Source organism: Electrophorus electricus, chromosome 11 (genome assembly GCF_041902795.1).
Source record: "Electrophorus electricus isolate QZ-2024a chromosome 11, ASM4190279v1, whole genome shotgun sequence".
Taxonomy (NCBI): domain Eukaryota; kingdom Metazoa; phylum Chordata; class Actinopteri; order Gymnotiformes; family Gymnotidae; genus Electrophorus; species Electrophorus electricus.
Genome location: NC_137507.1, coordinates 15056860 through 15128948, shown reverse-complemented (window position 1 = coordinate 15128948; position 72089 = coordinate 15056860). Strand labels below are relative to the sequence as shown.

Below are 72089 nucleotides of genomic sequence, written 5' to 3'. Positions count from 1 at the left end.
TATCTCCAGTTGTTTGTGCCAGGTCACAATTGCCATTTCATTAGGGGAGAGTGAGCAAAATAAATTTTTCAGGTTTTTTTTTTTTTTGGCGGGGGGTGTTTCTGCATGTATACAATCCATTCCATACAGCCTGGGTGACAGATCACAAAAACAATATCTGCTCCTCGTACACTGTCCACTCAAATGCTGTGTAATAATAGAGGGAGAATGCGGAGAAACCTTTCTTTGAGGAAAGACGTCTATTTTAATAGGTGGGCAAACCGCCCTACTGATCAGGGTCTGTCTGTCTGATATCACATGCTGTGATAGACGCTTGTATTAAAAACTGTTTTTTCAGCACTTCTTTTTTTTCCTTCCTCAGAATTCATATGTGAGTGGTTCTTTGCAGTCTTTGATCATTTTCGCTGCAATTTTCCAGAAGCAAATGTACCACAGGCTTCCAATTCTCCTCGTACATTTGCTAACATCCATTTCCAGTGGAACAGCAATTTGGGAGGGAAAAAATCAATCTCACTCTCTATTTGATTTATCTCTTGAGAAAGACTTTTTGAAAGCGTCAAACCATCAAGTCCTCCCTGGCGGTTGTTCCTCAATGCCATGTGTCATTGCAAGCACATCCGAGAAAATAAATTCATGGCACATGAGTGGTTCTCTCACACCTCAAACACCTCAAGTGATAAGAATTATGGATTGTTCTTTTCTTCCCCTAATTTTGATCCCTTCTTAAATTTTGTCTCACTATAGTTTAACCGCACAATTCCAGTCTACTTAGTGTGGATACGCTGTCAAACATTTGAACCTTAGATATGACGTCTATTCCTTATGCCAGGCTGAGTAAGGGTTTCTTCAGCTCCTGTATTCTCTGCTGGTTTGCTTCTTTTGTGAACAAGAAATGGTTCTGCATTACAGACGCATTTACACAGAACATCTCCCTTGGTTCTCTCCCTGGGTTATTCTCATTTCGTCTGGGTCAGTGGGGGCAGTCTGACTCCTCCTGGGCAAACCAGAGCTCTGATATGCCACTAGCCCCCAGCACGGGGGACTAATATCCACCCCTGCCCCTCTGAAAACTCCTGGCTGGGTTGACTGCAAGCCCCTGTATTTGAAAGGAGTTTTCTATGTGCTTTATGCAGAAGACGTTGCCTATTTATAATTTGGATGTAATGGGTTGTTTTTAATAATGCTTCACGCCTGGGGTTATTGTTCCAGAATACAGTGAATTAATCACTCTGTCTTTTCTTTTTTTTTTTTTTTTTTCTTTTTTTTTCAAAAATGGCTTTGCTTGGTAGAGAAAACTGCAGTGCAGGCATGCGCTGCTGCAGACATGCATGTTTAACCCTTAGGCAGGTTTCTGAACAGAACAGCCACCTCTCTGGTCTCCATCCACCCTCTCAACCACCCCAAACTGCAAAGCTAAAAGCTGCGGGTCTGACGAGAAACCCTGGAATGGGAAACAGCTAACCTGACAATTACAGAAAACGTTCCCTTTACCCACACCTCACAAAGCCCGTACAAGCACACCCCACAGCTGTCATAGCCTTTAAGTTAAGATCGCATTGAGATCACCGGTAAATAACAGCACTTCCTCAAATTCAGTAATCCTGAACTCCGACACCAAACACAGCGTCTGAACACCAGCAGTGGTCTCCTCTGTTTAACAGGCAGTTACCACGTCTTGTCCCTCATTCCTGAGGTGTTTTCCATGGTGAGTGAAGACCTTTCGAAGGCTTAAATCCATATGGTAACTGTGAGGTACATATCATTATCGCACAGCGCCTGCCGGCCTTGGTCCGCTGTCAGGGTGACAAATGCAGGGGGTCTCCATCTCAGAGACACAATGCATGGAGTTCATTCACATGATGAATGTTTTCAACTTTATTTAGACGTGTTTGGACAAATATCAAGTAGACTCCCATCCCCCTTCCCTGCTTGGTGTCAGTGTGTATATGCGTGTGTGTGCTTGTGTGTGTGTGTGTGTGTGTGTGTGTGTGTGTGTGTGTGTGTGTGTGTGTGTGTGTGTGTGTGTGTGTGTGTCTTGGTCCCTTGCCTGTTCCTCCAGGTCACACCACAATAACAATGGCCAATTAAATTTATATGGCACTTTTCATTAGGTGGGAGCAACCAAGACAGAGCGGAAACAATGCCCTCAGAGACATGAAGCCAGAGAAAAAAGAGGTGCAGAGACTATACAAGATTTGAGAGACCGGAACCATTAATACAGCTTACATGTTTTTAATCATTACTTACATTACATTACTTAATAAGGTGCAATTATACAGAATGAACTTATACATGGCCAATTATATCTATCTATCTATGTATCTATCCACATATACATATATATATATATATATATACATATACATACATGTGTGTGTGTGTGTGTGTGTGTGTGTGTCTGGTTAATTATATATATATAGAATATGTGCAGTATCACCAGTATTTTATCATTTAAAGACTTCACTATGCTCTTAAACATATGTCAGCACCAGGCATAAAATTAGATTTGCCACTTGCAGACACTTTCAACAAGCCCCACATAAACACTAAATTAAACCATCTCAATGGACAGTTCAAAGTCTTTTTCAGAGGTTCAAAAATAGACAATAGTTTAAGGTGATTAAGATGATAATTTTGGCAATTACTCTACCCTGCACCTCATTAGTGTGCTTTAAACAATGCCTTGTTTAGCCTGTACTGGTCAGATTCCAGTGGTAATCCACGCCTGCACCACCGTGGCCAGGCCGGTGTGACACTCCTAAAAGGTCAAATGTAACCTAATTTAACGTGACACCAGCAAAACTTGTATAGACACAGACGAATGGACATGGTACAACCACAGGGGATGGAATGTGGTTTACAGCACCTTATGTGAAGGCAGGTGGCCCATTACGCTGAGTGGAATGAACTAGGCTCATGATGTGAGATCCGGAGTTGCCACGGCAGCTGAAGTCGCGAGCAGAATAACACCGCCATGCAGCTAAGCGGACAGGAAGTGTGCAACAGCCCTTTATCTCGTTCTTGGAGGCTATGCAGACTGAAAGCCCATTTATTTTTAATTGCTTTTTTTTCCTTCTTTCCATTTGCCTCCATCTTTGTTTACGTTCCTGGTGCCTTCGATAAGTGCTGCAATAATGGAAAATTAATTTGAATGCATTTACATCTGGTAAAATGTTAACGGCTGAAAAGTTACCAACACAGAATGAAATTGAATTGCCCTAAATAAATAAATAAAGATAAATATATAAATAAATTTAGGCACAGCCTTTGAGACCAAGCACTGAGACCTGGGGGACAAATAAAATGTGGCTAAAAGAATGATGGAGCTTCTCTTAGGGAAGCGCTACTGGGACTGTCTCGCTCACAGGTATGTCAAGACTTTCATGCAGAGTGACTGAAAAAAACATACTGAGTGGCACACAAATATGGCAATGATATTATATCAGTTACGCAGGAAGCTGTATTTCATCAGAATTGCACAAGTTCTATCTGCCTTTGACACAGCTAATCACTCCATTACTCCACTGGATTAAACACTTTCTCACTTTGTGTTAATATGGAGCACATGGCTGTAGTTTGCCTCAGACCTTGTCTGGGTCACGGATCAGCTGACACCAACTGTATCGGTGTGTGTGTGGGGGGGGGGGGCCTCCGGCCTATCTCACAATCCACCATGGCAGCATGTTGTTGCAAAACACATGTAATTCAAATGAATGATAATGGCATGTCCTAGACATTTGCAAGCTGCCACTGCTGTGTTAAATGGTAACAGATCTCTTCATTCCACAACACACTCCATTCCCTCCCCTCACGCGCGTACACACACACACACACACACACACACACACACACACACACACACACACACACACACACACACACACACACACACACACACACACACAGAGCCTACTCTTTTGGCTGGAATGCTGGAAGCAGCTGGTCTGAAGTTGACCTGACTCTTCCTGACTCTGAGGTGCTATTTGTAGTCATAATCAGCTAGTTCACCTCCGCCAGGGTAAAGGAGAATGAACCTCACAGCTATGTCGCCATGGGAACACAGATGTGCTATCATGAACATGAACAAGGAATAAAAGTCTTACAGAGCAGGTAGGTACTGGTTGATATTTTCCTTTGTGTGATAAAAATAACTGGCAACGTGAAGAAGCCAGCCACCAGGCTTGTGTACTTGTTAGCTATGTGATGGATTGTAATAATTAACTGGCCAGGCTATAAAGGTTCAAACTCCTTTACCAAAAGCTCGAGCATATTGCACATCTTTTTCCTTAAGACTGCTTTAATCCGAATTGCTGAGACTATCCAAAATTGAGTAATCTAAAAGGAAAACAACTCAGTGCATTGGTAACTTTCCAGATGTTTCCTTACGTGATCTAGAGTCGCTTGGTCTCGCTCACACGTGATGCTCCTAATCCTTTCCTGGGTGGCCCGCTGAGTCCCTTGCCCTCTCTGAGTGGATCGTTTAGCTCAAACATTGATGAGCCGTCCACTTAACAGATTTCAGTAATCCCCCCCTAACCAAGAGTAACGGCCATGCGCTCCCCGACACTTTTTCGGCGGCATGGAAGTCAACAGTCCAGATCTCGCAGTGGCTGCCGGTCCACCTCGGCAAGGTCACACGTCCAGGTGCCGGACAGCAGCTCTTACCATTCCCATCACTTTTTCATTCTTTCCCTTCCCTGCCTCTCTTACTATAGTGAAGAGTGATAGGGTTTACTTGTCACTCACATTGACCTTGTAAGGCAAAAGAAATTAAAGGTACATTTATTACGAGGTGGGCCGCTTTGTTAGTGCCTGTGTGGATGAGTGACAGCACAAGGACAGCCTCTCTCTGTCTTGTTCTCCATCTCTTTTCTAAATACTTCCCCTTCTGTCACCCTTCAGATATCTTAAAACGAACAAAACACACACACAGGTACACACACACACACACACACACACACACACACACACAGACACGCACACAGACACACACACACAGACACAGGCACACACACACACACGCACACAGACACAGGCACACACACACACACACACACGCACACAGACACACACACACAGACACAGGCACACACACACACACACACACACACAGAAGCACACACACACACACACACACACACAAAGCACACAGACACACACACACAGACACAGGCACGCACACACACACACACACACACAGAAGCACACACACACACACACACACACAGAAGCACACACATGCACAAACACACGTACTTCAACTCAATTTGTAGTTAAACAACAAAAAAAGAGTTAAACAATCACTATCTGCATTATGTATGCAATCTTGTAATATGAAAATCCCAAGAATTTGCAGGAAAGGGTCAGCAGACACTGCCTGAGCCGCTCGGGAATCACGACGTACATCGCACCAGGAGTGTGCCTGTCACCGTCCATTACTGCCGCACCCGGTGGATGACTGTGTCCGTGAGCAAACTGAGGGAGCTAAACGTGCATCGGCGCAGCAAGGATTTTAAGGAGGCCTAACCCTTTCAATGTCAGCCAGGAACTTCTCTGAGGATCTGGGTGCCGGATGATGGAAAATCCCGACCAAAAGAGCCCCCGGAGCTACAAGCATGAGAGAGGAGGGTGACGAGAAGCGCAGAGCACGGGCGACGCTCAGAATAATGAGTGAACCATCACTTCACCTTTCAGCTTCTGACACCTCCCGAAGCCCTTACTGTAAATCTATGAGAGGTGTTATTGCAATACAGAGATGAATAAATCACACGGTCATCTCTCTCTTTCATACATCTTTAATTGAGAATTCTTCACTACTGAAGGCTTCACTACCTTACGTTCTGGGACATCATCTCTGCCACCACCTTCATTTGAGCAGTAAAACCTCATGTATACATCAGTGGAGTGAATGTGCTATCTCAGTTGTCCGTTTATGTTTACCTTTAGTCTACCTTAACAAAATTTTAAAAGAGGTGGATGAGGTCAGACTACATAAGCCCTGCTTCTGTATTTTAGCTTCTATATTTGTCCTCCTGGACATTACAATTTTGAGCAACGTTCTGAATGTTCTCAGCAATTGAGCGAGGAGCTCAGCAGGCAGACACAAGAACTTCTGAAACGCACTTGTCAAGGCGTGGAATGGTGTACGACACGAAATCCGGTTTGCTGCAGTACAACTTCAGCTGGTCTTTAACAGCGGCCCCACCTCCCATGCCCCCGGGGCTGGTCTCCTCTGCTGCACTCCATCCGGACGCTGCACCCTGGGCCATAGATCTGTCTTAAGAGTGCTGCCAACCAAAACACCTGACTACATGACCAAACCCGTTTGGTTTTGTTTGTATGTTTGTTGTGTTTTTAAACAAACCTACAATGCTTGTTAGTTTACAGCAGTTTTCATGTTTCATATTATTACTGGAATGTTTTTATTCAAGTACACTGTGCTAGGTAAAGATACTTCCATGTATGATGGATTGTACTGTGCTCATGTAAATGTAGACCCAGTTGATTGAAAGCTTTCTGAAGCTAGGTTCTTTTGACCAAGTGCCATGGGTGATGGGCAAAAAGAAGCTGATTTTATGCAGAGAGCTCACCGGGCCCCTAGCAGGCTCTCCAGCCGCTCCTAACACTAGAGGGCTGTGCTATGACATGGACACGTTCATTGGAAGTAAAAAAGTAGAATAATCTGATATGAAAGAATGGCACAGTGAAGCTACTGATGCACACACTCAGCAAGTGTCAGTTTATTTACTGTGATTCATTCTCTCTCTGTCTCTCTATCTCTCTCGCCATCTCTCTCGCTCTCCCTCTCCTTCTCCCCATCTCTCTCCCTCCTCCACCCTCTCTGGCTCTCTCCCTCTCTCTCTGTCTATCACTCCCTCCCTCCCTCTCTCTCTCTCTCCCTCCCTCCCCCGGTGCTGAGGTTAAAGCCGAATCGTAGCATGCCTATTAATAGCGCGGCTGCCTGATCTGCAATTGGAGGAGACTGCATACAAACCATGCCATCTTCTGGCTGCTACACTGCAAAGAAGGAACAGGGCCGGAAGCAGGACCAGCAGAAAGGAGGTCCGCGGTGGCCGGACACCCTCCCCGAGGCCCGGCACCGCGAGCCAGCTCCGCTTGCAGCTCAGCGCAGGACACAGAAACGAAGCGCTGGCGTTTTCGGGTGACCTGCCTTTAAAAAGAGCCTGCCTAGACTGAATCCTGGAGCCACGCGAAATGCCGTCTGTCCGGAATTCCAGTTACAAGTAAGAGATGGACACGTAAAATGCCCTCGTACATGTGGAGATCTACTCGGAGAAGAAAGTATGCTGCCAGTGGCCTCAGTGTCCGCTGCATTTTCTGAAGCAAAACTGTGAACGCAATAGTAGGCAAGCGTTTGGGTGCAGGGAAACCACAGGGCTATCAGGTGTTTGTCGGATATCCGCTGAACGCTGTTATTTCCGTTCATGTAGCTTGTGGAGGCTCGATGGGAAGTTCTGAAAGAAATGGCAACTATTCCCATCGGGCTCTCCCCTCTCCTCTCCTCTCCTCCCCTCTCCTCTCCTCCCCTCCCCTCTTCTCTCATCCCCTCCCCTCCCCTCTCCTCTCCTCCCCTCTCCTCCCTTCCCCTCCCCTCTCCTCCCCTCTCCTCTCCTCCTCTCCCCTCCTCTCCTCCCCCTCCCCTCGCCTCCCCTCCCCTCCCCCTCTCGCCTTGTCTTATCACTCTTTTGTACATGGGGCTGGCCAATTATCCGGGCCCATTCCTCCCACTGTTTGGTGGCCCAGCTATCTGAGCCCTGTGCGTTTCTTCTCAGCCTAAGATCCCCTCATCAGAAATTCTCCTTCCACGCTTGTTTTTTCCACATTTGCTGTCAAGCTATGACTCACAGGTCACAGTAACCCAAGAGCAGCTGAAGAATGAAAGTAGAAGAAATAGGTGTATTCTGAGAATTGTGATTCATGCGCACATACTCACAGCTAGCATTCGCTTGCATTATCACGCAAAGCCTTCTTGAGAAATAATGACCTAAACTTCTGAATTCAAAGTGGAATTACTTTGTATTTACAACCAGTATGAAAGAATATAAATGCTCCAGGGTACTGAGAAAAAACAAAGTTCTTCAAATGCTCAGAGAAGTGTTTGTGTGGTGATGAGATTAATTAGACTTGACTACCACTGGAATTGGCAATCTAAGTTTAAATTTTCCATGTAGAATTAGAATAAGAGTGTACTAATTAGCTACAGCCCTCTCGGCCATTAAACCTTTACCTAGTGACATTTTTAAAATGGCAAACAGTATGTGCATCTCACTCCGTTCCCCAGAGTAATGACCAAAAATGTTTCTTTTCCTGCTGTGTGAAATGAAATGTTCTTGGCCTCTCGTGGCATTTTAGTGACTTCATTTCATCTTCTCATCTAAGTGAAGGGCAAAGGTAACAGATTCTCCGCCCCCGCCGATGTTTTTGGTCTAGTCCGTGCTCAGCTTTTGGAAGAGGCTGGGCCGTTCCCTCTCAGGCGCTCACCACGCTTGGTCATTATTAGTTCATCTTGTGCCTCATTACTCCATCCCAGCAAGAAGAGTCACCAGAAAGCGCACGCATTCAACATTTGCAAATAGCTCTATGGAAAATGATGAAGGCATCAAAGAAGTTTTTGTTCCCCTGTAGACAATAGCAAAGAACCTTTAGAGCCACATGTTCCACCTAAACATCAAAGTTATGATTTCTCCACTTGGACGAAGAAGTCCGTTCTTTTGATGTTCCCTGTAAACTGAAGTGTAGGCAGTGGGTGTGGTCCATCTTTCTGGAGGCTTCTCCATCTTGCTGTGAAACGTACATCAAAGGAGGCCCGCCTATGCTGGCCATGAGATATCTGGTTAGCACTCCTCATGAGTGTTAGATAACTGATAGGATGTTATGCGGCTAGTTTAGTATTCGACTCCTTAAAAGCACACTGAAAATTTAATTTAAAAAGCAACAACCTGGTAATCAGTCCTTCTGTCTGTATGTGGTTTGTCCACAGACCTCGGATTCGTAAGTATATTGGCTGCTATATTTGTGATTTCTACAAATTTAAGGTTTGCAGTGTAGTACTTTTAAAATATGTTATTCAACAATAATCATGTGCCACCATTAAATTGAGTCAGAAGACTGTAAACTTTCTCTCAGAAGGGTTTGGTGCTATCTGCCAGGTGTGCACAGATGTACTGGATAGATACTCCGTGTGTGTCGCTGACAGTGATAATTATGTGACACATTATCACATCCTCCCCAAAAATAATCAGTATTACGAAAGCATATCAAGTGTGGTTGCAAATATAGATTTGTGTTGATGTGTTGCTAGACAAACCCATTTCACCTTGTGTGCCAGTGCTGGAGCCATTGTGCAGTGTCTCCTTGGCCTTGTTTTTTGATACCCTGTTTATGTCACTGCGGCTCTGATTAGGAAGGATTTTGAAAGATTATGTTTGCTGCAAAAACTAGAAAGGTATTATCTGCATTAAAGCAGCGATGCCTTGAGCAACAGGGGAGATCTGGGAGGAAGATCAGATTGCAGAAGGATGCCAGGATTAGAGGAACAGAGGCGTAGACCTGACAGCTCATCAGAGCTTAACAGAGGCCTTATCCCCTCCAACGCAAACTGCAACCGTCAGTCCGCAAACATCATAGATCCAACATCAAAATCAACAGCCTTCCACAACTTCTGACTTAAAGAAATGACCTACACATTTAAAAAAAATGCAAAGTTGCGAGGATGTACACATTCATTTACATTCATCAAGTTACTTTAAGTGGCTCATGTAAAAGATTTATGCCTGCATTCAGTGTAATGTGCGATATAACAAAAAAGATCACCAAATCCGGCTGCTTCTCACCATCTGACAACCCGCTGCCATTGTTTTCCAGTGACCAAATGTGCTGTGCACGCTTCCTGAACCCTGGTCTCCACGGGAGGCAGCTTAGGTTGGCAGTGGCCACAGTGATATAACAGGTAACAGCCTGGCGAGGTGGGACTTGGTTTTAGGCACGACCAAGAGAGCTCAGCCTTTGGCCCGCTGGGCCTCAGGAGAGCAAACATCCCAGGCCAAGCGCACTGCATCGCAGTGAGCTTCTGGGCTCCTTCCCTCGGCCCTGTCTCCACGACAGTGCGCCTTCAGAGCGCTTAGCAAACCAGGACGACTCCCTCTGGGCTCCTGCGCAAACAAGGCCAGCGTAGCCCCAGCAGTGTTCAAAATCACACCTTGCCGGCTGATCTGGGAGCAGTTTCCCTATTCACGCACTTGGCTTACACCGAGCAAAATCGTGTCAGACTTGCTCTTCTGGTGGGTAACCACTGGGTCTCAAAGCGCTCTGCACAGAGGTGCACTGACCTGGCTGAGCTCACTGACGCTCTCAGTCTGCCTGCACGAAGCGGTCATTAAGGCACAGCACTCACTGAGGCAGTCTGCCAGACCCAGATTAAGCCTAAGATTAGACTAAAGATAATATGCAATGGTAGCTCAATATTGGAACTACATTTTAGACATCCACATCTTAAAAAAAAAACACCCCTAAGTCAAAGCACTCTTTAATTTTTGGTGCTCTTGAGTGGTGCAACACAAAAATGTTTGCCCCATCATTAGGAGTTTGTTGGTTTGAGTACTGATGATGCCAGAAGTCCAGGGGAGCAAAGCTGACATGGCTCTCTGGGTGGGAGGAATGGCATTACATGGTCCCGTCATTCGCTGCAACACGAGACAATCATAGATGTGCGCTTGTGGGCAGTTAGCAATGTCCTCCAAATGTGTTCAGCTACCATGTGTTGCGGCATGGGTAGTAACCTGCCATTCACTTTCTTGGTGGAAGCAAGAAGCTTCACTTTCAGGAAACACCTGAACCCTCCATAATTGTATGATAGGGAAAGCTAGCTAGCTAATGGGTGGGAATTGGCATAAAGACTAAAACAGGGGGAAATTGTGTAAAATGCATAAACGTTATACCACTCTAGCACTCTAGGTCAAATCATAGTCATTCTATCTACTAAGGTATGTCTGTGATGCAACTTTAGTTTGATAAGCTGGAACAAACTTTCACTGCCTTACCACGTACCGCTGCTCTGATGAAAATGTATTCATCGGCTCCCCCGTTTGAAAGCTGCCAGAGGATTCCTGTCTTTTTGGGCCTGCGCGATAGTCCTGAAGTCCCATAGGCTGACATACGCGCCGTGGGCCATGAAAGCTGGTCCCCAGAAAAAGGACTTCGGCTCCATGCAGCAGAGAGGAAGACAGGATAAACGATGCAGCTGGGGGTCGTGGCAATGAATAAAGCCCCCACCATGAGAGGGGACCGACACTCGGGAAAGACACCGCAACGGTACACCAGAGCTTGTCATACTGCTCTGCTAATAAACCGTCCAATCATTGGCTTGTGGGACTGCAGGCCCCTCCGACGACATCATTTCACGCTGAGAATGCTGTAGGGTCTGAATCAGCATTTTTGGAAGAAAAAGACCTTAGAGACCATAACGAATGTTATTATTTACCTCAGAGACCACAGTGAACGGTATTATTTAGCTTTAGGGGACCGCAGGCAGTGGTTAAATGCCTGCACAACTGTGGAATTACAATATTATCTGCTGCAGCTGCAGTTAGGGCAGCTTCGTGCTGCACTTTCTGTGCCTCTCCATTTCTACGCAACGAGATGACAAGCATAGTTGACCTATTAAAAGCTGCCAGGCTGCCTAGCAAACACTAGAGGCCGTGTTAACGCGGGTCTGAGCATAAACACAAACTCTGCTTTTGAGCCTGGAAAAAAAAATCCTCTTGCCAGAAAAAGGCACAACGAAATCCAATCAATTTTTTAAAGGGGGCTTTGAAGTCATTGTGGTTCAGCATGGGGAAGACATTGCTTTTTCTCTCAGACCCGCAGTTTCCCTTTTAAGGCCACCTCAATAATGCATACACAGTGAAGTGCTGGCCTAAAAGAATATGCAAATGACTTGGGAGGGAGAAGGGGTGTGTCTGAAAGCAGGACACTCCTTTCTTCATGCACCCAGCTGAACCTCCATCTGTAGTTGCCCAGTGCATAAAGAGTAGCATTTGGCTAGTAGAATTTAGACATAAGCTCCATTCTAGTCAGACCTAAAACATAACAGATGAAGGGATCAAGGTTTATAACATGCTGTTTCTGTTATGTTCTTGCCAAAATTTAGTCCCATACACCTTAACGAAATCTGAAAATATGATTAGAACAGCATTTACCTATGTGGCACCTTTTTTTATCTTATATTCTTCTCAATAAATATGACATTCTGATAACTTTTTGTGCTGCTACATTGGAAAATTCAGTCTTTTGGTAATGTCTGTATTGCAGAGCGAGTCTATTGTTTGTGGCTGAGGAGAGAAAATCCTTGACAAGCACTTCCTCACCCACACACTCCGGGAGGGAGGAAGCACAGGGTGAGGGAGAAACTAACAAGCAACCCTGCCTGAGAGACTGGCAGTAAATAAAAGTATACTTGAATGGCATTAAAGCACTCCACACGCTCACTCGTGGTTAAAGCATACCTAATTTGCTTGAGAGAGGCAAAGACTGTGATCAACTGACCAAATCATTTGTTGAGGTGCAGAATGCACTGTATAATCCTTATTTGACAACACCACTGTTCCCTTCATGACTCCTACCACCTGTCTAATGATTAATGGATATTTCGCCAGCTTCCTTAATTCATATTCCATTGACTAGAGCAAAGGCCAGGATCTCATAAGGTCCAGCTAACGGGAAACGCTGACTCCCAGGGTTTCTCTGATGGACATAAGTTGAGCACAAAGATTGCAAGCGCTGTCTCTCAAGGCATGCAGGAACTGCTTCGTATAATTACAGCGCCAGGGCTTCTCTCCGCAGTGGTGATTGTTTCTTTCTGTGATCATCATCCTCCTGCCTCATCGCCAAACACTCTGCAGATCATCCTATTCCAGCAAAGCATGGCAGCGCCTATGCTGATTATTTCTCAATTCAATTGTGCAAGAAATGGATTCCTACCCTTCTGGTCCTCTGAGAGAAAGAGGGTGAGACAGAGAATGGGGAGAGGATGAGGTAGGGAGATTGAGAGAGAGAGAGGGAGAGAGAGAGAGAGAGAGAGAGAGAGAGAGAAGGAAAGACAAAAGGATATCTTTGGGAGTGAACAAAAAAAGAGTGGTGGAAGACAGACAGCAGGCAGACAGATGAAGTCATCTTTAAAAATGTTGGCCTGCTCTAATAAAGTAATCCTATAGGTCAACTAACGATCTAATCTTGTTACCTTCTTACTCTCTGCCCAGGGAAGAAAGCCATTGTCATACAAGGCCTCAGACAATACAGTGTCGATTCAGGCACTGACCTCAGACCTATTTCTGATTTCAGATGGTTTGCAGAGGTGCAAAATTACCCCATTTCAGTTTGATGAAAGCTTTTGTGTTTTGCACTAAAGTCGACTTTACAATAGACATGCCTGACAAATCAAAGAAGATAAACGCCACTGTCTCCAGGTACTATTCTTAGTGATGAAGCATCTGAAAAAAAGAATCAGGAAAAGAAGACTTTTAACATCAGATCACCGAAACCGGCATCCATAGAAATGTCTCGATGCCTCAAAGACTGAAGAAACACATTCCTTTAGCCTGCGATGTTGCTGTGACCTCTCCGATTGTTCTCATTAAGGTGTCATCGAGCCACCTTCACATGACTTGACGGGTTTGAAGGCAGTACACAGCGTCTGGATTGGACCCCGGTGAGCCCGATGCTGTTATGCCCTGACGGCAGCAGGTGAAGTAGGTTAGCAGCACAGCGAGCTCCTCCTGGAGATCCTGGCAGCCGGCAGCCTAATTCAATCAGATGCGTGGTGCTCCTTACAGAAGCCTTTAATTAAACATGCCTCAGACACAGATGCCGCAATATATTAGGCCCTCTTGCCTTCCCGCGAAGGAAATACGACTTTCATGAGAGCGCCTTCCCTCCCCATTAAAGAGCAATGCAGATAGCAGTCAGGGGAGAAGAGCAAAAAATGAATAGTTAATCAGAGGGAAAAGAAGTCACCCTCAGCTAAATTTGTTTTAAATATTAAGTCAAAATCAATGAAGGCCTTACTTAAAAAAAAAAAAAAAAAAAAAAAAGGTTTTCAACTCAGCAGCATTTTTCCTGATGGTGTTGCCTTGGTTACCATCAACACAATCTCAGGGAGAACGCTAAGGAAACAGAGTGGGTGTGCAGGGCAGAAGAGCTCTGGGCTGAACGATAAAGCGCCCCAGCTAGCTGAGGCTCGGCATGCTGACACTGCGCGACCACAGCCGTCCCGCCAGGTACCCGGGCCAGACTGGGGTCCACCGGGCTATCGGCTAGGCGAGATGCAGCGAACTGCTCGAGAGGAAGCAGGTACATCTGCCATAATCCCATATCTTCCACCTTTGCCACTACCACACCTGAGTCCCTCATATTTCATTAAGAAAAAAAAAAAAAAACACCAAAAAATGTTTGGTCATCTTTCAGTCGTTCTCTGGCAGCCATGCTGGTCTTGCCTTTGGAATGCCTTTGCACGGGTTCTGTTGCTTGCTAGCTGCTGCGCCGTGGTTGGCTCGTCTGTGAGGCAGAGGGCTGAGAAAGTGAGGGGTGACAGCTCCCTGACCCTCTGCCTCTGTTATGTTCACACGTGCATGCTAATGCTACATAAACGTACCACTTCAAATCTTTAAAAGGGGGGGAAAACATTATTCATCGATTCGGAAGAACTTGGCCATTCATCCATGACTCAGCCTCTGCTGTATGCAAAGTGAGAGAGAAAAAAGTTTATACCATTGAAAATCAGTGAATAAGTGACTGGGGTCTGAGACAGAATATGCTGCTGTGATATTTATGGTAAAAAAAAAAAGAAAGAAAGAAAAGCTTTGTTTAAGTTCATTAAAAGCAGGCTTCAGAATAAGGCTGTTCTCTATGGAGTCCCTGGTCACCAAGCTTCTATAACTGTCGGCCTGTGTAATTACTATAATATGGGTACTAAGGCCAGGCCTCATTCTGATATAGCACTTCACCAGACTCTTGGAAGTGGCTGACACTTGTCCAGGGGTCTTGCTGCTTGACACTGCACAAAATCCGAATTTCAGAATTCTGGTATATCAAGAACACAGCCATTAAGTATCAGTTCCAGCTCTGACACATGGATCAGTGTAGGTTTGCTTTCTTTGAGGTGAAGCTGACAGGAGGAAATGCATGAACTTAAAGCTTCATCGGGCCGCAATGGCAGACTCTGTTGCCATAGCGTTCCACTAGTCGGGTTAATTAAATCTGGATGAACTTTGCAAATATCAATTTTGCCAATATAATTGATCACACATGCTCTGTAATTCATGGGGGGGGGGGGGGTTGTGAGAAAGAGGAGTGCTCTGAAGCCTAAAAATGACAGCTGAAATAGAGTGCAGCTGGTGTGATTGTTTATTCCAGTTGATTGCTGAAAAGAGAGCACTCAGAGCAGGCTGCAGCTAGGAGCCTGAGCGAGGCCTTGCAAAGCCAAATATAAACTTCAAATGAAAGACAAATGTGAAATACAAGGTACTCGCAGACAGACATGAAATCATTATAGCAATTTCCAAAGCCTTTTGAACATGAAAATCAAAGCACTTTTGTGCCTCTAGGTTTTAAGTAGTTGTCCTAAAGACAGTCCGAGAGAACCTAGCTGTCTTGAAGGCTGTGGTTACCTTGCTTACCTTGACAAGTTCAAGCAAAAAAAAAAAAAAAAAAAAAAGGTTTCCCAGATTATGCTCATCATGCAGCCTCCATACAGTCACACAATTTGTGTGTTTTTCTGCAACTGTCTACCGTCTGCTGTACCATCAGACTTTCATTGTTCACTAGTTTCCCAGTGTAGTTCTCTCCACACAGAATAAAGGGCACTTCTTCATTATGCTGACTATATGATTAGAACAAACCAATTACCACTCCAGGCTACCGCTTTGCCTCCACAACAAATAAGACAACAAATGTTTTGACTTTTTTTAATTTGGTATCCCAGCACGACTCACCATGCTCTCTCTCCCTCTACCAACTCAATCTGGCCATAGTACTGAATATTACAACGTATATTACAAGGTCCAGCAGGTCCAGGCGGCTGCTGCTTGTGCCATTTCAGTCTGTTGACACTAATGCTGTTTTGCTCTGTGTATCTCTTGCAGCACTCCTGTACCTGCTCCTCTTTCCTACATTATGGAGCTTTGCGAGATGGGAGCAGAGGGGAAAACCCAGGCCCTTTCTAACATAACTAACTGGTTAGGTTAGTCTCTCACTGACTACTGTGACCCTGGCAGCGCAGCCCCAGAGTCCACCCATGCTGCGTGTGCGCCATCCACATGCGTCTCCCTGCTAGGAGGATGAGTATCTGTCGGCCTCTGATACAGCGTGAGAGAAATCCTCAGGACCTCGAGGCTGGAGACTCTCTCCATCTCTTGCCATCGCGTAGGACCCAAACCCAGTTTGTTTTACACACAAAATGCATTTGATTTGGTCATTACAGTCTACTCTCATAACCTATCAATGGAAATGGTCTACACATACACCTTCAGGCTTGAAGCACTAGCTTTCAAAGTGCCATCAAGTGTGCTACAAACCTACAAGGAGCTGTTGGTAGTATGAGATATGAAGAACGGGTCCGCAAGCTAAGCATTTACTTCATTTGATCTACCAAAGAAATAACAATAATAAAAAAACACTTAAAGTTGCTCTGAGATCTCTGACCTGAAGTCTAGTATAATTTAGATGGTAAAAAGGAAATATTTTCTAAGCCACACGGTGTAATGTTGTGATCACAAGTTCACAGCAATTGTGGTGTTAATACAAAGCTCCTCTTATTCCCAAATATATTCTCAATGTGTAAAATCATGTCGCTTTTAAAACTCAAATGAGCTGTAAAGTCTGATGCTTTGCATTTTCATTAGCCAGACATGATGCATATGAAAAATTACAGTCATATATAAACAAGTATTAGTCTCCATGACTTAGGCTAGTCTCAATAAACCAAATGACCACTAGGTAACAATGTTGTGATAAAAATAGAGTTGTTACCTAGCAGCTATAAAGTAGCAGCTATAAACCACTACAAAAACACACATACATTGATGTACATAATCTTCTTGTTGTTGTTGTTTATTTGTTTGTTTAATATAAAATAAAACATTAATGAGAAATGTGAAAGGTGATTGTGGTGAGCGTCATGATAGTCTGACAGTAAATGTGACATTTGACCAATCAAAAAAAAGTTCCGCTCTAAGTGCTGATCCAATATTTGGATTAAATGTATGTATGGGCCTTCTCCAGTGATAGCAAGAACTTACGAGAACAAGATGGTAGAACCCCAATCCACTCTGATAACAAGAAAGAGCAGTGAAAGTTTGGAGGAATTGAGAAAGTTCATGTGTCACAGTGAAACGTCTTTCACAGTGAAACGGAACAGCTGGAGGTCTGCATACAGGAGCCCTAAAGAAAACCAATCATTCGAGTGCTCAGACAGTGATGTTTCCAGGCCTGTTCATCGTTCTGTTTTAGACGTAGACAGGTTGAAGTTATTGGAGCTTGTCATCCATATATCTTTCTTTCCTCTTCAGGCCACTTGCTACTGCCCTCTGCTGAGTACGGTTCCTTCAGCCACAAGCAAAGAATCTTCCACATAGCACACACAATGTTACCACCGAGTCTTACCAGGGCAACTGGGAAAACCCTCACTCCATGGAAGCTGCTAGTAATTAAGAGCAGCATTTTCCCGAGCCCTACCATGTTCCACCACGAGGAAGCAAGTGCCAATTAGCAAGCTCGGGCTGAGCCTGGACCTCCTCCCACTCATTCACAGCTGTATGCCTTCTATAATCCTGTTTATTGTACAAACTAATAAGCTGATAACAATAACAATCTGCAGCCCCGATTTTTGCCACTTGCAAAGACCTCGCTTACACAGCGCACTGTGAACGTGTAGCATTAGAAAGGCTGTTTTTTGAAGTAGTACCTTAACAGATAATATTCATTTGTGCATGCATGAGAGAGAAAGAGTGTGTGAATGAGAGAGAGACAGAGAGAGGTAGGGAGGGGGGAGAGAGAGAGAGAGAGAGAGAGAGAGAGAGGGAAGTGGGGGAGAGAAAGAGAGAGAGAGAAGTGGGGGAGAGAGAGAATGAGAGAGGGAGGTGGGGGGAGAGAGAGAGAGAGAGAGAGAGAGGGAAGTGGGGGAGAGAAAGTGAGAGAGAGAAGTGGGGGAGAGAGAGAATGAGAGAGGGAGGTGGGGGAGAGAGAGAGGGGGTGATGGAGGGGTCTTAGGCTGGCATGGCAGTCAGTGCGGGTTAATTCACTGTCGCTTTGCTCTCTCTCTCTCTCTCTCTCTCTCTCTCTCTCTCTCTCTCTCTCTCTCTCGGCTTGCCAGCAGTACCACATCAGCACTTTTAATATGACTCCCTGGAAATGAGTGGTGCACAATAATAACCAGCCGTCACGCGACTTCGAAAAGAACAGACATGCATGCATCCGTCATCATTAGAATGAGAACACCGCACAAAGAACAGGTGCCTTGCAACCTGTTTATGACACAATTCCATAATTAGTTCTTTGAAAATCAAGGGAAGAGGAAGTAATAAAAAGAAAGATCTTTAAAACATCAAGTTAAGCTCTTGCTAAACTCACCCTGCCTTTAGTTAACAGCGCAATAGCGCACCTTAAACTTCTCACGGTTGGCGGCTACAGTGACCTTTCTCTGGCAGCAAAGACATACATGAACTATCTTTCTTCTCCTGCTAATGACCAGCACTTTCTCATGCAGCAATATGGGCAGATTTGATTCCTACAGGCTTTAGATACCATGAAGACAGACAACCTGACACCACCAATCCACCCACCACCTCTCTGTCTTCATCTCTGTTCTTCTCTCGCTCTCGTTTCCTCGCTTTCCCTGAAGAACTCGAAGCAGAACCTTCACACAGCTCTCCTAATTAAGCTCTGGAACTTTGTCGCGGGGCCTTTCCCTGCGCAGTGATTAAAGGGACCTGGCAGACAAAGGGGGGATTGGCACGGCCAATAGAGCTCAGGGACAAAAGCAGCGAGATTTATAGTCCTGGGAGAGTTCAGGAAGAGCCAAGCACCATCCACCGCACCACATCTCTCAGGGTGACATTTGGATGCCCTTTGCTTTCCCAAGCCTCCCTCAGCATAGCTCCCCCCATGGCGGCAGGTCCCCAGCCGGACCCGCACGCAGGCCCGAGACTAGGCTCGGCACCAGCCCGCGCTTGGACAATACTCCCCCGGGTGAACTCCTCCATACGCATGCTACTTGCCTTGCTAAGTGGAGCCAAGCCAGAGGCTCCCCGCCTCCCCCGGTGGAGACCCTCGGCTGACCTTTTTGAGGGTGGCAAAGTGAGGACCTGCCCTTTGAATGAATGCGGCAGCGCAGAGTGCACGCCAAGCAGACCACGGATACACATGGCGACGAGCGTTCATGCAGGAACATACTTTGGAACTCTCTGACATACATGTTCCAAAGATAAATCATGCATTGCATCACCCTCATTTTGCTCCAGAGTCCAAAATGCAAAGAAATAACCTCTAGGACTATCAGTAATTCAATTGTGGTTCACATTGAAGAGAAGCTTATTGTAAACAATAGGAATAGAATGCAAAAGGAAAACAGATCCTTCTGTTTGTCTACAAAACACAAAACTGAGACAATGATGCAGCGCCTGGAACGCTGGTGCCCCAGAAAAGGCTCTGATGCTCCTCTTGTGTGAAGGAAAACAAAATAAACATCTAATGAGGTGTTTAAGGACTGAAACTGTTCTAGATGGACACAGGGAGGAAGTCCACTGATGCGCACGGTATCTTGCGTAAACTCCAGCAACCACAGAATCATTCTGCCACCTTCTTCGGAGTGGCAAGATCCAACCTCATGACTATAGTATCCACAATTCCATTATAACAAGCATGGACACACAATAATGAAGTCTGCAAGGGCATTAGATAATGCTGTAGTTTTCTCATACAGTATTGCACCCCTGGATCTAACCGGTTTCAATAACAACTAAATACTACCTCTCCACATTAGCACATCATTAGCACTCCAGGTTATGCTTATTTTGTTTCAGATTTTCTGCAACCTTTTCCAAGCATAATGCCATCTTAACAACATGTTCATGAAGAGATTTGGCATGTAATACAAAAGAATAGGCTTTCTATACTTCACTCCGTTAAAATCCCACGCATCTCCCATACCTACTTAATTTCATACTTTAGGAAACAAAACAATTAAACAGGGCACTGGGTGAATGATAAACTTTGTTTCAATCGGTGCCCTTCCTCAGCCTTTGCCCACCCCACTGCCATATCTAAAAAAGGCAGCTGGAGAAAAAGCCGTTAGTAGCCTGACTACCCAGGCTGACTACCCAGGCTGACTAACCAGGCTGATTCTTGTGACCTTTCACCCTGCCCTAGCTGCTACTGGGGCCTGGCTCCCACAGGACTGGGGATGATGTTACCCACAATACTGACACCAGCCCTCCCCTGCCCAAACCACTGGCCTGGGAGCACCAGGCCAAAATCATTTGAGTTTCATAGAGACTACTGATACTGAATTATAAAGGTGCGGTTGCCATGGTCAGCATTTCGTAACTCCAAGAAAGATATTCTTTTATTCTGAATCTTTTATTTCTTTGGTGAATAATTACTCCCTTGATGGGACACTCAGACACAAGCCACAATGAAACAAAAGTGCTGACACAACACGTACTTTAAGTCATACATCTTTCTAACAACAATACAGTAACTACTGATATCAGTAAAACCTTGGATTCTCTCTGTATTCCAGCTTTAGAGATGGAAGGCATCCCACCCAGCATTAGGAGTTAACCCAGTACTGCGCAAAACACCAACCTGTGATTGCAGTACTCTGATTTTGCCAAGAGGCACGTTCTGACCTAGCCTTGCTTGTCCTGGGGCCAGATCTGACCAATCACTGGATTTCTAGCAAGCGCTGCTACAGGTGAGACTAGCCAATCATGTGCTTGCAAGAGCCAAGCTGTCTTCAACTTACAACATAGCTCCAAGCAAATACACCCTGACAGGATGCTGAATTGCTTTCAAGCAAAAAGACACAAGCCAACTTGGTTATGTACTACTGCACAAACCAATCCTTGAACAGACAATCCATACATTTGAAAAAGAAATTCACTACCCTCTAAATTGGTATTACTTCTTTCTTTCCTTGCCTCTGGTCTTGTTGGTTAGACTGAGACACTTTTTATTTGTTCCCATTTCCACCTTCTCTATTTCCCTTCAAACTCCACCCTCTTTTGCTATTTCTCTCTCTCCCCACTGTCCTGTTTTATATATTCTCTTCTGTTTCTTTTTTGCATTTACCTTTCTCATTATGCAATCCGTCCATATTCTCAAAAACATTACTTTCATCACTGACACCACCATAATACCCACGACATCCCAATTACAGCACAGAAAAACCCTAAAACCAAGACTAAAACCAGAGCAGTTGTTTTCACATTAATACCCAAGGATCACTTTCAGTTCTAAGCCATCACTTATGTATAAAATAAATATGACAGCAGTTAAAAACGCAGAGCTCATATAAACATAATGCAATTAAACCTCCTTTTCATGCTGCATGAATCAGGCATGCATGAGAACCACTGCAGCTCAGAAGATAACCAAACTGCTGTAGTCCAAGGTTCCAAAGACAAAGGAGAAACAAGCAAAGGAATAAAATCTAAGTCCAGTACTTTCAGGAACTTCATTTCAGTGATGCAACAAGGTGTAAGCATTCTGGAACTTAAAAAACCCTCTTTGTTCACATGCTTTTTAAATCATAAATTGCAACTGCATTCCATAATTTTGCCTAAATGAAAAATAAAAAATTTAAATTTCCAATACATTGAAAAATGTATAAAGAAGATTGGCTTGCGGTCCCTATGGGAAACATGGAAACAAGATTATGTAGACTTCAAATTTGTAACAATAATGAGTTTTAGATGTTCCATCTTTACCTTCAAATCTGCTAATATAGTCACAATGTAGCCAAACGAAATGTTAGCAGCCCTTCTGTTAAACAGCTTACAGCAACAGCACATACAACATGTGAGTCAGGCAACAAACAAACCGCAACTATAAGGTGAATAGAGAAAGAAAGACGCTAAAAAAAACTCTAACAAGTTTAACCTAAAATTGGTTTTAGGGCAAAATCTGTGTTTTTCTGCTTACTTTTTGAAAGCTGTGTATATTCCCATTTTGTATACTGTTTGGAAGCAAGTCTGGCAAGGCAATCTGTTGTCTGAAAATCACTGATACCATCAAATGTCTGCTTCCTGTCACTGATCTTAGATCTGTATCACCAATGCAAGTCACATTTGCCTAAAAATATTTAAATGGTGCACTATAGTAAACTATTCATATATATATTATACAAGTGCATCTCTACGCTGGCTTTGCAACTTAACTAAACTCTGCCATATACATTTATAGTCCATGTCCATTCTTTCTAGTTGTTTTTTATGTCATGCAGGTTCTGGCCACATCCAAAATGCTGTGCACAGCTTGCCCAATATTATCAAGATGCCAAGATGGTATCTGCTTTAGCCTTTCCAGCACTGGTAACTAAAAATTCAGCTATAGTTGTGCAATAATAATAAACATATTCTATATTCATATTTGAGAAAACGAGATCAAATTCATATTCATATTCGAGTGCCAATAATTTCCTTTTCTTTCAAAATTTTACTATATATATATATATATATATATATATATATATATAAAGTAAAAATAAAAATGATGAAATAAAAATAATGTAGCACAAATGGCTGCGTATAGAAGAAATAGTAGAAAAATCACCTGCTTGCAGGGAACTCCTAATTTCACTCACTAGCCTGTAAAATGACCTTGACTGGGACTATATTCAATATTCTTATTATTTTAGAGGACACTGTGTGATCCTGAAACTGTAATCATTAAAAAAAAAAAAAAAACTTCTGATATGTCTTGGCCTTATATTATTCAAACCTTTATTAATTACATGATTCATATTTCTAATTAGGCCGTACAGGCATTAGCAGTTCAGCCGAAGCATTCGCTTATCAAACCATTTTGCAAGTAGCTTGCATCGATTCGCTGACTATATCATGTACATAGCTGCTGTTCTGTGAAATACGCATTTTGTCAGGCAAAGTCAACGGAATCATTGGTAATTAGTATATTCTTCAGGTGCTTTTGTGCGGAAGCGTTAAATCTTTACGTGAAGAGAAATGTAATACTCGACGGTCGAAACAACTTCCTTGCTACCCATCGTGCGAAATGGGGGAGCGGATAAAAGTGGAGGTCATCGTTTGCTGCTAAAAAGAAATGTGTTCTCTAGTAAACATCCCTTGTGCAGTGCTGACTCGCCTTTTCTCTCTCCCTTTACCTCCCTTCCCCCTCCTCCAAAAACAGCATCAAAGCAATCAAAATGGTAATGTTCGGCATGAATGAGACCCATCCCCCTCCACGAAACTCTGCAGACTTTTTCTCCATGTTAGGAAGAAACCAACACCCCTTCTCTCACAAAATGGAAGCTTCCACTATCAAACTGAAGAGCTTTACAAAAACATTACAATAAATAGCTTCCAAACGCCGATATATTATTCTGTATATCACAATAGACACGAGTGGCGCAAACAGAATGTTTATAAGCAGTCTTATTCAAATCCGTTTCGTTTGAGATTTGAAACACGTTTAATTGCAGAGGACAAAAATCAAGGCGCTGTTCCAAGTGCTGAAAACTGCATTCCAAAGGAAACGCGATCGATTAAACTTATAGGAAGAGAAACGCCTCAGCTACACAGACGATCAAACACATACGAATGACATATCTGGGTTATGCATTGCACTTTATCGCACTGTAATGTTCCTCGTTGCAGACAACGCAACTTCGCAAAATGAACGAGTACTGTAGAGCGAGGATGGTGACTTTAAGCGGTATGGCATCTGATGGTGGTGCTGAAAAATAGCTCCCCTCTTTGAAGCGGAAGAACTCGATTAGCCTGCGATCAAGTGCAAACGTCCGAACTCTGTTGTTCCAAATAAGTCTCGCCGAACCAAACCTCAATTTAACGTAACAATAAAGTTAATCGTGTAGCACCGTTTGATTCGGGATTGTAAAAAGTGAAAGTCTTCTGCCGAGATCGAATCAAATGCTACCACGTCGTCATGTGACCAAGAAGAGAAATAATAGCCCAAGACTGACAATAAAGTATCGAATAAGTACATGTAGATTATATAAACTTAACATTCCGCACAGTTCATTTGCGAATGTGCCAAATATCAATAGTCTGATGCAAGTCGTCTAAAAAAGTGAACGCCGGATACTTGAAAGCACCCTTTACTACTCTCCAGAAACATGTCGACCTACTCAAAATGGACGCTAAATTTTTCAACATTTCATGTTACACTAGAGTATCCAGACAAATTCGATATGTGCGTAAAACATTTGTTCAGTCTGATTACTTTACTAAACCGACATTGCGATAAATTCCAACACTTTTAAACCATTTTGCGAGGTCAGTTTTGTCGGAAACATATAGACTAATATAATAGAGGACTACGTCGCGACATGAAAAATGATCACTAATCATTTACTGTTAAGGAAATAGGCATTATTTCTTACTTGTTTCTCGCTTAGAGCTGTTATTCTGCTTTGCCTGTCGTGTGGTTGTTTCTTAAGCTCTCCATCCTACAATTGAACAGAACATGATCAGTGTTAAGTATAGAGTAAAAAGAACCAAAATAGCAAGTGGAACAATGCCCGTGCTGTCAAAAGTTGAAGTGATGCGTTTTTTTCTCCAGCAAAGTCACACTAAGGACAACGCAGAGAAAACGACGCGAACTACGTGGGGTAAAGAAAACAAGGCGAGATTTATGCTGATAAAGTTTAAGTCGCACACTCCCCTGTAGCTGCCTTATTTTGAGGTCGATTACAACAGTGCAGATATAGACATTTACCTGTGGGTCTTGCTTCATCTGTGCAACTAGTTTCTAAATGGAAAAAAAGAACGAAAGCTGTATCACAAAAGTGTTTCAAGTTATTATGTTAGAGAGAAACAAAGCGGCGAGCGTAGCCTACACAGCGAGTCAGTTTCTTGCACCTCATAAATATTCAAGTCTCGTTCTGATCGCTACACAAAACCACCGCATTATTAGACTACTAGAAATCCTTGTGGCTCTGAAAAAACGCACGACACCACCAAAGTACACTGAAAAAGTACATTAAACAATCACAACTCAAACTATATGCTATGGCGTCACCAGACAGTGAAGTGCAATATTAGCGCTAGAACACTTATTCCTTCCGAATTCTAACCTAGAACGTTTGATTCCATCAGATTCTCCCACCAGCACAGTGGGTTAAAATAGCAGTAAGGGTATAGTAATAACAGCCCTCGATGTTTCATTTACCTGATGACATTGGATTTCCACTTTCAACGCCTCTTGAAGGCCTTGTAGTTCCATGTTCCGACTTCAAAAGCACTTTTCCTGTACTTTCGATTAAATCAGCGCGAAGTTTCTGTATAATAAGATTTTTTAAAAGCGACAATAACAATCGAAAGAAGAACTACTCAGGCTGCAAAGCAAGTTCTCGCTTCTTTACTGGGTACAAGACTCATCACTCACTTCACGCCAGTGCACAAAGTGCTTTAAAGAAGGTGGAAAGATTTCAGCACTTGGACAGATCCACTCCATAAATAACAACTTGAAGACGTAGACGATATGTTTCATCGATATATTTTTCTTTTGCTAATTTTAAATAAAAAAAGGTGGACTATATTTTGTCCGAGTCCGCGGCTTGATTTCACTTTGCCTCAGGAAAAGTTGCGCTTCGGTTGTCAATGCTAATTCGGAAGTTCCCGGATGGAGCAGTGAAAGAAGAACAGAACTCTCCCCTCGTCTGTCTACCCCCCCCCCCCCCCCCCCCGCATCTCTCTCTCACACACACACACACACACAAGCACACGCTCAGTCATGCGCACTCCCGGAAATGTACAGGCGGACGGTAGGATAAATAATGTTACAAGGACAACTCTTCACGAACCATTTCAGTTTAATCAAATGGATGTCACATTTTCCAAGGTGTAGAAAAACTTAATATTGTATGTCCAAAGTTTCTGTTTCTGATTATCTTAAAAAGGGTCTTGCTGCTGGAATTTTTTATTCCTATTTTGTAATAGACTATAAAAAATTAAAGTCATTGCTAATGCCTGCAAACTTAAATATAGAATTTTATTTTGATGACCTAAATGATTCTGCAAAGCAATCTTAGTTCACCATCCACGAAAAGGTTTGTTTGAAATTAGATTTCCATTATTTTTTAAAAACTGGTCTATTTAGGTTCAGCTGAATACCAGTGACCAATACTCGCAGTTATAATGTGCTAACAACAGTTTATTATTATGACTATCTGCTTTGGTATGCAAAATATAGGTCGCCTTACCCCTTTGTGCATTTTGATTTGGGTTTAGGCCCATCTGCTTAAGTAGTCTTATCATTCCTTCAGCTAATATACATCAAGCAAAAGTGGCTCAAGTGAATAAGTTATGCGTCAGATATCAATATGGGCAGTAAGTGGTGCACAATGGCCTGTCTGAACCATTTAAAGGCGGATTATGTTTGTGGGGAGATGCACACCCCCCTCCTCCAGCCCACTGTCCTTGGGGCTGTTCATTACTTTTGTCCTCAGTATTCCCCACCTCCAGCCTAAATTAACATGATTCCCCTCCAGCTATTAAGATGCAAATATATGCATCCCAGTGCCTTAACTTTATCAGCACAGTTTATTACATCAGTGTTAGAGTGAACATTCTTTGTACAATACTATGGAGTCAATGAAACTTAGTTTTCTTTTATTTTTCTATCCTTTCTTTTGGTCAATTCGACAGGGCCCATTTTAAATCTCATTAACATAAGCATACGTATGTTCTTCGAGTCTCTAACACAGTCTAACATAAACAATATTATTGTAAATAAAACGCCTTTAGAAAGCACTATCTTCCAGCTCTCCTAAATATAGTAAACCCCTTTGTTTTTGATCATTAACATTTTCCCAACAATACAAGGTAAATGAGCCATGAATAACAATCATGTTCTACTACAGAATGCATTCTTCTTCTGGCTGACACCCTTTTTCTCGCGTTAAAGAAACCGCCCTCCCCTTATGCCTTTTGCCCGCCTCCGTGTGCACAAGTCGGCATGCAATTGGTGAGTTTATATGTGACCATGATGGGCTGTTCTGACATCCAATCAGGAGTTGTGGCTGCGACATATGCCTATAGACCGACTTGAGCAGAGACGAGGAAAACGAATCAACTCCCTGGAAAGCGCAGGCCAAAGCAAACTGCGAGTTGGAAGTTGATGTAAAATAGTTGAAAGCGACCATGCGCATTCAAATACAGCCAGATTTATATAATGATTCTCCTGAGAACATAAAAATAGTAAAGATATATTTAATAGACATAGAAATAATCAACAGACTCGGCTAAAGCTGACTTTTCAAAAGATACTGACCAATATGACAGAGCGAACAGCAAAAATTAAGATGCAGCACCATGGACAGCGACGGATTCTCTTCGTTCACAATGATGAGAAATCGACTTCGCAACTCTTGAAAACCCATTTCACAAGGAGCGAATTAAATTTCTTTACGTGGTTCACAAGCCTGTAATTACAATATGTTAGTCAAACTGATTTTGAATCCTGGATCTCTTTTAATAAATGTGTATGTCTTTCTATTGATATATAACAGCGAATGACGCTATTCCACAGAAATGTCTGCAGGATCTAGGGTACGGTGTTCCTGAGACTCGCAAAGGCAGACATTACTTCTCAGCGCTAGGCAGAACCCCCCCCCCCCCCCCCCCCCCCCCCATGCTGCACAGGTCGGAGGCTCTGTTGCTGCTTCGGTGCTACATCAGCTGCTACTTTTCATTTCACGGCTCAGCAGTGAAACTCTTGAACTCCTCTCTGCAAACGACCAGAAGTCGCTTTCGATTGGAGGACTGCTTAAAGGAAGCATCTTTACGGCGTCTCGAGAGGATTACGGCATCGTCTCAGGAGAACCACGGCAAAATAGTTACCGCTGTGTTTCCTTCCTAGTGCTATATAACTCCCCCTTTAGTAAAGAAAAGGGAAATCGATCCATTTTTATTTCCGTTTTCATCTAGGCATTTTGTGTCTAAAGACATAAAACCCGATTACGTTAATACAGACTACGTTGTCGTGGCCCATCGTATAAAGCCTGAATGATTAATTAACCCGTAATAACTCAAGAATTTAATTAGGCTTCGTATGTGGGGTGAGTCCTGATATTCCCATAAATCAAATAAATTTGTCCCTTCGCCTCCCCAGCCAAGACAAGACAAAAGTTAAAACACTTTGTACATCAGCAACTTATCCCACAACGATATTAGTTAGAAGATTTAAATTCTTTCTTTTCTATTTTTAAGACATTCATGGATAATCCATGAATGTATATTTCTGCAATATTTCTCATAAATGTAAACACAGTCAGACACATGTATACACATAACTCTTGTGAGAATTGGTTGATCTTGTCTGTTAATGTCAGAAAATGTCAGTTGCTAAATGATTGTATTGTAGAAGTTTGTGATTCATCAAATGTCAGCATGTTCTGTGAACCATGTCTGCTGAAGAACAAGACTTCTATTCTCATTGTATCCAAAAAATAGATGTATTGTATTTTAATTATCAGTCTGGAACATGATTTATTTTAAATTTGCTTTATGGCTAGAATGTTTGCCTGGTGTGTCTGGTATTTTGTGGAACAATTTATATTTTAATCTACATCAGTGGCTATGTAAGTATTTAGCCTCTGACACATAATAATCATTACGTTTCTCCCAGGAAGAGTTCAACTCAGTTTCCTATCAATTTTAAACAGGAATATTGCATGAAGACTGTCACAGGTCCATCCAAAGCAGGATGTCATCTCCACCTCTCCTGATTAGCGACAGCTGTCAATCATCATTAACCTGCTACCTGGACCTGTAAATGTGCTGGTTCACTTGTATTATAAAGCCTTGGATTGTGAAATTGTGTATTGTGTTTCTCCCTATAGGCTTCTTGCTGTGTTTACGCTTTCGTTTTGTGCGCATCATATTTAATGTACATTTCATTCAAGTGTCCATACTGTGTCTAAGGGTGGTTATTGTATACCTTTCTTTTAGATATGTTGTTTTACTCAACCCCCCACTCCTCACTGCCTATTCACATGAATGATGTTCCCAGTGCTAGAATAATCATATGTATTACCCATGGGATACAGTGACCTTTTTTATTTGAATGACCTTGGAAATGGACAGACCCAGTGGTTGACAAATACATGAGCAAGTCAAAAACAAATAAACAAATGTTATATATATATATATATATATATATATATATATATATATATATATATATATATATATATATATATATATATATATATATATATATATATATATATATATATATATATACACATACATACACACACACACACACACTATATATATATATATATATATATATATATAGACACACACACACTATATATATATAGATATATATAGATATATATATATAGACACACACACACACACACACACACACACACACACACACACACACACACACACACACACATAAACATAAACTACCTATGAACACACCTAATTGTTGTGTGGTACTGCTAAGATGGATCTGTTGTACATTGTAAAGTAGTTTATGAGCTTCTATGAAGTAGACATGGACTCTTAAGTGTTCAGGTATAGATGGAGAGTGCTGCAGGCATGACTTGCTGAGATTCAAGCTTCGGCCTCTGTGGGCTGATTAAGGGAAGAACATTCTTTCCTGGAATAGAGCAGTCTCTGTCACTTGCATTCTGCTGTTACTGTAAGCACCATCCATGGAGAGCTTGGCAGAGGCGCCCTGGGCTGTGCTTAGCGTACATCATAATCCGCCAAGCATTCTGCCTCCCCCTAGGCCACTGTGTGAGTAAGCATGCCAACCAGCCAAGTGGAAAACAGGAGAGAGAGAGAGAGAGAGAGAGAGAGAGAGAGAGAGAGAGAGAGATGTATGGTCCCATTAAAATCTTGCACTTGTGAACATGCACTCTTGTGAATGCTCCATTCTCACAACTTACATGTGACTAGATCTATTATTACATCTCCACACCACAATCACAATGTAGCAAAGATATTGTGGTTGCTTGTGTGGGCAAAACACAAAACATACACTTTTTCTTTTTACATAATTCTTTAATGTTGCGGGATCTGTATCCAGCACTAACAATTCTGTTTGAAGTCTCTATAAAAACAATGGTTATCTAGACAAATTCTTCACTTAACATGAGTGATTGAGGATTATCACAGTCGTGCAATACTTTATTCAGATACAAATAACAGGGTTTCCACAGTATGCAAACTCTGCATCAGTGGGTGTGGAGCTTCATGCTATCACGATATTTGTCTAAGCATGTTTATGGTCATGGACAATGTGTAATAAATGGAGGTATGTGGGGTGTCTAGCTTGAGAGCCACATGATTATGAGTAGTAATCTCAACCCAAGCAAAAAATAGTGGCTATAATTTGCAACAGGAATCCATTTCACTTCGGTGGCCATTTGTTAAATGTAGGCATTAAAACAATACAACCTTCTTCTTTTGTGCATATGGACAATGTAGGATGTAGTAAACACGTGCTTTGGATTAACTCTGCATGCAGCTCCAATATAAGATTGTTTCAGGTAGTCATGTAATGTCTTTTATCCTTTAACTAGAGATCCTCAATCACTAAAGTGGTGGTCTGACATTTTTAGTTGCCCCAATGAATAAATGCTTTGGCATGGAATATTGCACAAAGCCTGAGGTACATGAGCCAAACAAGGGCCACTCTATGTTAATGAAAATAAATTATGGAGCTTCCATTATCAATAGGCAGTCAGAGTCAGCATTGACTGTAAATGTTAGTCAGATGAATATGTAAGCCCAGTATCATCTTTTTTAACAAAAAAACTGCTTGATTTTATTAAATGTCATTTGCTTTGTGGTTTTAAGCATGCAGCATTTTTGTGCAAACTGCTATGATATTTTACTTTAATTATGAAAGCACTCAGGGTCGTGTTCTATTGTTGCTGTTCTCATAAATCAGCAATCATTACCTGCCTTTTAATCTCCAGATAAGACAGAAGGGTTTTCTTTTGGTGGTCTCTTTCAAGATTTTGTTGTTTTTGTCTTGCTATTGAGATAAGACTGCAACATTTCACTTCATCTTGGAACACCAATGTAGGTAGCTATTTTATACTGAGATAATTCTAAGAAACTGAAAATAGATAAGGAAATGCCATATGGATACTTCTGTCTTTACATATTTTATGATCAAACAAATCAATAGAACCAATCAGTAGGTTATCCCTCAGTCAAAGTAGACTTGGGTTTTGCATGCAAATGTAACTCACACTCTTGTTCATGTTGTTTTCTGTTTAGTTAGAAGTGATACCACCACTTTATCGCACACACCAAAGAGGTGAATTAAATCCTTATCATAGGGACAAACTCCCTGCTCTGCACAGTTGCAAGATTACCATTTTGCCTACTCAAGTGGAAAAAACAAACAAACAGTCATTTATGGGCTATCGGGCATTAGTCATCAGTAGACAGGGAGGGTGTTTGAGATTCAGGCGATGCTCCAGGGAATGCTGTCAAATGATGATCTACAGTCAGGTTTAGTTGATTCCAGAAGGTAAAACAGTTATAGGGGGAAAATGCCCAAACTGATCTGGGCCTTCACATTGAGGAGACACGCTTTAGGAACATACAGTAATACCCCAGAGTAATAACTAGAGTGGTTATTTTTGGAATAGAAGCCCAGTTCTAACTGTGGTCTACTCAGCTGTAGTTGTAAAGGCAGAACTATTGTCACAGGCCTAGAAGTACATGTTGCGATGTTGATGTAGTCAATTGTATTTGTAGAAACAGTATGCTACATGTGAGAGCTGATGTTCTAAATATGAATCCTGATGCCAATGTGCCAATATGGTGTTCATTTTCATATGAACTATTTAAAGACTTTATACCAGTACCATGTGACATAGCAGAGGTATTAAAATCCTACTTTTAAATGTGTGGTCGGGAAGGTGCCATTAGGTGCAAGAATCAAGTTGCCATTTGAATATTAATTCTGTTGAAGATGCTTTTGCTGCACACCACTCTGTTTTAAAGAGACAGTCTTACACCATTCCTTCAGTTACTGCAACAGATCAGACATAGCAGTCTTAGTAATAGCCTTGACACAGCATTTTGGCACCAGATCTTAAATATTAATGAATTATTAATTGCCATAAGTCATATCAATCATATAAATCTGGAGCACTGTGTGTTGCCAAAACAGTCCATACTGAATCTTCTATATTAGATTTAATGAACTTCATCTAACTTAATGAATGGCAGGAGGATACAATTACAGGTAGATGAACATCCCAGGTTGGGCATTTCCCTTCACTTTTGGTGGTGTAGTAATTGCACCCTTGGGGAATAAATAATTACTGTATTAAATACTGGGATATTTGAAAATACAAAGGACATAATTTCATGCAGATTCATATAATTAATCTTTCACTCCTTTTATTATAATCATTTATGTACTTGTAAAACTTAGAGTTAAAGCAGTAATGAGTTAAATGAGATAAAGGCAATATTTTCAAAGTAATCACTGATGTGTTAAGCGATGATTTTTTACATACTGCTGTACAAATATTTATGCATATATCCAATAATGGTGTTATTTTGTTTCTGTATACAAAATAGCCTGGCAGAATAGGCTGTTTCATGCTCTCTTATACTTAGTACCAGCAACAGCCACTAGAAGGCATTAGACTGATTACTTCGATTTACAAATGTCTTATCATTTAAATATAATACTCTTTGGTGAAGTTCTTATTTAAAAGTTTGGAAAATGACCATACAGGCCATTTTAGTCTAAGATATCATTTTACATTCATTAAATATTGACAGACTGTAAAGCCAATATGTAAGTAATCTAAGTTTTAAAAAAATCTGTAATTTGTTTTTAACATCGAGTCTTCTTGTAAATAACAAACTGAAACAATTTCATTGGAGTGCCAAAGGGCATTCAGAGAGATAGAGTACATTTTGCTCCATTAAGAGCAACCAATTAAATTTCATCTTAATTTGTCCATTCGCTCCAGTAATTACTGCATATGACAGTTAACTAATTGTGCATAATTAGGCTTTCACTGATCTGTGGTGTCTGATTGACATTTAAATATGTCTTGTGAACACATCTGCAATTAAAAATGCATGCAAAAAATTATAATCAGTGATCCCTGTTTTAATTATGAAAGTAACAAGGATGAAGACATTGCCCCAATTTCAAAGAGCAGCAAGGGGTGATGAAAAGACCCCTGAAGCCAGAAATTCAAAGGGATTTTATTTTCTGTCTAAAGAGAAACTGGTAAAGTTGTCTGATCTGAAATTTTAATCTCCCAATAAAATTGAGCTATGTTGAAATAGCTACATTCTTATTTACAATAATCTGATGTGAATGTATCATCTCCTTATAAATAGTGGTAAGATAACACCACAAGGCCCTTGGGACAAAGTGACTTTGAAAGCTCTGATGCCTGCTTGTAATCTGGTTTTGTCAAAACTCTGAAATCACCCCATCTCTCCTGCCCTGTGCAGAATATTATGTCTGTGCCACTGTTCCATATGATTAGTTGTGGATGCAGCATCAGAACTGGGGCCTGAAGGCTTAAAGTGGCCCCTTAACTTTATCAGCCTTACAATATTCATAACTATTAGAGGGCCCAGTTCTTAACTTCCCCCTTTGTGAGGCAGAGGACACTACCCCTCCCTTCACTGAAACAGCCTCCATTTTGTTACTTTGCTTTTCTGATATGCCTCATGGAAATATTGGAGCAAATCAATTGCAATTTGCAGAATGGGGAAAAGCTTAGGCTGTATTTATCCCCTACTGAAGTAGGAAAAAGGGGAAAAAAAAGTATCATGGCAACTTAAAAAAAAAATTATAAGATGAAAGTGCTTTTCACATCTTATGTGTGGGGCTGCACACAATATTAAAAAGGTTTTTTTTATCATGTGTAAAAACATGTGTAAGAAGCAGACATAACACACATAGACACACTTGCTTTCTCTTTTGTCCCACACACAGAGCTTGATCCCCCTTCTTCCAGTACTGCCTGCACTTTCCCGGCCAGCTGGTCAGGACTCTCCTGTGATTGTTCAAGGCCCCAAGCTCTCTTCCTACTTTCTCCAGCACCTGTTCCTGAGTTGGCACAGCAATGTGGGATCCTGAGCGTTTGGAGCGCTGCCATCTGCTCCTCGACGGTGCGGCATTTTCCATGAGATCCCCAAGTCTTTTTGAATCAGCCCAGCCCAGCAATGAAGTGAAGCCCCATGAACAGCTTGGCAGTAATAGATTGCAGCTACCTTCAGCTACCATCTTGCACATTTGTCATTCCATGAGGGTTTTCTTTTTTCTTTTTTGGCCACAGTATCGCTTAAGTTATGTTTGGTTCTCTTTATATATGTTCAGAACAGATGTTCAAAACCTGGTATAGAATATTTAAAACATTTTCTACTCTTAACATATTAATGCTTGTTCGACTTCATGTGAATGAGTAAAATCATCTGGTTCAAATGAACACAGCCAGACAATGGATGTTTTCTGAAATATTAAAGGGTTGGTTTTAAAGCAATATATTATATTTATTTTCAAATATTCTATCATTTTTAATTACTCCACCCTTTTATTTGGAAGACATTTTTTACATGGCAAAGTGTATGGGCGCGGGGGGGGGTCTGCTAGCTCAGTATGTCCCAAGTTCAGTAGCTAGCTATAGCTTCATTCACTTAGTATGATTAGGCTAACAGCAATCGTGTATCACTGCTAGCTATACACAGCATTAAAATATGTGAATACATTTAGTCAGCTATCTAGCCATATAGCTAAATCTGTTGGGAACTCGCAAATTCACTTCTTATAGGGGGTATTTTAGTTGGCTAGCTGACTATTATCGTAGCTATCATAACGCTAGATAACAACTATTTCAGAACGGACTTGACTTACGTACAGTAAACGTTTTCCACGTGTATTGTGGAGTGAGTGGTCTGGCCTGATAAGAGCTTAGAACTAGCTAGCTAATTTACTTTGACAAGAAGAAACGCAAAAATTATTTAATTTGACATGTGCCTCAAAATGGCATTGTCCGGTTACGTTATTTAGACATTAAGTATTTTAAACTTCATCCTAGCGGTATTAGTTATGTACCTAGATACAGCAGATCAGAAACAAAAAGGTGGCGGTGATATGGGGTGTTAATTTGGGTTATACTATAATAGCCAAGACAACGGGCCCCATTCACTACCAATGCCTCGTGCTCCTATATTGATGTGTAAAATATGCCCTTGCACAAAATGTAGGCATATGTGTACCGTGTAAAGTGGCAGAAACTACATTTCCCACAAAGAAAGTTAAGTCGGGGTGTGCCCTGAATATGCGTAGATTTGCAGTACGACGCGCGAATATCCCGTTTTCTAAAATGGTGGTATGAGAGAGGTTCCCGGTGTGTAAGTTGAAACTGCCGGTTGTTATTTTAAGCTCTGTAGCTAATATCACAAGTACCCGTTCATAAGTTACAGGAAGTTTGATACAGCCCTTGATCGTCTGGAAGGTTTGTATTCAACATGTGTCGTATTTCCATACAAAATGTTTTTTTTTCCCCCCTCGTGAGTGCGTTAGTGTTATTGTAGCATTTGCTAGCTAGCTAACATGGAACCGAATGGCCGTTGCTTAGTTTGAATAGCTACTTAACGCTAACTAGGTGGCTGCGTAGGTTAGCTTGTGAGTCTAAAATACGCCCTGTGCTTCTGGTGTGCATTACACACACGACAAGCTATTTAAAAAGTGGCCAAGCACACGCTTGACTAAGTTGGGCTAAGCTTAGCTACCACAGCAGTCGAGAAATGGTGGAAACGGAGCGTTACCTATACTAGCTGACTAAGATAGTTGCGTTTTAGCTAGCTATTTTAAAATGGCTAGCTACCTCGTTGACTCCAAAACCAATTACCGCTTTCTCCGTTACCTGTCAATATGGACGTGACAACCTTACTTAGATATTGTTTTAGGTAAATGGTAAACCTGTGCAATGTAGCTAACTAGCCAAGTGGTAACTAAAGGAAACGGAACTTTGGCGTATTGGCTAACTAGCTAGCCAAGTTAACTTTCCAGGAATCAAGGACTATTCACTAAGATAATTAGATTAGCTTTGATGCTAGCACATTTGTCGAGTTAGTATTTAGCCTATGTTCATGACTGGATGGTTAATAAGCGATATCTTACGTTTAGCTGTTCGGAAAGAAAATAAGGGTATTTTACATCTTGTTGGTTTAGCTCTGACATCTAAACTTTTAAGCGGTTTATTTGGAGCTAAAACCCTTCCCTTTCTCTTGGTTGTATTCTAGAAACAGTTTCCTACATCGTAGCACGATTTGCATCATGGTCAAACTTGTTAGGCCATCTCAAGTTTTTAAGGATATTTGTAATTTCGCTTGTTCTGTTTTCTGCTGGCTCTGTATTCAGCAATGTTAAGTGCAAGTATATGAAGTAAAGACCAATTTTTGTCGGTTTATGTTGCAATTTTTTCATAGTGTGGCATGCCAGTTCCATAGAACAGACTATTGTGAGGCTGGAACGTGTCAGTGTTGAATACACAGCAGAAAAACAAACTTGATTATTTAAGTGCCAAAACTTGAAAAATTCTTAATAAAAATATTTAAAATGTAATCTTAATTCAGTGGAACTTCTTTAAAAAGACACTTTAGGGTGTCAAAATAATTGGCTGTTTCTTGCTTAGGCTTATATCTGTTCAAATATTGTCACTGCTCTCAATTATTATTCAAAATTGTAAAGTACACAGGGTTTCCAGATAAATAGAATGTTCCAGACAGAGGTGCTTCCTCAGATGTGTAAGAAAGTGCTTCTATATATCATTTTTTATATGTGTGTTTGGTGTTTATATAAGATTCCTACCTCACCCTTCTGTCTAGTGGTCATATCTTTTCCTAACTTTTAGGACTTCTACCAGAGGCCTGGGAATTTGAGGATGCAGACAGTACTTTCACCTCAAGTGCTCCTATCATTTTTGGGACAGTGCTATTGTTAGCTTCCAAAGTTTGTGTTCCCTTCTTCAAACAAATGTTCCTTTCTCTGGATGTTTCCATCACTTGGCATTGTCATATCTATTACCTGTTACCATTACCATATGTATTACTTCAATTTTCTGCATCTTATCAACTATGTCTGGTTGGTTTGCCATTAATTGCCTGACTGTCTGGATCTGGAGGTCCCACAGGAATTTGTGTTCCACTGCTCTCTGTGGCTTCTTCCATTTTGTCTAAGGATTCCCAGCTCATATGCCTTGCATATGTTTCTGATTGTGACTCCTCTCACTTGGTTACATTTTATTGTATGTTGTCCCTGCTTGCAGGATTAGACATATGCAATGGATTTATGGCCTGGGGCCAATTAAAAAAAAAAACACACGGGGCAAGTTGTTTCTCAAAACGTAAGGATTTCATGGGTTTTAGAACATAAATACTAGCATAGCTAAATTTTATGCTGTTTATTAATAACTTAACTAGTTAGCTAGAATAGTAACAACCTCATCATAAACGTAACTGCATGATTGAGTGAGTGTCATGTTTAGACTCTAGTTTAACTATTAAACCACATAGAATGCGGTTTAAGTAATATCATTAATATCATTTAAGGAATATAGCACAAGAGACCCTATCATTGTCGGCAGGATGCCAAACAAATTGATGATTTAGTTTTTTTTTTCTCGATGACTACAATAATGCATTTCTCATAGGGCTAAATGGCGGGGCAGTGGAACTCTGACTCTGCCAGTTGGGGGAAAATGTTTTGTATGATAGCATCTTGCGGTTTCTAGGTGCTTTTTAGGTGCTGGATTGTCTTAAACTTCTTTTGTCACATTGGAGCTTGTGAGATGTGGTCCATCCCTGATTTGATTTACCTGGTCAGTGCTTGTTCTTATATGCCATGACTGGGACGCTGGGACATGTCCTGTGTACGCTGTTGCACATTATGTAGCATTTACTTAACCATATTCTTCAATTCCTTATGCCATTTCAACAGGCCTTTTACCATATTTGGAAATGTAATGTATATTGCTTGACCTTGTTACTTTTGTTATTACAATTGAAGTGGTCAATTTGTTCCATTTTTCCCAATATGCAGATCTGTGATGGCAAAGCGGATTGCAGAGAAGGAGCTGACTGACAGAAACTGGGATCAGGAAGATGAAGGAGAAGAGGTAAGATTTCCTTAATGAAACTGGGAATCATGGAACAAATGCAACATATTTAGGATTTTTTAATATTGACAGCTGGGCTCACTTAATCGCATATTCCTGGACAGGCTTATTGTCACCAATCCTCACAGCCAATTCAGCACTATGTTCTCACTTGGTGCAAGAAGATTTGTCTGCAGAAGAATGTGTGTTCACAAAATGCCACAAATGGCCAAAGATTTGGTTTAGAATAGTCACATACCATTTTTTATTATTATTTTAAAAATACAGTTTGTCATTTTGGATGTAGAAATGCAGTGGGAACAATTGTTTGTGGACTTGCTTCATAGTTGGACTGAATTGTTACAAACACTGAGGTTCTGTCTAATCAAAACTGGTTCTGTGCTGACGTAACATGTTCTTAATAAACTAAAATAGTAACAGTAATAGAATTAAAATTATAGCAATGAGCATTAATGCTAATAGGCATAAAATTATTTTCTGATCATTTCAAATAAAGGAAAAAACATGCATAGTTCTAAAACATGTCAGATTATTGTTTTTGTTATCATTTTATATTTTAGGCATTTGGAAGATGCTCTCATCCAAAGAGACTTACATGTGTAACTGTCATACTGATAAATATGTGCTCTCTGGGAATTAAACCCATGACCTTTCCAGTACCTAGTGTTACTAGCACCATACTCAACATGCTCTATCTGCTTTTCAGATGTACTGACTGCATTCAGTTTCAGGCAGTATGTTTAAGAAATTGTTTGTAACGCGTTGTTTATTTGAAATTTGATAACTGTAAAAGTGTGTTTTATGGTGACCATTGTGCTAGTAATGTCATCAGATTAGTATGAGTGTGTGGTCCACACTAATGGTTAATAATAGTTGTAACTTTAACTAGCCTAACACAATGCTGTTAAGGTTGTGTATTAACCCTACTTATTATTTTCTCTGTTTTTATATCTTTTAAAAAATGGGAGAAAATAATAAGTAGGGTTAATACACAACCTTAACACCATTGCGCTGCCCCATATAAAATAAGTATGCTTTGTCTGAACATTTTGGTTCCCTGTTCACTGATAGCTAAGTAGCTATTAAGTGGTAGGTTGTGTTGTACTGTTACAAAGGTGTAATGCATAAAATGGGTCACATTTGGAGTATTGCTCTTTGCATTTGTTTGACCATTATTAAAACTGAAAGGCTGCCATTTTATGTGCAATTTTCTTTCTTCTGGATATGAAAGTTTAGCTCAGATGTGTTCCAGTTGGTGCAAAAATCCCATTTGTCATTCTGAAGTGTTTTTGCTACCATCATTTTTGTGTTAGTTTGGCTTTCCAACTCTTCAGCAATTAAGACCTTTTGATTTAGCCAAATGTAACATTTAGTTATGATTTTTTTGGTTTCTACAGGCAGGGACGTTTTCAGTTGCAAGTGAGGATGTGATGAAAAACCGGGCCATCAAGAAAGCCAAGCGCCGAAACATTGGCACGGAGGTAACTGAAAGGTTCCAGAAATCACTGCTTGTCAGTGTGAATATACATTAGGCATGAGGCAGGATATCATAAATGTAATGACGCATCAGGAAAATTGATTGGTATTGTGCATCACAAAATAAGATTGCTTCAAAACTGAGATGAAACCTATGACGGCATCAGTCTGTTCATACTTTGCCCGCTTATTTTCCATTTATTTCCTGTTTATTATTTAAAAATTCTGCTAAAGATTGCCTCATAAAGTGAGTACATTGAGTACTAATGGCATGTCCAATAGAATCCACTTCTCTGGAAGCAAAACATTATTCTTTATATTTCATAATTGTTGTGCTGTTTGTGTTTGTTTGCTTTCCTCATTAGAAAAAGGTGAAAAGTGCCTGGAATATTTTGTCTCAGAATCTATATATTATGGAGCCTGTACGTGTGTTGCATTTGGGGCTCAGTTTATGATATTACTGCTATAACATTCGGTACTTGAGACTGCAGTGTAAATTATAGATGAGTTTGCTCCATTTTCTACAGGGAGAGTGTGGAGGAGCTTTTAAAGGCTTTAAGGGTTTCTCTCTGACCTCGTCAGCTCCGGCAGGCGGGGGAGCCTTTGCCAGCTTTGGGAATGGCACAGGCTTCAAAGCCCTCTCTGGTCTGACCAATGGCAGTGTGGCTTCTGTCACCCCGTCTTTTGGAGGTTTTAACTCCCCTGCCAACACCAAGGCCAACACTGGTGAGCCAATAAGTGTGGTGTGGGTGGGTGTGGGGGTGTGGGGGTGTGGGTGGGTGGGTTAAAAAACATGCCCTTGAGATGAGGATAAGAAATGGATAATAATTAATTCTTAATTATTTATATTATCAAATAATTGTAATTCATAAGTTTAATTTTTATAAATTTGTTTTGCTTGTTTTTAGTTAATTTGCAATATAAAACAAATAATTAAGACCAGATTTGAACATTATATTGGATATGGATGGCTGTATCATAATAGCTTTTCCTGAAATGGCATGAACACCTCCCTTTGTTGAGGGAAGAGCTCTAGCAATTAAGGCTAATGTAGGTGATCAGCAGTCAGTGAATGTGCCAGACTGCTGTGGAGCTCAGCTGAGTGGGCCACAGTGGCCCAGATAAAAAGAGCTGCAGTGCCTTTCTCTGGCTGAAGAGTTAGCGTGACACACCCAGCAGGGAAAGGGAGGGTGAAGAGCAGCTTAGGCTGCACGCACTCCTACCAGCCATGCTGCCTCCCCCCTTCCCCATTCCCCTGCTGCGGTGGAGGCGTTTAGAACATCACTGCTATTCACTGCAGTCAAGGTCCTCCTCTTTTTCCCCCTCCCCCCTCTTTTCCCCTCAGGCTCCCTGTCATTCAATGGCCCCGCCTCCTCCAAGCCCACAGACAGCACTGACATCACGTCCAATGGCTCCACCCCCAACCTGGCCGCAAGCTCTGGCGGCAGCGGCGGCAGTGGCAGTAGCAGCAGCAGCAAGGAGTACAACCGGCAGCTCACGGCTCTCAACTGCTCCGTGCGCGACTGGATCACCAAGCATGTCAACGACAACCCTTTGTGCGACCTCAACCCCATCTTCCGTGACTATGAGCGGCACCTGGCCAGCATCGAGCAGAAGTACGGCAGCGGTTCGGCAGCAGCTACAGGCCAGGTGGACACCGGCGCCAAGCAGGACACTGGAGGAGAGGCACAGCCCCAGCTCCAGTCAGGCAGCACCACGGCAACCCCGTCCTTTCCCAGTGGTGCCGGCGTGATGGAAGCCACGGCCGGAGGCAGCACCGCCTCTGCTTTGTTCTCTTTCACCAAGGACAAGGACAACCCTGCCCCAGAGAAGAGCTCAGCTCCTGCCTCTGCTCCACCTCCCGCTGGGGTTACCTTTAACTTCGGGCAGAAGCTGGACAGCTCCGTGCTGGGCTCCCTCACGTCCGGAGGGGCTTCCGGCTTCTCGTTTTCCTCCTCTTCCTCCTCCTCTTCCTCCATGTCCCTGTTTGGAGGCACGGCTGGCACAGGCACTCCCGCAGCTGCCTTCTCTTTTACCGCAGCCAAGACGGAGGCAAGCGGCAGCAGCCAGACGGCAGGTACACTCGTAGCTAAATTGGCTCCTTTAGTGCTGGCTATAACTATACAACTGTGAGTTTTGGGAATTTTAAATGTTTTGAGCTTTACAGACAAGGCTAGGATGAATGCCTTATTTTAAGTACAATTTTACTATAGAGAGACTTATTGTAGACATTTAACTTTATTAAGGTTCTTTCATTAAATCAGTATGGTGTATTGCAGCAGGCTGGGCAATGCTAGTTTTTTGCTTTTTAATTTGTTTATATATTTGTTTGATTGCATGACCCCTGTTAACATTTAAAATAATTTTTAGGGTGTGACATTTGTTACAACACAATGCTTTGTGTTTTTTGCTTATGTTCAGGGATAATCAAAATATAATATCTAGGCATAAAATAATAGTTGAATTAAAAATAATAGTTATTTAAAAATGCGGTTTTGATGGGAAATTGAGCCCCTCATTTCATACAAGAAAGGCTTTCATGAGCTGTCATATTTTTATATATATATATATATATATATAAATAATATAATATAATAGTGTGCGTGTATATATAATGTGTGTGTGTGTATGTATGTGTGATTGATATATATATATATATATATATATATATATATATATATATATATATATATATATATATATATATACACACACACACACACACACACACGTGTGTATATTATATAATGCATTTGTGTGTGTGTGAGTGACAGCAGATCCTTTTAAGCATGCAGTACAGGTTATTTTAAATTATGTTCCCATAATTATATTGGCTGTATTTAAAACTAGGCTTTCCAAATGATTAACCAATTTGCCATGCTGTGAAAAAATTGCTTAAAAGGTTCTAATCCTTCCGTAGTGTATGTCCGCACCTGCCTACAGTGCATCTAGTTGTGATGGTAAAAAGCATTTAATTAATGGAAAGTAATACATGGATCTGAATCAGCCTTCATCTTAAGATTTGTTTTAGCTTAATATACTAATAACAGAAAATACCTTGAATTCCAGAGTAATTGATGTTTGTTCTCTCCGTGGCATCTCTTTATATTTTGCCCTCCTCTTCCCATGCAGATGAGAACGGAGCTGATGAAGAATCAGACGAGCCACCAGTACCTGTGGTTAAAGAGATTAAAGAGAAAGATGCCTTCTACTCTAAAAAGTAGCTCACACTTCACTGGTTTACCTGTTCTTTGTGTAGTCCTTTCTGCAAATTCTACGTTCTGTGTAACACTGCATAATTTAACATGACAGGTGCAAGTTGTTCTATAAAAAGGATGGCGAGTTTAAAGAGAAAGGAGTTGGTACACTGCATCTGAAGCTGGTTTCAGAGGGCAAGCTGCAGCTTCTGGTCCGGGCAGACACAAACCTGGGTAGGCGGTTTTATTGATTTTAAATACACTTCAAAGTCCTTGCACTTTATCCTGGATTTAAGGGATTTAACTGTTGTCCATAGTGATAGTCACAGAAATGGTCTTAGTAGTGTTTTGCCCCAGTCAGAAATAAATACATATGGGCATTAATGTCTGTTTTGTGGTGACTGTTGCCCTTGTGGTCATTGGATTGTTTAGATTGTGCTTACCGAAGATTGATTTTATTATTTTTTGGTGGTCAGTGTTCAGAACTGAAGGTTAAGTTCTATATAATTTGTTACTGTGCAGGGAACCTTGGAAATGAATTTCTCTTACTGTACCATGCCCGGTCACACTAAATCGGTTGCCCTGAGTAACAAATGTGCAGCGTAAGCTAAGAGACATGAATCCAGCCATGAAAGAAATGGCACTATACAAAACACTAGGGCCAAGAATGAACAGGATAACTGTTTATTCCAAAGTGAAGAGAGTGGAACTACTTTCATTCCCTTTTAAAAATTAATTAATTAATTATTTGATGGGATGGGGGTGGTGTGGAGGGCTGTAGTACTACAGAACACTTGTTTAAATAGAGCAAGAGGTCATCGTCCCCCTGGTGGACATTGGAAGAAATGCTGACACATTTAGATTGCACCTTTTCCTCCATTTTCTCTTATGGCAGAGAACTTGTATCTAGATTCCTCAGGAATTGTAGGGATGAGCAGCATATGAAGATGTTATTGTGATGAATTATGTTACAATATGCTTTTATTAGCATATTCTGGGTATTGAGTCTTCATTTCTGACTATTAATCATTAATACTGTATTAATAATATTTACATTATATTTACATTTAGCTGATGCTTTTATCCAAAAAAATGTACAATTTTGACTGAACGCAACTGAGTGTTGCTTAACATTGGCAGCCTGACAGTGGTGAGGCTTGAACTGGCAACCTTCTGATTACTAGTCATGTACCCTAACCGCTTAGCTTCCAACTGCCCATTGAGCTTCTCACTTATAGAGAACCCTGTAAACAGTAGTGTCACAGTATCAGAATAATACCTCACCATAACAAGCAGTTGATGCAGTATTACCCAGTTTCATTGACATTTTCTGGCATTTAACAGACGCTTTTATCCAAAGTGACTCACACTTGTGACAAGTTTTGAGCTATTGTGGGTTAAGGACCTTGCTCAGGGGCCTAACAGTTGGGCTAAGGTGGGGCTTGAACCAGCAACATCCTGTTTACCTGATGGCTTTACTATAAACATTAAATTTAAAAAAATTGTTCACTCATAGACATTTTTAAAACTGCCACTACTTCACTATTTTTCCCTGGTATGTGCCCAATTTATTAGCACTGCCCAGAAATATTAATATTGTGCATTGTGTTTAATCATCTTAACATCTAAACGTCTAAAACTGTTTTGGCCATATCACCCACACCAAACCAAAGGTCAGGCTAACAAAGTACTATCTGCTTTGGGGGCATAAGATTTTTTTTAAAAAGCAAAGGAAAAAAGCCCAAAATGTGAATAAATCCCTTGCTGTATAATTATTATTTTCAGAAAATCAGTTAAAAATAAATCTTTAAAATACCAAAGTGCATTTTCTATCTGTTTGTATCCAGTCCATGGAAAAAAAGTGTTATCCGTGCCCATTTAAAAAAAAAAAATCCCCAAAAATTACACACCACAATGTATTGGATATTCAGTAAATAAATTTAGAGCTGCCTTGTCTGTCTCTTGCTTCTGAGATCTGCTAAAACTGAGCTTCTTATGCGTTTTGATTTCCTGCACAGTGGCTACCTTGGGCACCCTTCTCTTTTGTTCTACAGTCAAGCATGTGAAATGAACCATATTCCCTCTCCTTCTCTTTAGGTAACATCTTGCTGAACATCATGGTTCCTTCTTCTATGCCCTGCACACGAACAGGGAAAAACAACGTAATGGTGGTCTGTGTGCCAAATCCCCCTGTGGATGACAAGAACCCCACTACCCCTGTTCCAATGCTCATCCGTGTCAAAACAGCGGAGGACGCCGATGAACTGCACAAAATTCTGCAGGAGAAAAAAGCGTGAGCCATCCTCCCCCCCTTTCATAGACTCCTTCCAGCTGAGATTTTAATAGACTGCCCCCCCCACCTCCTTCATGTGTATGTCATGTATTGCCTGAATGTGGTTTGCACGGCTGTATGTGACAATACTCTGGTTATGTCATCGTACACATACTTGACTCATGCTTAACCTAGTACATTTGAACTAGAACAGTTTTTACATGCATGCCAGCACACATCCTTCGTGAGCAATGTCAACAAATCGGTTCTCATACTGTGAAATCCCTTTTGCGGTCCTTCTTTCAGGCTTTTGCAAGCATTGTTTGTGTGAATGCTGATTTAACTGTTTTTAAATAGAACAGCATATGCTCCCTAAATGTAACGAAGAGAACCAACATGCATCACAGTGAAGATATGGGCTATTAAACGCCTGGATCCTTGAACATTCCGTTGAGTTTAATTTTGCTGCTATTTAACAGATAAAAAGGGTGAAGCAGATCATACTTTCAGAAAGGTTTTTTTTATACACATGGATGAAACTGTGGATGTTTTTATTCAGTTCTGAATGTGTGAGGATTAAGTAAATTTACAAGAAGTGCAAGAAGGAATTGAGAATTGTGAGTTTAGCTTTATTGATGTCTATTTAGTGTACTTCTGCCTTCCTGAAAAGGGGGTGAATTACCTTTGGAAACACCTAGTCTTCAGGCTTGGAAAGTGTTGGAATTGCCTTGTGTGCTTCCTTTCCTGAGAGAGGATAAGTACATGGGAAACCTAAGTTACTCTGTAGGTAATTGATAGCAGAATTGCTCACCACCAGACCTGTATATGTATCTGTACAAATCATACAGATATATTTCTCTCTATACAAATCATTTAACTTGGTTGAGATCTAACAAGAGGTTTTTTGTGCTGTATTGCTGCAGGCTTTTGCTATAATTGATATTTATTCAGAATGAGAACTTTGAGTCCTCTAGAGTGCTTTGTGTAAATTGATCCTATACAGTTTCTGCCGTACATAGTCAAAATTCTATTCTAGTACTGGCAGCAAGTAAATCATCCTTAAAACCCTCCCTGCTGTCTTTAAAGTGGATCTTCTTTTTTGTTTGTTTTTTCCTTTTCTTTTTTCAAGTGACCTTTGTAACGCCTTAGAAAAGAGGCATGCATTTAACTGGACCGAATACCTTTTGTAGTTTGGTTAATTGGCGAATAAATCAAGCTGAAAAATGTGTATGGGTTTTCTGGTTGTTATCTAAGGTTGTGCTGCAGACTGAACTTCGCTCTCATTTTAAATATGTAGGGTAACGTACAACACGGCTTTCCCTTGAAACATAACCTTTATATCAGTGATGGGAATCTGCTTTAGTATATTTGCAACATTTGGAGACAATTATTTCAGTATGACAATATGTATGTTCCTGGGAGTCAAATGCATGATCTTAGTATTACCAGCTCCTTGCTCCAGGTGAGCTACAGGAGCTAGTACATACTGAGGAAGCTCATTGTGAGACTGGTGTTTTGAAGTCTTAACAAATGTGCTTTAATAAAGGCAAAGGCAGCGGCTCTGTTGAACAGGAGGGCAGAACACACAAAGCAGCTGAATAATGTTGGTCCTCCTGTTGAGTCCAGAAGTTGGGTATAGCAAAGGTATCAAAATTTTGCCATACACACAGTTTCTTTGCGTTTCTATAAATCTTTGATCTCCGCCTTGGAAAATCAGCACTGCTATGCTCAATGTTAAAACACGCCACTCTTTAAAGAGGATCTCTTAAAGATATAATACCATATTTGGAGACAATAAAAAATAAAAACCATCAAACTTTCAGGGCTATGGGATAAAATAAATAAAAATTTACACATTTTCTGGATGCTATTTGTATTTTTTTTCCCCTGCCCTCAAGACGGCTATCGTTTCTTTCTCTCTGTGGTTGTGACCTTTTATCTGTAGCGTGGTTTAGCTGGCTCAAGCATGCTCCCATCTGTGGCTGTATCTACGCACATGCCTGGCCTGGATATAGGGCACAGGCTGGTTCTGGGGGCCCTCCTGCTGTTTCTGGGACATATGCAGAACTGTGCCCGTCACACTCAGCTCCACTACTTCCAGATAGTACTAAAAGAAGCCGTTCAACATCTGATGAAATCTAAAAGAAAAGACAACGATGGTAATTATTTTGGGGATAGATTTGAAAAAAAAAAGGCTAGTTGTAACTCATTGTACAAAATGGTAGCACTGTAGCCAGGACAACACATCCGTCACTTGGCCCCCTGGTGGAATGTTTTTGTTTGTTTTTTGGTTTGTTTGTTTTTAATGTTACACCTGGTAATTTATTCGTACCATCATCTGAGCAGCCAGCTTGTACCCTGTTATACTGGCTTTTTTATGTACATTAAATTAAGACAGGAATCCAGCTTCAATATTTATTCCGTCAGGAGTGGGATTGGGGAGGGGACAAACTGGGTTGGTGAATATTCAATAATTGAAAGTGCTTGTTTTTCAATAACCTCATCAATAGCCTAATCAAGGGTGTCATGGTATTTCCCTCTCTTTTTATAGCTTTGCACAATAGTGCATGAGCTGACACATGGAAAACCAGTAACAATGTTCCAAATACCACATTTGATATCCAAGCCCTGTATGGCTTCAAATCCAGGATGATTGGTTTGGTAGCTGCTGCAAACAAAATTTAATGTACAACCCAGAGCGTTGCTGACGTTAGAAAAAGATCTTTAAATAATTAGCATGTCTATTGATTTGTGGCTCTTCATTTGTGTTACAATAAGCTTTCAAGAAGCCTTGAGTCTGATGAATGCTGAAGCTGTCATTTTGTCAGTCTGTGTATATAAATGTATATCAAACACTGTTCATTAAGGGGGACTCAATGGTGTAATTTTGTATTCATTTGATTTGTATTAACTTGTAAAATGTTAGGCAAAGCACCCCCCCCCAAAAAAAAAACCCCACACTGCTAAAACAAATTTATTTGAATGTTTTAATGTTCATCTCTGTGTATGAGTATTTTTAATATCACTTATTAACTATAAACTAGCATATTTGAACAGAAGTCATCTGAATTCAGGTTCATTTTCATGTAAAAATGTTCTGATATGAGGATAGGGGACCTTTATAATGATAAAAATTAGCTACTTAAGGTTCTACTCTAAAATAGAAAAATGCATGTCAGGGAACATAAATAAATAAATAGCCTTTTGTTCAATTATAAAATAAAACTTCTCCAAGGAAAAAAAGGCCAGGGTAGCATGAATTACCCCATTTCTGGCAGTTGAAGAACAACGCAAAATTTCAGTTGAAAGGTACAGAAAGGCAGTTGAAACCCCATGTCTTGCAACTGTGCCAGTGTTTTTTTTTTTTTAACCTATTAGCCATGGAAGGGAAACTTGGCACCAATGACTTCAGCTCATTTCAGTTTCAGATGGTATGGATGACATTTTTATTAGGCTAGGAATGTAGCATAGTAAAGCAGCAGACCTACACAGGGCTTTGATGAGCCTTAAAGCTTTAGAGTTGCTTTATACAGTTGTATTTCACCTGTTGGCACTAACTAGGCAGTTCTGAGCTTGCTTTTCAGGCATAGACAGATGTGCTGTAATGACTTCTCAGAAGTGATTCTTATTTTTGGTCACCTCTCAGTGTAGAGAATAATTTTGCTTGAAGGACCCATAATTTCACACTTATTTCTGTCTTGTATTTCTGAACTGTTTCCGATCTATTACAGTAAGTAAAAAAAGTCATATTTAAAGATATATTTTTTAAATTTGTATTTTCATAAATGGATATGGAAAATGTACATTTATTGTAACATAATTGTAAAATATTGGCTAAACATGCACATTTACATTTTTAAACTTAATACAAAAGCGCAGTTAAAGCATTTAAGGAAATGTACATGTACCACAAGACCTCTTTGCAAACAGCCTTCTATTGGGTTGATGGGCTTTTATAGCCTACAGATAAAAAAAAGTTTCAAAACATTTTAAAAAACATTTTCAAAATGCTGCTGACAAATGTTGCTTTTCAAATATCAAATGGATATTAAAGCAATCAGCTATTTGTACACTAAATACATTCAGCTCACAAGATCCAACAGAATACTGACAATTTGGGTGGGCCATCCCCTCATGTTACCAAATCCATAAAGCTTTCAGCATAATGGAATTTCAAAGCCAATAAACAGAAAGCTGTTGAAAGACAACAGCCTCCAGACCCTTTAACTCACACTTCACAAGAATAGTCGAAACTGGAAAAAGAGAAGGTCTGTCTGAGTTTGTAAGAATTTGAGTGTGATTTTTTCAAGGGGAAAGAAACCCTAAAGCTTGTAGATGTTCATGGTTTAGAAAAAACATGGACAAGACTAACCGTGTGAATGTCATCCAATAACCAGTTATTGGGTGTTTCTGCAAATGTAGTGGCAAAATCTGTGCATGTTGTTTAACTGTGTAGTGAATCAGCCAAGGACTGCTCTGGTGATAGCCCAGTACATCTATTGAGTGTTTCTCTGGAAACAAGGTTTTCAAGGCCTTATGGCAAATGAAATATTGTTCTTTCACTTGTCATACTGCCAACACCCAGTTATAAAGGTCACAAGCTCTCCCAACTCACAAATGAACCAAGACCTCTTGAGCAAAAAAAAAAAGAAAATTCTACTTGTGCAGCTCTTATATCAGTGTGTTATCTGGAAAGTCGAACATAAGACGACACAACCAGCATTTTCAAAAACACTCTGAGAAGTCTTAAGTAGGCCTGTGTCACATTAGCTGGTTAGGAGGTGTTAAGGCCTAGGAATGGAAGGAGGTTGCCTTTGGAAAAAGCACTATGCACTGATCAGCAACACTGAAAGAGCCGGGAGTCTCTTTACACGAGGCTGAGGCGACAGGGTTGTGGTTGGTATGTTCACTGAGTATCTAAGCAGCAGTGTATATACAAGGAACAGAGACATTCTTTTGTGAGTTTTTTTTCTTTTACACATTTCCCTTTTGCTCGCAGGTGGGGGTGTTAACCAGTACTGCTTCAGTTCTAAGCCTGAGCTGAACTGATGGACAAGCAGTCTCACAGGGTGTTTCACTGCCCAGGCAGTTGCCATGGTGTCCACACACAGACAGTGACTCATGGAGCACACAGAAGAACGGGTGGAAGAGGCACTTCTTGATTGGCTGGTTTTTATATGTCTTTAGTTCTCTTTTATTCTCTTCTCCTTTTGTTGTCGTTTTTTTGGTTCTCTGTCTGAACGCTAGATGGCGGTGTTGTCTCAGGGGCCTGGTGTGGAGAGGCACTTAGTTGCATGTTCTAGGGAAGTCAGGACCTGCTATGTCATCAGAATGGGCTTTTGTCTCACTTCCAGAATATCTGTGGGAGCAATTCAATAAATCAGGACAAGCGCAATAAACATAAACCAAGATCAATTATGATCCTCCTTTAACAGATTTTCTTTTGGTAAAATGCTAAAGATATCCATTAATAATGCAACTTGAGATGGATGACCATGTTCATTCACAATAAACATAAATTATGCAAACTAAACTGTGAAGTCTCATAGTGATCATATCCCCAGAGCAAACATAGGGTATATTCCTTAATAGGAGCAGTCAGACTTAGAACTATATCTGCATCATGAGTGGACTTGGTTGAGTGCATGCCGACTGTGTGCTACCTGTGGTTATTCGATGCAGAGGAAGAGTGACGTAGGTGAGGTGGGAGTAGAGGAGGAAGTACTCCTCTGTCCTGTTCAGCTTCAGCCAGGAGCCCACTAGAGAGCGGCCAGTGCCGGACAGGGAGCGCGAGCGCAGGTTTGTGGTGTTGCAAAGATCTGTAGACAGACACAAACTGATCAAGGGCCCTGTGCCTGTTCGTCAACTACATGGTGTTTCTTGATACCATATAGATAGACTTGCATTACAAAAGTCAAACTGGAGAGATCAGAGGGCAATGTTCATATTGTAATTAATAGTATAAGCACTGGTCTCTTTTCTCACTTCTATAAAAGTGTGTCAGTAAACATTAGTCAGCAGGACACACTTCTCAGTGTCAAAACTAACACAATGAAACTTAACAAGGTCATAATTTAAAATGGCTTCCTCCAGGTCATCGCAACAGCTGGGGGGTGCAAAGAGGCCTCACCTTCATCGTCCTCTTCCCTGAAGAACTCCTCGCTGTCGTTGGCGGAGTGGGATTTCTTCATCTCAGCAATACGGTTTCGGGGCACTTTACGGCGCAGGGAAGGAGAGAAGAAGGAGGGTCTGTTCCTCTCGGGTGTGGGGGGAGTGCTGAACGAGGTCACCTGCAGGAGCGGCAAGACGTCAACACTGAGAGCACCAAAAACACTTAATCTCCAGAGTGGTTCTCTGCGATCAAAATTCTATCAAGGAAATAAGCATTTCTGACAGATGCGAGAACAACATGATGAAGACATAAAGCTGAGGATGTTGTTTGTGCTCTGGGGCCACGTTTTGCTGGTACTTTCACATGATCTGAACTTGATCAGCTCTTGGAAGCTGTGTATAGTGTGTCAGTTTTGATTTGGAGATGGTGTCCTTTTTTAGTGCACAGTCCTGCTCTTCCTCAGTGTGTATATGCTGGTGGTGTATTTGTGCAGAGTATGAGGTTTAAGCAATTTAAGCTTCCCATTCAGAGTATTCTGTTCTGCTCCCATGGCGCTCTGGGTTTTCTATTTCTCACACCCCTCTTACACAAGAAAAATCCGCTCCTTGCCTACTGAAGTGTCTTTTACGAGACTTCAAATTCCATGTTTTTTTCCTCACAGACTTCACATGAATTCTGTCCTACAATTGCATTATGGGCCATTATGCATCATGGGATGGATTGCTATAAAAGCAGTCTTGGAGCAAAAGAAAACCCCAATGCCCAGATTTTCTAAACCATTTTCCACTTCCAGCTGTACACTATTCACATGCTGTTGTGGTTGTGAATATGTGCTGGTTGTGTGTGATTGCTATGTTGTGAACATGTGCTGGTTCTGAAGATGTGTATGTGTGTGGTATGTTGGCTGTGTCCTGACCCTCTCATGTAAAGGAGAGTCCTGCTCCTCCTCAGTGCCGCAAGGTGAGGTGTCCCCAGTGGGCACTCGGCTCACGGCCATCTCAGCATGACCCTTCCCTTGTGGGCCCTTCATCCGCACAAACTCCATGTTGTTGTACTTATAGAAGCCAAAGGACATGCGCTGGGCCATTTTAGCAGCCACGCTCACCTGAACACACACAGACATGCACACATTGGCAAGAGGAAGTTGTCGTTCTAGATCTGTTTCATCACTGCATTTAGTCATGCTCCATGATAACTGTGCATGTGACTGCATCCTACCCGGTTGTCGTAGACCTTCTTGAGGGCTTCATAACGGATGGAGCCCTGGAAGATAACACCCTGGAAGGTAGTGCTCTTGTCACTGGCCACCAGCTCCACACAGACCATCTCTCCCTCTCCCACAGTCATATCACTGAACACCTGTATGCCACACATACTTGCACATAAGTATTGCTAAGAAGTGCTGTAACAGTGACATGTCCACACTAAGCTACCACATGTGAACAGATATGTGTATCTGAATGCAAGTGGTAAAAGTAACATGGAAGGTTCCGTTGATTTCCCATCATATGTGAATCTACAGAGCTGGTCTCCTGGTAATAAAAGATGCTCTTACAGTATAACAGCTCGATTCCACTCAGTAACATCCTATGAGGTCATATCTCAATATCTTTCAAGCTACTCTGGAGTCTATCAGCTCCAAATCCTAAGAGCACTATTTGTTAGGAACACTCAAGTCAGTCACAGTTCCTTTGGGTTGTTCAACCCTCATCCTGGAATTCCTTTGCTTGGCATAAGGTGGTCAGCTATAAAATATCTCCGTTAATTCAGCTAATTATCATGGCTTGCTAGAGTGAAATCTAGTGGACAACACTACATTGTATGGCATATGGGTATTCCAGGTTAAGAAATGAAAATGGTCAGAACCTGAGGGGACGAATATTACCTCCTCAAAGTTGTCAATCATGAAGAAGATGTTTGGGTAGCTCATCTTGGACTCCTCACCCTTACTGTCCATCGGGTGCTTGCTGGGGGAGGCGAACACTTGCTATGCAATGTAGAGTGCACCAGATACACACTTAGAATAAACTATGGACCTTTTTCACAATGAGCCTCTCAGTGATTTACATTGCTTACATACAAATATGTGCAGTGCTGCTGTCTTCAAAACAAGGAACCAAAATGTTCTCCATGTATCTCATATTTCTATTCAGTTTGAGTTTGCACAAGAACAATTTATTTATTTCTGAAACTTCACATATTTTTCACACATAATGTGACAAGGGGTTTGTGATATTTGGTGTTTTACAAGAACACCGAGGGATTAAGAGATTAAGAGCAACAATATTCAACCTTGTGGTTACCTGAGATTTCTTCTTGTGGATGTGGATGTCACCTGCATCTGAGCGTGTGCAGACAGCACATGTGACCACATAGTCCAACTTGAGGGGAAGAGCAAATGCATTATCAGGGTCATTCCAAAGAAGGAATAAAACTGAAGGCAGATGGAAAGAACTTCAGGAATACAGAGCGATTCCTCAAGGCTTGATTCTGGTGAGAGCATGCCAAACCTCCCCATATATTTCCTAAAGCAAGTTGATTCATTTATTTGTTTTTGCCCCCCTTTCTCTTATCATTTAATTTATCTTTTAAGAGTCAGGTTTTCAGGTACATTTGCACAGAAATGTTTTAAAAGTTCATCATTCATATTGGCTAACCTTTTGTAAGATGAGGTTCAGGTAGACACTCTCCTCCCAGTCTATGTCTGGGTCCCCCAGGCCAGGCAGCTTTTTAGAGTCCCTTCTGTACACTTCAACCTCCACCTGGAAATCAGAAGGAAACTTCATTTAAATTAATTCACCACATTAAGAACTCATACTGTCTGCTATTTGGCAAGGTTCAGGGCATAACACTTCAGTAACCTAAACTCAGAAAATGCTAACTGATTCAGGCTTCACGTGATTGCATTAAATAGAGCCCTTCAACTAATTATGTCTCCACAAGCCCTGCTCTCACCATGGAGATCTCTTCACGGAAAAGGAACACCATTTTATTCCTTATTATGATGAGAAATCAAGACCCCCAAGCTGTTACAGGAAATGCAGGACACAAAGGATGGGGTGGGGGAGGGGGATGTGGTGGGGCATATTGGGCACTGTAAGGTTGTCATGGTTACAGGAAGTGAGGCGAAGAGTGACATATGCTGATTGTGTATCGGAGGGTCAACCACCTGGGGCAAACTTAACCTTTAGCACTGGCCAGGGCAGGTAGGGCAGAGTGTGAGGGGGATGTGCTATGCATGACTGGGACATATTGGCTTCATGCTTTGACAAAAGGCATTCACAAGTGTAACAGTATATTTATATATGTACTCATTAAAGCATACAGTGAGACTTTCTTGGTATGGATTATGTAAGGCTTTTGTAATGACAGCATTTAAAAAATTATTATTAACTATTTTCATTATGATAATTATATCAGACTGGATAATTATATAGGCACTAGTGATGGTCCTGGTAGAACTAAAACAATCTTTGAATTTGATAATAGCAGAATTGCAATTATTCATTCTGGGCTCTGGATTTTTAAATCCCCACTCTGCTCTCAGAATGCCATGATCATTTGCCATAAGAAGTGCAAATTTAGGTGTTGTTACAGAGTATGAACTGAGGAGAGATACAATTTTGCTGCTCTGTCATGATTTAGAAGCATCGAAGGCTTTAACCCAGCACAACCATGTAGTTCCTGTCTTGGTGAAAGTTTATATGTTACATTTTTATGAAACAGGTAGTTTTCAGCATAGCACGGTCTGACTACTGGGATTAGTCAGTCATCTTTCGCTTAGCATGGGTCTTTAATATGTACTCACTCATTTACATGTCAATTTTGATTGCCCTTCACTTATGGTACAAGTGAATTTAACCCTATGGGAAGTTGTCAACGGGTTACTAATTATTGCCACGGTAACTTTATAATTGGGAATTAAATGTCGTGTCGCATATTTTGCTTGACATAGTGCATTCAGGTTTTATGAATTATGGCCACTTGCTCTCTGTACATTGTAAAACAACAGCAAATCTAAGCATTGCTGGTGTGGATAAAAAAGCCACCCAGTCCCAGCTGCGGGTTAGTTCTACTTGATTGGAAACAGCAGTAATTAAAAACAACAATTGCAATTTTTTGTGTCATGCAGTGTTATGACCAATAGAGTCTTGGAGGTTATTCTAAGACAATGTATAATGCTTCCAGACCAGGCCCTGCAGAAAAAAGCAACACACTGAAGCAAAATGCTTTTCAGCACAGATTTCATTTCAGTATGTAAATTTTCTGTTTTTTGTATCCAAGAATTATGCAACTAACTAAAATCAATGCATTGAAATATCATGTTTACAGTATATCTTGCAATATTAATGGTAACTATGCAGGTGTATTGTGGATGCTTGAACCACAGCAACCATCTTGTGGAGTACACTCTGCATGGAGACTCGTTGCACCGAATGCCACTTTATACTTTCCATCATCGTCTTTTCCTCTGAGAAAATGGCAAGGCTCCATGGCAACCAAAGAAGGAAATGAGCATACAAACAATAGCTAAATGTTTACAGCTATGGCCATTGGCTGATGCTGACATATTGCTGCCATTGCCAGCACCTATTCCAAATGCACTGCACAGTAGTGCAAACCCAGAAAGGTTCAAATTAATGGACAAAAGAAGAGATAGAAAAGAATGAGAACATACAAGAGCCCAGGTATAGATATTGCTCTGAAAGGGCAGTAAAGCCACTGGACCTGACAACAATATCTACTGCTCCAAAACATGGTAGGCCTCCATGTTATTGAACCAGTTAAAGGGGACTGGACTAAACTACAAGAAGGGCTCTGAATAGCAGTGTGGCACTTTGAACAACACCAGGCCTTTAACAAGGGCCAAGGAATGACCGCACTGTAAACCAGGAATTGCAAACAAATATTAAAATGCCACAAATATAAAAGCACCTCTCTATAATGACTACTTACATAATGGTCAACAGGATCTTGTTTTTGTTTGAAACGTCTCTATTTGTGAGTTTATTGAGTCAATAAATTCTTGAGGTGTTACATGTGCAATGAATCTATGCATGCACAATCACCAAAAAAGACATTTACTGCATACAGGCATTGGTGCACAAAGGATGACTGAGATTAAAGCCTCATTAAGCTGTGACCATTACCCACCACAATGTTATGCCATGAACACTACAGAAAAAAACAAAAAACAAAACAACAACTGGATTTGCGCTTGACCGTCACAGGGTGGGCAGGCAGCATCTCTCCAATATTGTATGAGGGACTTATAAAATTTACAAAAGATCTGTCTATCCTTGAGGGAGGAGAGATAAGTCAACATGACCTTTTAGATGCCAATCCATCCGCTGGAACAGTCTGGCATGCGTGTATGAATCACTAATACTTTCTATGCTTATTATGATGAGGCTGTTTAGATGTCTTTGGGGGACATTCCCTTCCTATACTGGATTAGACTTCTTCACTAAATGGAAAGCATGTGATTCATTATCAGAATATACCTGCCAGCCTTTCTACAAACACGCGATCACTAATGGAAGACTGTGGAAGAGACTTTCTGTTGAATCACAGAGGTAGAGGCGCATACAGACAGGAAGAACTTCATTAATGCTCCTCCATGTGCTGTTTAATTTAAATGCAAATGCAGGCACTGTGAGCGAGACAGAAAGGGTATGCTGATAACGAAAAAGACAAAGAAAGGGAGGAACGAGGACTGAGAGCATGAGCACGCAGGTCACAGAGTGGGACAAAGCAAGAGCAGTTTCAGCCCCTTCCTTTTCATTAAGCAAATTAGTCTGCTCTCGTGTGGAGGCAAAAACAAACCAGAAGCCCAAGTAGGCGGAACGTGTCAGTAGAAATCAGCCGGTAGTCGGGTGGGTGGGAACTCGGCGCCTACTGACCACCTTTGGACATGTCAAGTAGATGACATCACTAGCATTGTGATTGCTTTGACATTTGATTAGTGCCAGGACAAAAGAAAGCGATTGAGAAGGTGACGTGATGGGGACTGGCTAACTGCAGAGGACCTTTTGTGAGACGCTAGTATTGCAGATGGATTGTGTCAGTCAACTGAAACAAAAACACAACAAAAAGGGCAAATGAAGATGTGATTGAATATGGGATTTAAAAAAAAATTGCTATTAGAATTAAGACAAAAACAAACAAACAAACAAACAAATGGGGGGGGGAATCCTGCATTTTAGAGAAGTAAACCTCATTTATTGTCCACATGGGTTTTATCATAAATAAACACACAGGCAATGCACATAAATGTCTCTTAATCATTAAACAAATCATGGACAAATCATGATTAGATCATCTCGGAATCAGACCTTTGACATGAGACCCCTGGAAAAAGATAATGAAATGTCTACAGAGCTGACTGGGGGAGCTAATCTGTTTTCCTGGACCAAGACCAACTTTTTCAGCTCGGGGATCTAAAAATGCACCATCAAACAACTGTGAGCAAAACTTAGTAAATTATTACCTGAATGACTGGATTTAATGAAAATCATTATAATAGGGAACCAATGTTGGAAATATATGCTTTTCTGGCCATTATTTTACTAATATATCTTATAAGCATGTATTCTACTATTTTGGGTTTCTGATCTAGAAAATCATTAAAAACAAAAAAAAAATTGAATTTGTGAAATAGGGAAAAGGTTGCAATCTTTGAAAAAATGTGAGCAAACAGTGTGAACAGGGAGTGAACCATTTTGCTGTGACATGCCATTGCTTAGGAGAACAAGATAAAACAAGCATGTTAAAATGTTCGGATCAGTGAAAATAATGGTGGTGAGCCCTATTTTATATTACATTGTAAAGGACAGACTTCTCAAGCTTGTGATGTCCATGTGTTAGCTAGCAATTTTCAAAATGTAGCATGTAAAAGCAGGCAGAGTCAAAGAAGTCTAGTGTTTTCTCTTTGTGGTGTCTTGCTTTTTTGAACATGCACTTCAATGTGCTTGTGGTGATGAGAGAATATACTGATGAACCATAAATGTTACACATTAAAGCTTCAGAACCCCCTGTCAGAATAAAATAATGTTTGACTTTTACTTCATGCAATGATAGCTACCTTTCTCTGAACCAGCTCTTACTGGGAATCATATGGATGTGTGTGGATGTCCATTCTAAGAGTCTGATGTTCCAGCCTCTAGACTGTGCAGATATTTATAATGACAGTACTAAAACAAGTGGAGTATACCTGATCTATCCTGCAGGACCAACCTCTGGCCGCTATGTATACTGTGACATGCATACTGATGGAGGAAAATGGACCGTAAGTAACTATGGGTTATTGGTTATTAACTGGCCAATAGTGTACCATTTATTATGTGGGGAGCATGAAAGACATTAACTGACCATTTAAAATGGATCATTCATGAGTAAGAATCATTCAGGATGCAAAATGAATGTTTTACATCATTCTGTATTTTTCTATATTTTCATCAAGTAAAAAAAATATTGCTTTACCAGGTGTTCCAGAGAAGAATGGATGACACAGTTAACTTCTACAGAGGATGGGATCAGTACAAAAATGGGTTTGGCCATGCAGGCGGGGAATACTGGCTGGGTAAGGTTCTGAATAGTTCTGGATAAATATAAGGGTTGCAAGCGAGTGTACTTTTAATTCAAGGCTCTGCATTGTTTCCACTGGAGTCAGTGGTTGCTTTTCTGTTTTTGAATCAGCAGCTTTCATGAAGCTCTGAAAAAAAGGAAGTCTTCTTTGTTTTTGCTTGAATGTAGGACTTGAAACAGTTCATCTTCTCACCCTGAAAAAGAACTATGAGCTGCGAGTGGATTTAGAGGACTTTGAAAGAAAAAAGGTCTATGCAAAATACACATCCTTTGGTATTTCTCCAATGGCTATTAATGCCGAACTGGATGGCTACAAACTGCATGTTTCTGGATTTGAAGATGGAGGAGCAGGTAAGTGATAAGAGTTCGGGTAAAATGTGTAAAACTTATTGCACTAAAGAATGTTTGATTTTGGTCCAGCAGGACATCATTTCATACATGGATCATACATGTCATTTAGCCTTCTATGATTAGATAACCTTTTAAGCCATAAGGGGTGATATTGAGTGATGTGATTCCTGGTGCAGCATTACTGCACTGTGTAATTTATGTATTTTGTAGGGGATTCCTTATCTTACCACAGTGGATCAAAGTTCTCAACTTTTGACAAAGACCAGGATTCATATGAAGGGAACTGTGCCCTTTCCTATGTGGGAGCATACTGGTACAACACATGCTATTCGTCCAACCCAAATGGGATCTATACATGGGGGACAGACTCCCAACTTGGAGTCACCTGGAGGTCTTGGAAAAGCTTCAATTCGGTGAAAGGCATCTCCATGATGATCAGACCATTGAATCTGGTCTGACCTTAAGATATTTTGTAAAACACCTCCGGTCACAATTTGTCATGGCAACTTGTATACTTTAAATACTTGGGTAATAAATACAACTATAATTACTTAATTTGTTTAAAAAAAATAGAGACTGAGTGTAGTTGCACTTCTATCATCTATTTTCATTTATTTTCTTTAAGCATATAACATTTCTGAAGCATTTCTTAGTCATCAGTTTGATTTTTCTTGATTTTCTTGTTGGTGCTTATAAACTACATTAAACATTACATTATAATGAGCTTGAACAGAGAGAAATTCCTACTACTTACTATTTATGCAAAAACTCTATTCAGATTGCATTTATATCTCAACACTCAGATGTTTATCTAATTTAAATATCTGAATGTTCTGATTTTAGTTATAAACACTGTATAACTCACTTTGCATACAATGGTCTCTCTTACTTTATTTACTCCAGGAAATTATGGAACTGTACATGTATATGCGCAGTATTTGCTCTACTGAACACATCTGATTCCACGTTATTTAGTTGGTGTATGTTCTGATTACATGAGAATTACGTGAGAGTCATGACATAAGCATTTTAAGCAACACGTGTAGGCATGAATTTAGAATGTCATTGAGGATGGAATGAGCTGTAACGTGTGTGCTATAATTAAAGGAAAATGAATTAGGCAGCAATGACCTTTTGCTCATTTGTCTGTTGAGTGCAGGCCTCTGTGATCTCCTACCTTCTTCCCTTCTGTGCTGTCTGCACCGACATAGGAAAGCTTTCGTCGCACATAAAAGAGCATGTCATCCTGGCGTGGTGCCCATTTTTCCATGAAGTAAGTGGAGAACATCCATGTCCAGAACACAATCCGGTCATCCTTAAAACACCCTGAAAAAAACAAGAGGATGAAGTGAGGCCAACAGGCCACGAGCAGTGCTGGAATGGTGAGGTTTTACAGAGCAAAAGGCCTTGCTGTAGAAATAGGGTATGACTAAAATAGTAAGTAACATTTTAACATTATGCTTGCTTAGTTGCTGTTGGTTTGTTGATAGTAAGTCTCACATTGTGTTTTTGACCCTTACAATTAAAATTTTGTTCAACTGTTGACCTCAGCAAAGCCCTTTATGGTACCATCATGACCCTACAGAAGTATTGGGCAACCAACTTCTAAAATAATCCTTTAAAAATGACTAATCAGAAATTTGTTAAAACATTGCAAATTATTAAAATACTGTCAATTAGAATAATCTGCACAACAGATTCGTGCTGTTGTGGTACTTAATATAACATATTGCTTTTGAAGACAGTGAGTGAGACAGTGAGCGACAGACAGACAGACAGACAGAATGAAAGAATGAATGAATGAATACAAAGCACTCTTCCAGCCAAAGAAAGTGAGGTAACCCAGGGCAGCATAATTCTCTGCTCCCTGTCGTTGTTGCTGAGCAACAGAGTTACTGGGTGGCAGGTGTCTAGGCCTGTGGCAGTACCAGTTGTAGTTATGCACTGCAGGTTGCCAAGCAGAGAGATCACATGTATGACCAGCCCGACACATGGACCATTAATGCTCAGCTGCACTCAAAGGTCTATGGGTATTTTTTACACCTCTGCATGGCAACAAGTGACTTCACTAATTATGCTTCCTTCGTTGTTATAGTTGGCAGCTCGTTAGTGCAATGAGATTGTGTTATGCAAGGCTGGAACAAATGCATATACACACTGCAGCCACAATTGAGTACCAAGATAAAAAAGGGCAAATGAAAGGTGATTCAGTCTGAGAGGTTCACAGGATAATGTTTACATGATAAGACCAAGCAAGCCTCAAACATCAGAATGACAATAGCGTTAATGGTTAAATGTGACCACACATCGCTACCTCTCATTTAGAACATTGAGAAAGAATAATAAAATAAAAACAAAAAACAACTTGTTACAAAAACTTGACTCTCACATTTTCTACTCTTATTTACTCTTACAAGGAAGATGTTTATGAACTTAATTCAATTTCCTCCCTGTCTGTTTATATATGCAAAACTATCTATCTATCTTTGGTTGTATGCCATGTGCCACTGCACAGAGTCATGGCTGTAGTCAGACTCCAGATTAGCAATACGAGAAAAATCCAACCACAGTAGCTACTGAAATGTTTTAAAAACTGTAATGAAAAAGAATATAGTTATTTTCTATTACAGGATGTGTTGCTCACATAGATCGTTCTCACTGCAGGACCAAATGGTTCTGAGCATGGAGAGTAATACATTCAGTGGTATTTTCATGTGAACACAGCTTGGCTAGTTTGTACAAACTCTGCCAGTTTGGCTGTGTTCAGTACAGCAGAACTATTAAGATGGGATATCTTAGTAGTGATACAGGTATAATACAGGTATTCACTGACTGGATCGTGCATGTTGTCAGCTTAAGAACTTTAAGACAGCAAAAGCCTCAGCTTGAAGCTGATATTCTAATTAAGAAAAGAAAACAATTTAAAAGAGCAAACTTCTAAGACAGTGTTGTGGTCAGGATACATGTGCTCGTCATCTGATCTGTCAATGAGTTGTCGCTGTAATTTTCCTTAGGTCCTTCCTAGTCTCGGTTTAGCACCACAGTAGGCAAAACCATAAGCATTCACATGAGTCCACACTGTTGCATAACAGGATGATATGGCCATGGTAACCATCTATCCTTACACTGGAAAAGACACTGGGTTAGATAGATCCTTTACTATCAAACCCTGACATCTTCATGGGCATTAAGGTCAGTCATATTATAGCCATTTTAGCCAGGGCTTCCTCTGGGCCTCTACCGGAAAAGAAAACTCACATACTGGCATCCAAACAGTGGGTAGAGAGAGGCATACAGCAGAACAGAGGTACAGAATGCCACTGCTGACTGCCACACCATCAACACCAGCTATGGGTGTGGGCTAGGATACTGCCAGGCAGACCGAACCTAGACCGGAGCAACTGAGGGCTAAGAAGCGGCGGGGCTTGAACAAGCAACCTCCCACTCACAAGTCAAGCACCAAGCCACCATTGCCCACCAAACAGTGTCTGTCTGTAAAGAAGTGACATCATCTACATTTTCTATAGGCCTTATGCCTCTACCAAGTCGATTTCCATCGAAGAAAATGCTTGAATGCTCAAAATCTCTTAGAGAAAGAAACCTGAGAGGTGTGTCCTATGACTTCTTCATATCTATTTTAGAGCTTTATCTGTTTTGTTAAAAAATGACTGCCTACATGACAAATGGTCACATGGTGAGAAAACAGAAAACAATTTGAGGAAATTAGGCAAGGAACTGAAAAGCCACTCAATAGGGAATCGACCCAAAGGAGAAGTGATATTTTTCTACTTTTAATCAATGGCGGTGTGTAAATGGGCAACTGTGTAAAAGATCCTCAGTCTTCTGACCTCAATATATGCACAGGGGCTCTTAAAAAGTATTCAGAAAAATGCCATATGAACTGGAAAGTTCTCAGCTCACACTTTGGATTTTTTATTTCAATATCATATCAGCATTCTTTTTCACCAGCTGAATACAGCAATTAACACACTGCACATAACCCTGCCCACTACCCATGATGTTGTATTAGCCATCCACCACTCATCAGTTCAGGTCTCTCACAGCAGCAGCGGGAGCACCTTCAGATCAGTAGCCACAGATGTGTCAGCTCTCATGGCTGTTTCGCGTGGCAGCTCCGCACCAGTGGGCATGCACAGCATTGGACAGGTTCTAAACAGCACTACAGAGAACGCGATGAAGCTGACTGGAGCTCCCCGAGGGTCAGGGAGACCCACAACATAGTGGCACCAAAAACAGTGTCAGACCTACTCTCAGAATTTATGAATGTAATCATAGGATTGCCCATTTTCCATACCAAAGAGGTACAGGCCTATACTACAAAACCAGGCCAGGAAAATGGGTACAGAATATCAATGGTACATTATTTATACCAAAGTTACCTTGCTTCTATCTTTAAGTATAATTAATTGATAGAAAAAAGGATCTTAAACAATAATGGCTATGTATTCAATGGCAAAATCACCTCTTCAGCTTCAACTTAGCTTATCCTTTGCAATTAAAACATTAAAATAAAACAATTGTAAGTAACTGTAAAATACTTTTGTTGGCAACTGTCAAGACCACATTTGCATACCATTTCAGGGGTGAGCTGTAGGTATGGGAGATATAGAAGAAGAGCATGCACTGTTGGTGAATTCCAACAAAGCATAAACACACTTTTGGAGGTTTATTATGAAGAAAAGGGGGAAAAGATACCTTCCAGGTAGGAAGTCAACAAATCAATGTTAACTCTCTCATGGTAATAGCCCTCACGAGTTCTGAGTCAGTAAAAACACAAGAAGCAGACACACACCAACAGACACTCTTAGTGCTTCATCTGTATAAATGACGGGGATTACCTGAAGGTGACTCATCAGAAATATCCATATAATATGAATACATTTGAAAAATCGTATCCAGTCGTAGCATGCATAAATTATCCCTAAAAGCCTCTTCTCAATTTTCATTTGGCAAGTGAAACAGAGAACAGAAGATTGATGCTTTCCCCATGTCTCATTAGAACGACAGCTTTGTTGCAGTGGGTGTGAAAATGGAGAGACTAGAGGACCTCTGGATGGATTCCAGCAGTACCGGGTTGGGAGTGACCTTGATTTGGGCAAACATGAGCAGAGCAGCTTGGCAGGACCATGCAACGTCTTTGCAGTGAAGGAGCATGTTCAAGGAGAGTAAAGTGGAACTGTAACAGACACTAATCAGTATTATAGAACTGATTCCAGATATTTAAATCATAAGCACTGACTGGTCAATGGTAATACCTTAATTCATGACAAGTCTAACCGTCAGTGGCTCCTGTTCATCTGTGTGGTGTAATACTGAAAGCTCTGCTGTTTGTTCTGATAATGAGTGTGACTATCACACAAGTCTGCCAGGTTAACTTAATACACAGTCAGCACATAACCAAGTAGCCATGAAGCATGTGTCCTTGGAGAACCTCAACAAAAATAAACCTAAGCATATTCATTTTAGGAATATGACACTTGGTGTTTTGCCTTAAATGCCTGCTGACAGATTTAAATGTGTTTTTCACAGAGATGAAATATGTACATAAGTACATATTTTCTAAAAATCAACTAGTGGGAAAGTTGTCTCAACTTGTCGATTTCATGAGTATATCCACCCAGTGAAGACTGACTGGGTTTCTCAGCGGTGTATGAATGAAGCTCTCAGCCCGTTTATACACACGTCATTAATTAAATAACTAACTACAGGCTTTTCCTTTTACTGCACTAAACTGTGACAGAGACCATCACTTAGAAGAGCTGACTCTTTGATCTGGTGGTCAGAGCATGTGTTTGCCACATGGAAACCTTGGGTTTGAGACTACAGAGGTGTCAGAATTGTGATGGTATCATGACGCCATTGGGAGTGTACCCATGGATGAAGGAACCCCTGGATGAAGGGAGGATGTGTGAGGTCCACATGAAAGGTGTAAAGTGCTGGGGTGTGCTCCCTGAAAGTGAAGGCAGCATGCCAGAGATTGTAGACTGTCACTAAGGAAGGTAAAAACACGTGTCTGGGCTGCTGCGCCAGATAGGTGACTCATTGGTCTGGTGGTCAGAGCACTTCACTACACAAGCCATCCTTGTCACAAAATTATTATTATTTAGGCACTTAATTTTGCTATCACACACACATTCTGTTTGAGGCAAAAGATGAGTCTGCAATATTAGAAAGAATAGAAAGAAGCAACAAAACTACTTTTGGGAGTCAGACTGCTTTTCGTCTCTTCTTCTTTCAAATGAATTTAAAGTGTAAACATTAATAGGTATGCTCTTGCTTTTCATGATATCTCCACAAATGTTGAAGCTGAACCCTAAAATTGGGCTTACCCGTTTGACAGGTGTAGGGTATGTAGCACACAACAGCATGTAGCACCTGTGATTTACATGTGATCAGCCTTCATATATAACATAATAAATACATTAAATGTAATAATAATCCACCTTGATCAGAATACAGTTACCCCTTTGACTGAAATATAAGAAACAAACAAACAAAAATCAAAATAAAAACATTCACCAGGGCCTTGGTAATATTTAGATCCATGTTTACTAGAACATATTTTGAAAAAAATCATATATATACACAAATCACTGAATGATGAATGCATGCCTACCACTATGAAGCACAAGTGTGTGTCTACCTGACTTCCCAATGGCTGCATGTTATTTCTGACTGGCCTTGAATCAACGCTTCACCATTAGCTGTGCAGGAAGTCAGGGCTGTGAAGGGCCGTTTCAGGCCCACCTGACGTTACTGAGTGGGGCACACTGTTGAGGCTCTCCAGCTCTGTTCAGATGACAATGGTGGAAAAGCAGTAAAGGCTCTCCAAACCCCTTCACTTCCTATGCAGGTTAGTAAGCTGGCTTCAAATTCTTTCACTTCCTCTGGCTATGTACTGAGATGCTTAGGAATGGTTTTCTGGACACACATTTAAAATACAGGTCCAGAGTACAAATACTGGACTGAGACGATATCTGAAGAATAGGCTGTTGTACAAATTCATACACGTTTAAGAAAATGTAACAAAATAGAAAGGAAGGGGTTACATTTAATGCATAAAATATAAATATAACAGACAGGCAGATATATGATGAAAATAGATTTATATAACCTATGTCAAAAAAGAGACTTTCTATCAAGATGGGAACTTCACTTAACAAGCTAAATGCTTATTAATGCTGGTACAAGCTTTCCTTCCTTTTGACCTCTGACTAACATAAGCTTGGTGATGAACTATATAGAAAGTTCAACATCCGCCCTTGGAAACAAAATGAAATGGAAATGAAATATTGAAGCTGGACCATGCATCAGTGAAAAGATTGGGGCAACAGGGTAACAAAGAGTGAGTGTGTGAAGCACAAAGGGCCGTCTTGCCCCTGTGCACAGAACACAGCTGGGTGCAATGACTATCTGGCACGCAATTCTCCAAGGCTGGGTAAACAAAATACCTCACAGAGCTACGTCAGCTACGTCAGCTATACAAGGGAGTCCAAGGAGGACACTTGCTGCAGTTTCATAGCAAGGCACAGAACTTTGATGGATTCAGAGAGAATAAAGTAAAATACATTACTTGGATCTGCTGTATACGTTTTTAATTCGTTTTACCTCAGCATTTACGGATGTTCAACAAGCCTAATAACAATTAACTTTGTCCTCTGATTGAATTTTTGCTGATCAACAGCAAGCTTCCTCAGTGATATTCTCTGAGGGGTTGTGGAGTGTTGGGCCAACAAATATTTCTGTATTGAGCAGAAAGTAAGAAAGTAAGATGAAAAAGTTCAAGCCAATATAAAGATAGCTGTGCAGTAAGTGCATGAGAAGTGTGACTGTCTCCCAAACAAAATGACTAAGTGACAACAATGAACTCATGACAGGAGAAGAAGTGTGAAGCTGACAAAATGTTGAGTGAAATCACATTGAAGCATCTTTGGAGGACTGCTTTACATTCATATATGTCTCTAAGATTTAACAGAGGCTGTAGCTGCCATAACCGAATTGAAACGGAGTCAAAATATTAAAGTCACAGTAGACTGGCTTATGATGTAGTGCCGCAACCAGTCACACTGATAGAAGCGCTGGCCTAATAATAGCTCAGAGCCTCATTTAAAATACACTCTTGTTCTGGTTTAGAGTCTCTGAGAGCTTTAATCCACATGCGATAACTGAGTGCCTATTCTACTTCAGCACCTTTTAGAGTGAGTAGCCCAAATGGTTTACTGGTCTATCTCTGCCACCTTCACTGCAAACTGTTGTTTTGCAAATGTAAAACAAAACTAACTCTACTTGGGCTCTTGCAGCAACAGTAAAAAACATTTACATTTACAGCATTTAGCAGACACTCTAATCCAGAGCGAATTACAAAAGTGCTTTGTCATTTACTCATAGAATATATCCTAGTACAGTACAGTAGGTTAGAGTGCAACATACCAATGAACTAGAATGCAGGGATCAATGATGATACCTAGAAGTACAAAATATATAAGGTCTTAAACAATGATAAGTGTAATAAACAATAAGTGCTACAGTTTGTTAAACAACAAACAATACCCTACAATAAGTACTAATTTAGTCAGTCAAAAAACAAAACATATATCAGCCATTTCCCATTTATGTCTAATCAATTATTTTAGTTTTGGATTTTGTACAACCTTGCACAGACAAACTAAAATCTGGACCTTCGATCCAAACCTCATCCTAGATTTTGTAACCACTAGGTAACAAAGCAGCTAATGAAACTAGTTTCTCACCTTGTCAATACACCGGACTCCTCAGTAAAGAAAGGGTGGGGAATCTGTAGGAGGCAGAGTTTGGGGTGATTTAAATACCCCTAATAAAGCTGAATTCTGTGTAGGTGTCATTCAGACAACATAAAGTCCATGGCATGGAAGGCAACTCCTTGTTCAGCACCTCCTGCCCTGTAGATCAACCTCTTAACTTACACTCCTGTGAACTTTAATTACAAGCAATGGCAGCCCTCATCAGCAGGACATGCATATACATGAGAATATGAAAACATAACGTACAAGGCGGACAGTACCCAGATCGTCAAGGGCAAAATTAACAAACAATGAGGAAAAAAAACAAAGAGCAAACTCATCATGAAGAGTGAACTGAACACAACGACTAGGAACTACAATAAACTGAATGCAAATTTTCTGAGATTATTCACACCAAGTACAATCTAAGTACAGTACAACTATTGAACTTCATTTTGGGGGCCTAAATCATTTTATGATTCATTTCACTTTTCTACAGGAAAAGTACAGTCTGGCTGGAAGACTCCCTATCTCCAAAGCCAGAAGAAACTCTCAGTGGGAGAGAAGACCATAGTCTCCTAAACCCATATAGCCTAACAAAGTCAATCATTGCCAAAACTTTTTGTAAGTAACAGTACTGCTGAATAGACTTCTTATAACAATACCTACATGCGGCTGGATAAGACAATTGCTTAACACAGAAAAAAACACTTTGCAATACTGTGTAAGATATATTAGAGTTTGTGTACATTTTATGTAAACACCAACAAGCTGATTTTGAAGGGAAGGAGACAGTGGTGTTGTAGTACGCTGGCTTAGTAAGACACTCTTCACTAGGGCCCACATGCTGTGGTTCCGGAACAAGACAATTCTTGAGTCACTGGGCTGAGCAATTGATATGCACAGACAGTGCCATTGACTCAGTACAGGCTTCTGAAGAGACTGCAGTGTTTTCTGCACAGACTGCAAGGGTATGCCTCCAGTATAACCAGTCCTGTGATCTGAACCTCCCTGCAATCACTCTGTGCCTATAAACAACAACAACAAAAACAACAAATGCACAGGATAGACAAGTCTGTTAGGCAGAAATGGTATGTTTGAGCTACTGTGGAACAAGAAACCAGTTTCCTTGGTTTCCTCAGAATAAAGCTCTGGGTTGAGCTACAGGCCATGCATTGTCTCTGGCATCCATTGGCCTATGGTATTATTGCCAGCATTATGGAAAGAGAAATAAATAAATAAATAAAATAAATAAAAAGTTTAGCTCTGAGGCTAAAGGCTAAGATACATTGCCCACAAACAAGCTTTGCGAACAGACACTGCTCCACAGGATGAGAGCTTTCCATTTTTAAACCCAGTTTTATTCATGAGCCTGTGCTTTAGAACACCGAAGAGGACTTGATTTAAAATGCTCCCTTCATATGATAATTTATCGTTTAATGTAACTGTGCAGACTTGGTCAGACTAAACTATATGAAAATGTTAAATAGGATCACAGGTCAGGTGCCAGACCTTGTAACTACAGAGAATGTAGATTCAGACAGAAAAAGAAATGGTGATCATCTCTGTAAAATTCATAATGTGTACAACAATGGCATGCTGTCAAACTTTCCTACTTGAATAATGGAGGCAACCTCTTGCCTCTAATTACTAATGATTTCATTGACACTTCTTCGGCAAGCCTGAACATAACCATAACATACTGATTAATCTACGCATGACATTGCATTCCTGCACCAAACTATACCATTTTGCGGTGTACGAGGGCTGATATTGCTACCTGCTTCATCCGGATTTTATAATCCGGAGCGGACCTCTACTTCACTGCCGGTACACTGATCTACACCACATGACGCCATCACGGTTAACGAGTTCAGAGCAGTGCAACAACGTAGAAGCCACTTGACCCGTTAACTTAGCCACTGAAAGGGGCCTTTGCATGTTTTGCAGTACACATTAACGCAGTTCTTTCCTGGGAATAGGGGAAATTGTTTTCTAACAGGCGGTCGCAAAGCAGCATGAACGAACCTTCGTCTTTACAGAGTCCAGCTGGTATAAAGATAGCGACAGCGTGACAGGACTCACCGAGACCGCTGAGCTCTTGCCGGATATTCAAACGGTGCCGTTCGTCAGCGATGGCCTTCAACATTTGCTGCAGAGACTGGTCCAGTTCGCCGTTCTCATCCTCCACTGTTCCGACCGCCTTACAATAACTTGAAAAGGATGCCATCTCCAAACTGATCTCATGACAGTCTGTACGACAAAAGGAGTACCCGGTTCAAAGAAAGACAAAACCAAAGCAGTCTGATGTAATGCGCTGGATATATCCAAAAGGTATCCTCAGTGTGACACTGACTCACAGTTAAACGGATCGGAGTTACACTCCCACTGTCAAATTCACGGACACAGAATGACACTTCAGTTTAGATAGCTATGTAAACCAAGAGCGTCGTTCTCACTCCCATCTGCTTTACAAAAGATCAGCTGGACCTGCGAGCGATGGAACACCCCTTACACTTCCTGTAACGCAGGACAACAGAGGCTCTTTAAAGGGGACGAGACTAATGTTGTGTAAAACCTAGAGCTTCGAATGACGGGAATAAATCATAAACATTGTTTTTTGCTCTCTTTCAGTAATTTAATTATTTATTCTTCTAGCCATATTCACATTGTTACACTTTACACCAATGTAACGCTGATACGAATAGTCATATTGTACATCGCAATGTTAGCATGGAAATCACACTGCTCTCTTGTGGTGAAAAGGGTGAGAAGTAAATATCATAAATCTAGACATCTGAACAGCAGAGGGCGCCATAAAGTTACAGCTGGGAGAGGGCTACTCCAAGAATGCTGAAAGAAAGACGATCATGAGGACGTGCAGTTGGTCCATCAGGTAGTCCATCATGGAGCTCTGGACCCCATTCACAGAACCATGCTCCGACTCACAGACAGTCTCTTGTTGTAGCTGGGTTATAGTCAAGTCAAACAAGCACAGGCCTGCCGGGAGAGGACAAGACAAGAGCAAGAAGTAGTGGGCTGGAAACCTCACTTGTCATAACCGACCAAAGGCTTAACTGGCAAATCGTAAAGGCATGAGAAAACTGTGTGTTTCCTGAGGAAGTCAGAGATGACACCTTTGCACGTGTTTAACACACACACACACACACACATGTATACATATTGTCATTTTTATTGTTATGAACAAGTCTAAAGTAAAGTAAGATTATACGGTGATTTGCAAATGTATTAAAAGTATTTTATTAAATAGACAGACTTTCAAAATTGAAAAAAGTGAAATTGATTTTATGTTATAAAATATTCTGGAACAGAATCTACTAAATGAAAGTTGTGAAAGATCCATGTTTACTTTATTTCATGTATCATTGGTCATACTGTCAGAATTAGAGGTAAAATTGTAGTCATATAAAAGACAGGAAAAGGTTACAAAACAATATCCAAGTATCTGGATATTCCTGTGAGCATTGCTGAGTTAACTGTGAGGAAATGGAAGATGAGTCATATCAGCCAGCCTAATCAAGGTCATTTCCCAAAACTCAAAATGGATCTTGAGACAGAAGCCACAGTGAGTGCAACAGTCCCTTTCAATGAGCTACAGAGCTCAATGACCAGAGTGAAAATACACCAGTCAGCATTAGACTGAGAGCCCTGCATACAGTTGGCCTGTATGGGAGCATGAATAGAAAGAAGACATTACTAAATAATAACATCAAAGCACATCTGGAGTTTACCAGAATGCATGACAGTGACCCAGATAAAATGTGGGCTAAGGTTTTGTGGGGTTTCATGGGAGATTTCTGGCCAAAATTCATAATGGTGTGTGGCACTTACCTAACACTGCCTACTCCTCAGCAAACACTGTCCCAACAGTGAAATA

General features: G+C 40.9%; 4 protein-coding genes across 10 annotated transcripts in view; 2 read left to right on the top strand and 2 right to left on the bottom strand.

The window, feature by feature from the left end:
• The window catches only part of phf21b (PHD finger protein 21B), a 62077-nt gene extending 36243 nt beyond the window's left edge, over positions 1-25834 (bottom strand). For 2 of the 5 annotated variants that reach the window (XM_035527749.2, XM_081723500.1), the window contains exons 1-3: positions 25441-25834; positions 24988-25020; positions 24653-24718 (exon numbers count right to left, since the gene is read on the bottom strand). In XM_035527749.2, the coding sequence (XP_035383642.1) occupies positions 24653-24718; positions 24988-25020; positions 25441-25494 (153 nt within the window). In that variant the 5' untranslated portion in view covers positions 25495-25834. The remainder of the gene's footprint in view (positions 1-24652; positions 24719-24987; positions 25021-25440) is intronic. The other 3 variants (XM_081723501.1, XM_081723502.1, XM_081723503.1) reach the window with 2 other exon arrangements.
• A 9777-nt stretch (positions 25835-35611) lies between these two features.
• On the top strand, positions 35612-50894 carry nup50 (nucleoporin 50). Of its 2 annotated transcripts, none has more exons than XM_035527868.2 (9): positions 35612-35752; positions 38341-38416; positions 39814-39897; positions 40420-40618; positions 41238-41969; positions 43025-43112; positions 43205-43323; positions 45187-45382; positions 50361-50894. In XM_035527868.2, exons 2-9 carry the CDS (start codon positions 38348-38350, stop codon positions 50371-50373), a joined length of 1500 nt encoding a protein of 499 aa, XP_035383761.1. In that variant the 5' UTR covers positions 35612-35752; positions 38341-38347; the 3' UTR covers positions 50374-50894. The 2 variants fall into 2 exon arrangements, with proteins under 2 accessions (XP_035383761.1, XP_035383762.1); XM_035527869.2 differs by lacking the exon at positions 35612-35752 and adding an exon at positions 35958-37046.
• kiaa0930 lies at positions 49121-70717 on the bottom strand. Of its 2 annotated transcripts, XM_027003843.3 has the most exons (11): positions 70552-70717; positions 70277-70444; positions 60589-60737; positions 54131-54235; positions 53777-53854; positions 53359-53460; positions 52692-52832; positions 52390-52578; positions 51492-51651; positions 51025-51180; positions 49121-50720 (listed from the first exon to the last, which is right to left on the bottom strand). In XM_027003843.3, exons 2-11 carry the CDS (start codon positions 70419-70421, stop codon positions 50680-50682), a joined length of 1266 nt encoding a protein of 421 aa, XP_026859644.1. In that variant the 5' UTR covers positions 70422-70444; positions 70552-70717; the 3' UTR covers positions 49121-50679. The 2 variants fall into 2 exon arrangements, with proteins under 2 accessions (XP_026859644.1, XP_026859643.1); XM_027003842.3 differs by having other exon boundaries at positions 70277-70717.
• Positions 54593-60538, top strand: LOC113573531 (microfibril-associated glycoprotein 4). The gene is made up of 5 exons (XM_027003844.3): positions 54593-58274; positions 58573-58761; positions 58959-59055; positions 59229-59411; positions 59622-60538. The coding sequence occupies exons 1-5, from the start codon at positions 58248-58250 to the stop codon at positions 59867-59869; spliced, it is 744 nt and encodes a 247-aa protein (XP_026859645.3). The 5' UTR covers positions 54593-58247; the 3' UTR covers positions 59870-60538.
• Positions 70718-72089: the final 1372 nt, after the last annotated feature.

What these genes read in the sequence shown, in the direction of transcription:
- nup50 (XM_035527868.2), top strand. Translation starts at nt 38,348, where the DNA reads ATGGCAAAGCGGATTGCAGAGAAGGAGCTGACTGACAGAAACTGGGAT. An exon ending in CAACACCAAGGCCAACACTG is followed by an intron (nt 40,619 to 41,237) that starts GTGAGCCAATAA and finishes TTTTCCCCTCAG; the next exon opens with GCTCCCTGTCATTCAATGGC. An exon ending in CGGCAGCAGCCAGACGGCAG is followed by an intron (nt 41,970 to 43,024) that starts GTACACTCGTAG and finishes CTTCCCATGCAG; the next exon opens with ATGAGAACGGAGCTGATGAA.
- LOC113573531 (XM_027003844.3), top strand. Translation starts at nt 58,248, where the DNA reads ATGTTCGGATCAGTGAAAATAATGGTG. An exon ending in GATCAGTGAAAATAATGGTG is followed by an intron (nt 58,275 to 58,572) that starts GTGAGCCCTATT and finishes TCTCTGAACCAG; the next exon opens with CTCTTACTGGGAATCATATG. An exon ending in CTGATGGAGGAAAATGGACC is followed by an intron (nt 58,762 to 58,958) that starts GTAAGTAACTAT and finishes TTGCTTTACCAG; the next exon opens with GTGTTCCAGAGAAGAATGGA.
- kiaa0930 (XM_027003842.3), bottom strand. Translation starts at nt 70,421, where the DNA reads ATGGCATCCTTTTCAAGTTATTGTAAGGCGGTCGGAACAGTGGAGGAT. An exon ending in GCAAGAGCTCAGCGGTCTCG is followed by an intron (nt 60,738 to 70,276) that starts GTGAGTCCTGTC and finishes TGTTTTTTTCAG; the next exon opens with GGTGTTTTAAGGATGACCGG. An exon ending in TGAACCTCATCTTACAAAAG is followed by an intron (nt 53,855 to 54,130) that starts GTTAGCCAATAT and finishes CTTCCCCTCAAG; the next exon opens with TTGGACTATGTGGTCACATG.